Source organism: Protopterus annectens, chromosome 1.part0, assembly GCF_019279795.1.
Source record: "Protopterus annectens isolate FY-2018-M chromosome 1.part0, PAN1.0, whole genome shotgun sequence".
NCBI classification, from domain to species: domain Eukaryota; kingdom Metazoa; phylum Chordata; order Ceratodontiformes; family Protopteridae; genus Protopterus; species Protopterus annectens.
Window position 1 is genome coordinate 403,958,367 of NC_056725.1, and position 72,089 is coordinate 404,030,455.

The window sequence follows — 72,089 nt, forward strand, 5'->3', positions numbered from 1 at the left end:
CTATCCAATGTGTGTGCAAAGCATGACTGGTGCATGCTGAGGAGTGTATGCACTAACATCTGCAACTGTCAGATATGTATGGTCAACTGTTGTTGCCAGACATGAGCTTCATTTCTTTAGGTGTGGGAGCATGTCCAGTATAACCTTCTGTATTGAGTGTGTGAATCCATTCCAGGTAGATTGTACTCCAGTGCAGACTTTTGTGTTCTACACCTACAGCTAGCAAACTGTTTCTGCAGGATATCTGTAGATAAGTTGACAATATGTTGTCAAAATGGGCAAAGGATAGTGGGGTACTGTAGGTAATTGTGTCTGTGCTGCTTCTGCTACATGGACCTGGTGTTAACAGAGATATTCAGACATGTGTACTGTTATACACTGTGATGTTTTACACTATCAGTTACTGTCAGGTAGACATATTTGCTTGCAGTGATGTCCTGGGGAAGACAGGGTGAATGCAGCTATGTCCAGTATTGTGGTCAAACACCTACATATTCTTGCAAACTCATGCCATTCTGGAAGGGGAGCTGCAGACACTTGCTGAGTGTCTGTGTAAATGGTTCAGCATGTTGGTACAGTGTTGGCAGAGGATCCCATACTTGTACATCTATCGACGTGACACTGGCCTTATCTTGCTGTGGCAATAACTAACAGCTGTACATATTCACACAGGTTACCCAGAGTCAGGGAATCATAATTCAGGACATTACCCCTACGCATTGTGGTTTACGAGCAGGTTTGTAGCCACCCATTCTTGTGTTTGCAGCCAGGGATAGTATGTGCACACAGCTGTGTTTCGGACTTCACACACTCCATGCTGCCCATGCTACCACCCCGCCTTTATTATTCTATCCTCTTCCAAACATTATGGGAACATTCTCTGATACTTTCCCTATAGTTATCACCTCATCACAGCAGTATATTGGTGTTGGTCCACAGTTCATGCAGTAGGACATGGTGGACATGTTACTGTGCTTTGTCCACATGGCCTTGCATATGGGTTCTGTGGACTGTGTTATGTTGTTATTTGGGAGTCCATGACATAACATACATTGGCAGTACGAGTGAGACACAGGCCTTTGGCAGAGGACTGTAGGTCATTTGTTAGTGATGCAGGCCAGCTGTAGCAGGCCGTTGCATTCTGTCATTCCTACAGTCCCAGACTGCAATACGGTATATTTCACTGGGGTGACAGGGTAGGTGTGCTAGGTGTTAATGCCAATACTTTCTGTCAGTATTTATCCAGTGGTGTGGATGCTGGCAGGGTGCTGCTTACAGCTAGGGACACACCTGCATGGGACACCTGCTCTGCATGCTGCATTCTTTCGCTATTGCCATACACAGGTGGGGTCATAGTGTACTCATTCCCAACAGCAGGGATAAGACCAGAGAGGTACCTGTGGGTGGTGGTTGGGTGAGCTGGGTGCATGTGTGCTATGGACACTACTTGCATCTGTCTCACAGATATGCATGGGGCATTCCACTTATGCTGGCTTGTACAGGGACATCAGCTGTTTCTCAATACACCAGTCCTATGACCTTTGTGGTCTGCCAGTGTTTGGCCAGACGACATTGGTATTCCCTACTACAACCTCAGATAACGTGCTGCAAACCTGTATGTACAATTCCAAGGGTGTGTCTGTTTGACAGTTACATATTATACATTGTCTGTCTGGAGTACTTCCCCCTGTGTACTGCTTGTATATCTGGCCCAACAGTCATGCCATGTCCATCTTTCAGATGGTGACACATATTACTTCCAAACATTTACAATGGCTTACTGCTAGAATGTGTTATACTGAGAAGCATTATGTTTGGCACTGCAGTTTTGAGAACTTAGCCCTGTCATTGGCAGTACTAGGCAATGGCCACCAGGACAAACCTCACCATGCATACATACTAACCACTCTCACACAATATACCACACACACCAACCTAACACACGCAGACCTGCATATTGTACACATGCTACAATCTATCCTGCTACCTTGGCCAGCTCAGGTAATCTTTGCTCCACTGTTATTATACATACACATGCGTTACTAAATTTCTGCATAGGATTGGGAGGGCACACCTGTGTGTTACTATGTGTCTACATAGGACTGGGGGGCACACCTGACTGTTACTGCATTTCTACATAGGATTGGGGGGCGCACACCTGTATGTTACTATGTGTCTACATAGGAATGGGGGGCACACCTGCGTGTCACTACGCGTCTACATAGGAATGGGGGGCACACCTGACTGTTACATTTATACATCGGATTAGGGGGGCACACCTGACTGTTACTACATCTCTACATAGTAATGGGGGGCATACCTGACTGTTACTACATTTGTACATAGGAATGGGGTGCACACCTAACTGTTACTACATTTCTACATAGGATTGGGGGGGAACACCTGTGTGTCACTATGTGTCTACATAAGAATGGGGGGCACACCTGACTGCTACATTTCTACATCAGATTAGGGGGGGAACACCTGACTGTTACTACATTTTTACATAGGATTGGTGGGCACACCAGAGTGTTACTACATTTCTACATAGGACTGGGGGGGGGCACACCTGACACTTGCACACATTTGCTATGACTGTACAGGTATGTCAGGTACTCCATTTCATTCTGTATTCTAACATATCATGCTGACTAGAGGCATATCAGTGTACTACAGGTCTTAGGTTTGATTGACCTACATTTCAGTTTCTGACTTCTTACCCTTCAGAACTAACATCCCACTACCTGACCTGTTGTAGTCTGTCTGTGTAGGCCTGGGGAGGGGTTACCCATAGCCATCAATCAGAGGCCTTAGCACCGCCTTTGTTAGTCTTTGGCTGCACCTGTCCTGCTGGCTGAGACTGTTGTTGGGTATGTGAACCTCTCTGACTGGCATTGCTGTGTCATATGAACACCCATGTGGCCCAGCAGATTTCCTGCAGTGGGTTTTGTCACCATGTGTAGTACTGGCTACTATGGTGACACCAGTATTGGTTACAGATCTCATGCTGCCACATTAGGTGTTTACAATCTGCTGGCATCCCATTCAGCCACCTGATTACCTTGCATGCTCACATCCATACCATAGATACAAGTAACAACATATACTACATTCGGTAGTTGTTAGGAAGAGTGACTTATCTTGTGGCTGTGCCAGTACTGAGGATGGTGCTAGAGGGCTGCCTATGTTGGATGCACATAGTACATTCCCTATACATGGTTGACAACAGGTAGTGTCATGTTTGGCAGCACTTTTACTTTATGTGTGAGTCAGAGAGAGGTGTCATTCCCTGGGTCCCTACTGTGTCAGTGTATGTGCTATGCATTACCTCTTTGCCAAGGCCAGACCATACTGGGCATACTTCCTTCTGCCTACTGGGACAGGCTCAGGTTGTTCCTCCTCCAAGTCACTCTGTGCTTTTGCAGGCCTTGGCAATGGTAGGGGGCTGTGTGGCCCTGCCTTATGCGGTTCCTGATGTAGCTGTTTCTGCAGGATCATATTGTGCAGCATAGCACATACAATGACAATTTGAGTACATGTAGCTGGTGAGTACTGCATGGCTCCACCGGATGTGTCCAGGCACTGGAACCATGACTTGTGCATCCCAAACACATGCTCTGTTATAATTCTTGTCTGTGCGTGTGCCTCATTATGGAGTTCTTGTTCGGGTGTGTGTGCATTTCTGATGGGTGTCATCAGCCATGGATCCAGTGCGTAACCAGCATCCCCTACTATGTGACCGTAAGAGAATGTCCCCAATGGCAAATATCTGGTACATGCCAGATGTGGGAGTCATGATAGCTTTCAGGGCAGCCAGCACACACATTCATTATACTGCCTTGGGCATCACACACAACCTGGCAGCTGATGGAGGGGAAGCCCTTGCGGTTGATGTAGATCCTACCCTGCTCACCGGGTGGTGCTTTGATGCATATGTGCGTGCAGTCTATAGCACCCACTACCTCAGGGTGTTCTGCTCTTTGGTGGAAGAGATGCATATTGCTGGCCAACGCCTCACAGGTGTTGGGGAAATATACGTGCTCACCAGGGGTCTATAGTAGAACATCGAAGTTTCAGAACTTCGAATGTTCCAATATTGACCCCTATTCAGTGAAACCTGAAAACATTGAAAATTCAGAACAGTGAATTTTTTCCTAGGGAAAAAATGTGCTGTTCCAAAACACATACACACAACACAAGCACACCAAACCCTGACCCGCGCCCTAACCCTAACTCACCTAACCCGCCCTAACCCTCATATCCACACAATCGCACACGTACCTGAACCCAACCCGTAACTTTCCACCACAGTGCTGAAAACAGCAAAGCGACAGGGGCGGAGAACCAAATTCTTTCCCTAGGAAAGAATTTGGTTTTCTGTAACTTTGCTATTTTCAGCTTTCGCTGAATAGGGGTCAGTATTAGAACATTCGAAGTTCTGAAACTTTGATGTTCTAATATAAACCCCTCACCAGCATGTGCTGACATGACATCCAGGAACTGGTAGAGTACCCTGGATGCTGATGCCTCTGAGATCCCCATGATATTACCAGTTGGCCTTTGGAAGGTATCTGTGGCAAGTATTCTTAGTATTCTTAGGCCTACACATACCTTGGTATCCACTGGGATGGGTTTCCCTCTGTTAGTTCTGTGTGTCAGGCGTGGCCGGCACAGCTCAACAATTTGCTGTAGGAGGTCTCTGTCCACCCCATAGCACTCCACTATCTCCAGCTCATGTAGCCCCTGGTAGGTTACCCTGGGTCTGTACACTCTTGTCCATCTCCTCACTATGGGTTGGTCAACAGCATTCTCATCCTCACGACCCTCAGCCTCTTCCACATGTTGATGTATGATAGCTGCTGCAGCCCCTATCATTTTCTTGTTTTTGTTTGTTAAAATTTCCCTGTTTGTATACACTGGTGGTGTAGAGTATGTTGGAAAAACCAGAGAGAAAGGTGTTTGCATAGTTTATAGTAGTGTTCTGGGCTTGGCTGGGCTGCTGCCTGTGTAACTGGCTAATTCTGATACATTTCACCTGCCAGCTATGCTAGTTCTCCTTGATTACCTTCTACTGCTGTTTTCCTTTCCCGTTGCCTTCCTGTTTAAGCCCGGGGGCATACCGTGCAAAAACAGTGCTCAAATTTGCACAGAGCTGCTATTTCCTTGTTTACTTTTTTTTTCCTTTGAAACCCAGTGCACATCGTGCACACATGCTTAGGCAATGTAAAGAGTGCTAGGCAGCCTCAGACACACCCCCTTGCTTAGTTCTGCTAAGCTAAGGGAAAACCTGAGCCACAGGGCTCCAATGTACTTACAGTATGCCTGACACACACCCCTATGATGTCAGCTAACTCTTAGGCTATTCCTGCACTTACACTGTTGGATGCTGACTAGCACTGAGGGAATATCTGGGATTCAGTATCATTCCCCTCATTTGCATAGGGTTGCCTGCTAGTGCATAGTTACAGGTTTCACACTGAGCCTTCCCCCTTAGCAACCACTATTCACTGTCCATGTTATCCTCTGCCTGCCATTGAGTATAATAGCAAAATAGTGATTTTGGTTAGAATGCTTATTTCAGGTTATTTTTTATATTTTTGGCCCGATCCCATTTGCGTGCCACTGCCCTATGTTTAAACAGACAAAATCTGCTAAAAAAAATAATAAGTTATTTATTTATTTCTTTTGCAACTGTTTTCCATACCAATGACCATATATTTGGCCATTGGCATGGTTTCCACATAATATACACACTTTATTTGGAGCTGTCATGGCTCCATTTTGTAGTTTGGAGAAATGTACTTGGTTACTAACCGAATACATTTCTGCACGCTACAATAGTCCTGCGCGGCTGGCTGACAGCTTCCTGGATCACAAATTCACCTCATTTACATGGTTTTCACCTGCAAATAGGGTAATTTGCATACAGGAGCTGTGTCCGTGCAGGAATAGTGCATGAGCACTTGTGCACATCCCTGCATCTTATTCCTGGATCGTACAGTGACCATATTGCCTCCAGGGGCTCCTGCACTGTTCCTGCACATCATGCAGGGCATGCTGGATCCAGGGGAATATCTCCAAAGTTTTGAAACTCCAAAACAAAAATAAAAAACAACAACATAAAACAAAACAACTTACCTGTATGTTTTTGCAGGAGGGCAAGCGCCCCTGCAGCTTCCCAACCCCTAGTACTGAAATATACCAAGTCCAAGATCACACTACAGTGAAGAAAACAGCAAATCCCAAGTTCCTCACTATACGATGATCCCAGTACAAAGTGTTCAGAGTTTTAAAACTTCGGAGATATGGTCTTGGCCATATGGTCTTCAGAGTTTTGGAACTTCAGGAAAGTGATAGGGATCCCGTTACTGTTCCTGCATGCTGTGTATGTCTGTATGTATGTAGCAAAATACAGAAGGATGTGACACTTACACAGATAAGTCACACTGACCAAGATATAAACAGAATAATGATTAGATATACATAATACCATTTGTCTAACTATAGCAGATGTGACATACGTGCATGGAAAATGCTAATGTGACATATGCAAAAATGTACATAAATCAAGGTATAAGTCAATTATAGTCCCCTGACAAATGGGTTATGCTTCTGAATGTAATGATGTATATTAATATGCATAGGATGTATTATTGTATATATCATAAATGAATAAGTATCCCACACAAAACATGGGCAAAATAAAAGTCCATGCCAGCATTATGCCATTAATACATCAGCTAATGGGCAAATGTAGAAAATGTCAGACTACAATTATTTATGACTATAATGCATTTGTGTTACTGTAATTAATGATATGACGTGTATCCTTTCTGGTATAGTTGCCACACCAGACATGCTGATTTGAATAAGTGTATTAAACGCGTCTATGTTGAATCAGCAAACACTTAAAAAAGCAGACGCTGATTCATCGACCCTATGTAAGCGAAAGCTTGCAATCCCAAACAACCAAAACAGCAAATTTTTTTCCCAGGGAAAAAAATCGCTGGGTTGGTTTCGGGAGTTCACCATTTCCTCCACTGTGGTGCGATCTTGGAGTTGTTATATTTAAGTAGCGGGGTGGGGGGCACAGCACCCCACATCGGGGGGTGGGTGGGGCAAAGCCCTCAACATTATATACTCTTTTATTTATTTATTTATTTTTTTTGTGGAACAGCGATTTTTTTCCATGGGAAAAGAATTGCTGTTCCGAGTGTTCGGGATTGTGAGCTTTTACTTACATAGGATCGATGAATCAGCATTCGCTTTTTTAAGCATTTGCTGATTCAGTATAGACCCTATTAAACTATAGATGTATATTTTAACTGATATCTAGCCATGCATGAGCATTGCCAAAAACAATAGCAAGATCTGTGTGACACTACAGTAGCATACAACACAGCTAGATGAAGCATTACTATACTTTACTAGGTGACCTGTTGTAGATCTACATTGTGCATACACCGAATGTAAACCACCTTGTCACAACTGTTGATATCCTCTACCTATAGGTCACTAGCTCCATTGCATGGATGTTGGAAAAGCCAACATTTGAGAGGCTAATTCAATGAAGTCTTGGAAAACAACGGCAAATGACAAGAAATATCTCATGGTGTTCATTACTTAAACATTTCTTTGCGAAACTGTGAGCATCTACTGCATCATTATACTGGGTATACTCACAAGGCATTACAACAAAGACGACCATAACATCAGCTACAAAACACAAACACACAAGAAAGTATCATAACACAGGCTGCGTCATACTTTCTGATAATTTGGCAGCATGCCACACATTAAGAATTGTTGCCAATAGATATGTAGCTGAATGTCATATTTGTAACAATTAAGCTAATATTTCCTGTTACAATAGTAAATGATATTTGCAATATAACAGCTATTTTCTTCTCTTTCCTTTGTGAGAATCCTTTTTTATGCACTGCTAACATGAATGTAGTGTCATTTGGGATGCTTTTGATATATGTTTGTATATGCAAAAAGATATCAAACAGGTATCTGTTTGTATATGTTACTGTTATATACTTCATTTGAATTACAAACAACATTTTACTCACAGGCACAGTGTGATCATAAACATTTAATAATAAAACTCATATAAAGATTATATCCTAAGTCAGTCAATGTAATGCCTGCATTTTTGTAACTGTTCCTCATGACAAACCCTCAGTAAGGACTAATCATTTCCACTTGCAAGTCTTTAGCAAGCAACACTTCTCAATGTTTGTTCTTATACTGCTAAAGTATGTGCATAGAATTGTGTAGGTCTTCAACCATATTTACCTGCCCAGCACTTAGTGCAGATTGTGGGATTCATAGATGCTGATGACTTCACACAACTTGCAAATTCACAGTGCTCACAGGGGTGAATCTGCACTATATAAGTTAATCATATTTGTAAGGTATTTGTATCATTATAGGTTCATAGGTGTTTACTAGGCTAACAACCACAATGGTCTTTTTAAGTCTAGTCATGCATCCTAAATCTCTGACAAGTTGTGACACCCTCAATAAGTGTAAGCATAGGTGTTTGAGATGAGCCATTTACAGGTTACCTGTTTGCATCAGAGACATAGGTGCTAACCCAGGGATGAATTTCCGGTTTCCCATCCAAATTGTCCAAGTTGTACTTGAATTGGATTACAGAGGAACTCTACTTCACATGGATGAGGAGCATGTTCCATAGATTCTGTAGTCTTTGGGATACATACCTATCTCCCCAGCAGATCCTATTTATATCACTGGCAAGGTTTAAGTTTTTAGAATGGGTAATTTTGGTACTGTTTGTTTAGTGCACATGCAGGAGGTCCATCAGAGTGGGGTCTGACAATGCCCTGCATGCCAGACATAGATTTCCCCTCAAAAGCCTATAGGAGACAGAATACAGGATAGGGCCTTGAGGCAGTCTGCATAGGACATATTACTTACGCTCTGTATCCTTTTAGTGAAGAACCTCTGTGGACGTTCCAGTTGTTGGATATGCCTGGTTAGGTACATACCAAAGGGGAGGAGACTTCAATACTGCTGTTTCACTGCTGAAATTGTAAATGTTTGTATACTTTCCTACATATTCTGTAAAAATATGTAATGCTTATTTGCAATGGAACTTATTTTTACATTATTGATGACTTACATTTCACAATAGCATTGTTTGCTACCTACATTTATCCATTAGTACTGTCACAGAAAAATGGGGGGGTTACCTGCCTTTATAGCAAAATTTCTATGAGAAATCTGAACTGTTGTTATAAAACAGTGTTATATGACTATTAGCAATGGCACTGTTATATTTGTGTTCCAACAAATGTGTTAAGACTATGATATATGCCTGACATCATACTGAAGGGGAAATCCCTCAAAAATGTTCAGCATATTGAGCTTCCTTCATTTTAATTAAAATGTTGTGTTAATTTTGCTATCTATTATGGAGGTACACATTTCTTGCCATCATTACAGAGTTTTATCATTGCTATTAATTAAAGTTTTTGGGGAGAGTGGGGGAGCTTTTATAGTTGTGTATTGCCTGTGTGCAGTCTTAGTGAGCCATACGTTGTAGTTTTCTTTTGCTCATGGTGCTTGCATGCATTCATTTGTATTTCTTTTTGTTACCAGTCACTTTGCTTAATTAATTTACTCATTTAATTATGTTTTTGGACTTATTTGTAATCATATATAGGGATATGTCATCCAAGACATCTGGGCCAAATAAATTACCATAGACAGATACAGAAAATGAGGTGATTATGTAGGTCTTAAAGCAACACAGCTTATACTTTTTGGACAGAGGCAAAGCTAACAATTCTGTGACCATATCTGGCGGCAAGTGGTCAATGATGTAAATACCATAGCAGGCCATGGCTCTGATTATGGGGAAATCAGACATCAGCCCAATGACATAATAAGCAAAGCAAATAACTGTACCTCTGCTATTGCATGTGAATTGAGGGCTACTAGTGGTGGTGGTCCTTCTACTGAACTATCACTGAGTGAGACAGAAGAGTTTCTTTCCACTGTTAGATATCCAGAGAGTTTAACAGGGGATTCCAAATTTGTGGATGATATAGTTGCTGAGGTAAAGGATGACCAAACACTGTCTAGTGATGAACTTCCAGGAATGTCATATTCAGAATAATTATAATACTTGTTCTGAGTTGATTCTAAATGACACAAAATACACTGAACCCACAGACATCGCCAATATCCTGGCAGACAGGTTCAGTGCAACCCCCCCCCTCCCTCCCAAAAGAGCAAGTATCTATCCCGGCAGAGGGCTGTCTCCCAAACATCTCTGATGCCCAGGTGAAGGCTGCCCTCTCCAAAGCAAAAAACACTGCTTCCATGGGACCAGATGGCATCCCAGGTTGTGTCCTACATGAACTTCAAGAGGAACTAATCCCTCAAATAAAACAGCTATACAATCTCAGCCTCACTACAGGATATGTGCCCACAGAATGGTGTACAGCAACAGTGGTCGCACTCCACAAAGGTGGAGCCTCTACGGACCCTGGAAACTATCGCCCCATAAGCCTGACTAGCTTAGTCTGCAAGGCTATGGAGAGGATCATCATGGAGCTCATAAACAAAGACATTGGGGACCTACAGACACTAGATCCTACCCAGTTCGGCTTTGTCAAGGGCATATCCTGCCTTTTGAATCTGGTTGACTTCTTCGAAACAGTCACCAAAGCCATAGATGAAGGGAAGGTAGTCCACACAGCCTATCTGGACCTAGCAAAGGCATTTGACACAATACCCCACTCGGGCATCAAAGATAAGCTATCCAGCTTAAATATAAATCCCTATGTCACAAGATGGGTCGCAAACTGGTTCAAAGACAGACCCCACAGAGTGAGAGTTGCTGGAGCCATGTCAGACTCGAAACCGGTCACAAGTGGCATCCCACAGGGTTCTGTCCTGGGACCAATCTTGTTCAATATATACTTTTCCGAGGTACAGGCAAATGTGGGAGGACTATGGCTCACAAAGTTCGCAGATGACTGCAAACTGGGTGCCATAATCAACTCTCCAGCTGACACAAACTTCCTTCAAAAAGGTCTCACAGAGATAGATAACTGGTGCCAGTGCCATGGTTTAAAGCTAAATGCCAAAAAATGTATAGTCATACCCTTTGGCAAAAACAATATGCCCACAAATTACCACATAGGCAGAAAACCATTAAGTACAGAGAAAGTTATTAGGGACCTGGGGACTCTGTGGGTTCTGTCTTTGAACCAGTTTGCAACCCATCTTATGAAGATGGCTTAAGTATTGGTGTCATTCAAAGGGGATCCAATGCCTGTCAGCCTGGGATGACATGCTCAACAAGCCATGATGCTTCGCTAGGGATGGCTTGCATCTGTCACCCCTGGGTTTTCTGATATTGGCAAAGGCTCTTGCTACCCCCATAGTGCCTTTTTTAGGCAAGGCTCAAAAGACAACCCCACCTCCATAGGTATCACAAGGGATAAGAAACTAAGAGTAATGCTACTCAACGCCAGAAGTCTAAACCTCAAGATGCATGCACTCAAAACTCTCCTTAGCATGGAGAACATCGATATCTGTGCAGTAACAGAAACCTGGTTCAAGGCTCCCGAGAGCACCCCAGCACTACCAGGTTATACCTCATACCATGCTTTTCGGCCCCAAAACTTGGACCGAACCACAAAAGGAGGGGAAGTATCAATATTCGTCAAAGATACCCACACCTCCAGGTTGGTGGCACAGCACAAAGCATCAGAGACTATCCATGTGCAACCAACAGTGGGTAAAACTGCCTTCCAGTTTATAGCCTGCTACAGACCACCCTCCCAAACCCAGGAACCCCACTTGGCCTTCCTGAGAACACTGGAAAATATGAAGGTCTCTCCAAACACCATTATATTGGGCGACTTCAACTACCCAAACATAGACTGGGAGCATTACTCTAGATCCAACACCCTAGCCCAAAGGTTCCTAGAATTTATAAACTCAAATGCTATGGAACAACTTGTTACCACTCCCACAAGAGGGGAAAACATACTGGACCTGATCATTACCAACATGGGGACTCTATGCTCCAGACCAGAAGTGTATCCCTCACTGGTAAGATCAGACCATAAACTAATCTCACTGGATATTCACATCCCGACCCCACCCCATGCCCAGAAAACCACAGTGAAAAACTTCTCTAAAGCAAATTTCACACTCCTCAAAACCGAGGTGGAATCCTTCAAAGCCCCCGGGCCTGTGGAAAATACGGCCCAGACCACAGAATCCTTTATAAACATATTCTATGAACACCTTCAGGAATGCATGGATCATGCAATCCCAAATAAAACCAAGACCCAGTCCTCCAAAGGCAGACGTCCTGTCTGGTGGACCCCAGCCATAAACAAACTATACAATAGAAGGAGGAAGCTACTACATGATAGAGCAAAATCCCAAAAAGGGAAGTCATCTCTGATCAGTATTAGCAAAAAACTACGGGCACTCATAAAATCGTCTAAGGTCAGCTTAGAGAGAAAAATTGCACAGGACACTAAGGATAATCACAAGGCTTTCTTTAGTTATGTTAGGAACCTGGGTGGGAATTTCCAGATATGCTCAGAATTAGTCCAAAATGACAAAAAATACACTGAACCCACAGACATTGCCAACATCCTAGCTGACAGGTTCAGCGCAAACTCCCCCCCCCCACCAAAAGGGCAAATATCTATCCGAGCAGAGTGCCTTCCCCCTGACATCTCAGATGCTCAGGTAAGGGCCACCCTCTTCAAAGCAAAAAACACAGCATCAATGGGACCAGACGGTGTCCCGGGCTGCGTCCTACATGAACTCCAAAAAGAGCTAAACTCAAACATAAAACTACTGTTCAATCTCAGCCTTACTACAGGATATGTACCCAAAGAGTAGCGTACAGCAACAGTGGTCCCTCTCCACAAAGGTGGTGCCTCAATGGATCCTGGAAACTATCGCCCCATAAGCCTGACTAGCTTGGTCTGCAAAGCTATGGAAAGGATCATCATGGACCTCATAAATAAAGATATTGGGGACCTATAGACACTGGATCCTACCCAGTTCGGCTTTGTTAAGGGCAGATCCTGCCTCTTAAACCTGGTTGATTTCTTTGAAACAGTCACCAAGGCCATTGACAAGGGGAAGGTGGTCCGCACAGCCTACCTGGACCTCGCAAAAGCCTTCGATGCAATACCCCACTTGGGCATTATAGATAAGCTCACCAGCTTAAATATAAACCCCTATGTCACTAGATGGGTTGCAAACTGGCTGAAGGACAGAACCCACATGGTTAGAATTGCTGGAGCCATGTCAGACTCCAAACCAGTTACAAGTGGTATCCCACAAGGCTCAGTCCTGGGACCTCTCTTGTTCGGTATATATTTCTCGGAGGTACAAGCCAACACGGAAGAACTGTGGCTGACCAAGTTCGCAGATGACTGCAAACTGGGCGTCATAATCGACTCTCCAGCCGACACAAGCATCCTCCAAAAGGGCCTCATAGAAACAGACAAATGGTGCCAGAGCCATGGCCTCAAGCTAAACGCCAAAAAGTGTATAGTCATCCACTTTAGAAAAAACAAAGTGCCCACAAATTACCACATAGGTGGTAATCCATTAAGTACGGAAGAAGTAATTAGGGACCTGGGGACCCAAGTTGATAGCAATCTCTCATTTGACAACCACGTGACCAAAGTGGTTAGAAAAACATTTTATATAGCCCACCTAATCATGAAGGGATTCACATCTAGATCAGGGTTGGTCATCGTGCCTCTTTTCTCATCCTTCATCAGGCCCATAATTGAGTACAATGCCACTTTTGGGATGTAGCTTACTAGACACCTGCAGCAACTGGAAAGACCCCAAAAGTACTTCACCAAGAGGATCAAAGGGCTCAAACAGATGCCATATGCTGCCCGGTTAAAGAAACTCCAGCCCTACTGAGTGGCATACCGCCTACTCAGAGGCGATCTGTGTCTGACATATAAAGCCATGTCCAACTCGGAATTAATGGACATGCTGCACCTCAGAAAATCCAAATCCCATCGAGCTATGCACTCGAGAGACTTGAACCTCAGCACTGAAATAAATAGGACATGCTGGAGGGACAGATTCATAACCTAGAGGCTCCCTTCACTCTGGAATAAAATCCCAGTCCAGGTTAGGTAGAGTCCCTCATTGACTCTCTTCAAGAGGAATCTTGATGAGTGGATGGGAGTTTGTAGGTTTACCCTGGGTATCACAGAGGCACAGTATACTAACCTCGAAAAAGGGCATAGCAAAATTAATTTAAAATGGGTGGTGAAAGCCAAACACACTTTGGCTAGGCTTATAAATGCCCTAGGGCAGATAGCCTGGTATGAACCTATGAACTTATGAACCTAAGAGAGAAAGTATGACATAGATGCAGGAGGGAGGAAAGAATATTGTTGTATAAGATGTTTCTTAATATGCAGATGTATAGTGGATCTGTTACTGCTTATTGTATGTGATTTGCATTGCAATGCATATCATCCCTCTTCCACCTCCTTTTCTTCTGTGTAGGTGCATCTGTTACTGATTTTCCATGACCACCTGCAAATGTTGGGCACATACCTTTTGTTTTTCCTATTACTGTACATAAAGTTGATTTACAAAGTCTTATTTTTATTGCAGTTGAATAGTTTTACAGAACATAAGTTTGATGAGTTTCTATTCTATTTCTTTCTTTCTTTCTTGTGTTAATTACTTGTTATCATAGATAACCCTGCCACCAGCAATGTGGAACTCCTATGACCTGATGTTAGAGTATCAGTAGCCTCTGATGATGATGGCAGTGAAAAAAAAGGATCAGTCTAACCCTGAGATTGTGGCTTCCACATCCCCTGCCTATATTTTGCACACAGTCAGTATGCCTACACATAACCATGACATAGAGTCATCTGAGATAGGACAGATTGTGGGTGAGACAGCTGGTCAGGGTAACATGGTACCTGCAGTTGCAGAGCTGGCAAAGTCTCCCCCTAGCCAGCATGGGGTGAAGTGCTACACAGGGATGTTTGTAGAGGTGTTTGGAGAATGCCTGCTGTCCACACTCCTCCTGATATTGGTATGTCAGTAGGTGCCATGCAATATAAGTACAGGGCCATCACAGAGGCACAGGCACATTCCACCAGGGCTTTGAAAAAGATAGTCTAAGTACAGCATATTAGGCATTCTGACATGCTAGACCACCTGAACTGTGTGGGAGATTCCTTGGACAGGATGAATGACACACTGGATTGGGCAGTATCAGTAATCGATTGTCTGTTGGGGCAGGATCACCCTCAAGGTGACCAGAAAACCGCTACATCATCAGATGTAGCCAATGTGGCTGTGCCAGATCTTGTTCCTGTAATGGCACTACTTTCACTGCTCCATCAGTAATTGAGGTGTCCACACCCAGATGTGCTAGGCCATCTATTCTCAGTAGTTGATGTAGTCATGATGAGAGCTTATCCAGCAGACATTGTTCACGTTCAAGTCTTACCATGACTTCAAGACATGGCCCTAGGATTACTAGTGCAACTCCTGGCAGAGGCAGTTCTTGTGGCTGGGTGTGACAGCAGTGAGCTGACTACTCTACCATTCATAGCTTACACTTGTCTGAGATACCAGAATGTGGTGCTATCACAAGTGCTTTGAATGTGTTCATACAGACCCCCCCACACACACACACACACACATGTGCGTGCAAGTAAATAAACATTACAACTGAATTACAAAAATATGTTGCTACTGGACACAGCAAAGATATGTGATGACCAACTTGTTTCTCACTCGCACATGCTTGCTTCTTTGACGTCTAGCTTGGCCACCTGTAACCACTCCCTTTGTAACCACCCCCTTTGTGCAAGGGCTGATGACTGTGCCCTATCTTTGCACATTTCTTTGTGGCTTGGGGTTGCCTATGTCTGATGCAGAGTGAACAGCTAATGCTTGCTTCCTCGTATACTTGCTTTAATGGAATGTCTTGCAGAAAGCGTATTTATATTCTTTCTCCTTGCTCAGTTGTAAATGATTGGTTATGTACTTCTTGACCTTCATTGCATTTGTTGTATTATTCTTATTAAGGAATTCCTAAGACATAAGTAATTATTTCTTGCTTCTACACTTGTACAAATGATGCTAAAATTGACCTGCACACTGTTGTTTTATCTAAATTGGTCAAGTTTAATACATGATTCAGTCCTGGACAAAATATTGGATAAATCACTCATGAGATAATGCTGACACTACTGTGTAGCTGAGCCATGTTTACTTATTTAGTTTGTTTACGAGTAGTACACTGATCACAATAGACCATTTGCAGGTGCAGCCCATCTGAAAAAATTCACAAAAAATACAGAACATCTTATCTTAGTGGCATAAATATTTGCATATGACAGTAATTTATATATATCTTTTTTTACAGGTTCAGCACTTAACCTGATCAATACTGCATCTACAAGATGTGTCCTTGAGGGCTGACTCTGTCTGATGCTAAAAGAACACAACCATTACATGGTTAAGTAAGGTTGTGATCTTTTGCAGGAATCAGTTTTATATTTGCATGTGCTTAGGATCTTGGGTTATCACTTTGGTAGTAATTGTGTATGTATCTTTTGCCTCTTGGCCAGACCCATGACATATTGTGCATTCCTACTTCTGCCAGGATCAGCAGCAGCTGGTATTTCTTCCTCAGATTCCTCATCTGCAGCTGCTGGAGCTGTTGGCCCTGCCTGCGATCCTGGAAACTGTGACATTTACCCCTGTTGTCCTTGTTGTAGCTGTTTCCTGACTATTATATTGTGCAACATGGCACAGACTTTGAAAAGTATGGCAGAGGTGGCTGGGTCATACTGCAGAGCACCTTCTGATATGTCTAGACAATGGAATCTTGATTTCAGTAAGCCAAATGTAATCTATAATATTCCTAGTTTGAGGATGGACATTGTTTTATGCTTGTTCAGTGGGGTATGTGGCTTTCACATGGGTGTCATTAGACAAGGTTCTGGAGCATAATTTGCATCCCCCACTAGATGCCCCTGTGGAAAGACATCCTTAGCAAACCTTAGGTAAAGGTCACAGGTGTGCCATATGTGTGAGTCATGAAAACTGGCAGGGTGACCTGCACACACATTGTAGATAATCCCTTGAGCATTACAGACCACCTGACAGTTGATAGAGTGGTAGCTTTTCCTGCTGATGTACCTCCTTCTCTATTCACTGGGTAGGCTTTTATTTCTATTGGTGTGCAGTCTATGGTCCCCAGAACATCAGGGAATTGTGCTGTGCATATATTGTACATAGTTATTGAATGGTTGTTACTCATTCCTCTAGGGTATGTGGAAACAAGATATGATGTCTTGGATGTTGAAGCACTGTACGTTGAAATTGATGGAATATTCTAGAAGCTGAGGCCTGTGACTTACCTATTATATGCCCTGTTGGTCTCTGAAAACTACCTGTAGCTAGTGTATGCAATGCTACAAATAATGATGTCTGCACTGGTATGGGTTCTCCCTGATTATCCTTGGGCCCCAGTTGAGGTTGTCAAAGGTTACATATTTCCTCTAGGGTATCCTTGCCCACCCTGTATCACACTACACGTTCTGTATCTTGCAGTCCGTGGTAAGCCAAACATGGTCTGAACACTCTTCTCCTTCTAGGCTGAGGTCTGGCGGCAGCAGCAGCACCTTGAATTAAAGCCTGTTGCACATACAGCTTAATGATGACAGCAGCAGTATTTTTATGTCTGTATTCCAAAAAAGTATTGAAATTCATGATAAAAGGGTCCACTGAATGTTCGCACACACTTTATATGTTCATGAGTAGTTCCACCATGTTGCATTGCCTTTATTGGTGTATTGTACCACTTACCCTTGTCTTGAATGCGGGCATGAAGTGCTGAGCTACTTAATAGCTATTGAATAGCTCCCACAGCAGCACTAAGTGTAGGTGTTCATAAAACCAGCTCAGTATCTTATAACTATTTCCCACTGCTGAACCCTTACCCATCTGACATTTAATGCAAAGGACTAAGGTTAAAGGTTAATGAGTTAATGAGCTGCTTCCTGGAGTCCAGGGTGCAGAGCTGGCTTCTTCTATCTCCAGTATTACAGCTGTGCAACCTTAAGCAAGTCACTTTACTAGACAATGCTACCCAGTCACTCTTGCAAAGAGGCACTTGTGTCTGTCAGCTTAGTAGGTTAGAAAATGTATAAAATAAAAAGTACATTACCTTGTGTTCCTATTCTGTTGATGTTAGTCTTTCTGAGAAAGGTTTGATAGTCAAAAGAAAGATTTCATGGTGTAATGTTCACAGGTAAGGCTGTTGGGGTTTTAGGGTTGAGCAGGTGATTCCATCCTCCTCCTGCTTGTGGTTTCTCTGTTAGCTCATCTTTTTGATGACTCTACCTGGTATTAACTAATATGAATACCTGTATTTTGGGTGACTTCAAGTGCCAAGCTATTAAATGGAAATTGTATGCATCAAATAAAAATAATTCCAATCGTTCATCAAGATTATAAATACTAGCTTCATAGAACAACCAATCTAGATTTAGCTTTACAAGTGTGACCTCTATTGCACCACTACTAAAGTCATTCCTCCCTGATCAAATCTTACTCCAAAGCTTTCATGTCCCACAAAACCCTTAAGACTGACATGATTCTGCTCAATAACTGTATCATATTCAGAAATTACTGTAAAGCTAACTTAATAACCCTGTCTGAGGGCCTGAAGGAATTCAAAAGTGACACCCCCTCTGCTAACCAAATCACTAAGGTCACTGCATATTCTTCTCACTTGTATTCAAATGAAAAACAATGAATAGAGTATTTTGCCCCCATATGTCATAAACATAATAGTAAATTCAAAAATGAATCTCTATGGTGGAACTCTAGAATAAACAGAACATTATGATAAGAGGAAAAATAGATGTCCTATAAAATATTCCCCACCTCTCACAAGAAGAATATATTTAGGCAGGCCAGCAAAGGACTCAAGCTCACAACTAGGAAGGCTGAGGAAGGATATGGACAGAAATGAAAGTAATGCTCTACTCCATGGAAAATAATAAAGCCTTTTTAACCATATTAATAAAATTATCAGTAACAACTGACCCTGCAAAAAAGCTCCACTTGAATGATATTACCTATTATGATCCCAAAGCTGTAGTCAATGTCCTGGATGACAAATTTAGCTCCAGTATCAATTCTTCCCTCCCAGGTTTCTTTCCTTGAATCACTAAACTTTGATTCACCAAAAATCACAATTGATCTGATGTTAGAAGCTATATGCAATAGCAGAAACATAACCCAGTGAATAAGGCATAAGGCAACATACTAGTCTGCTTCCTAGTAAGTTCAGCATACAACATTGCTGAACCACCCCCCCAAACCCAAATGTTTTCAGTCTCTCCCCGTGATTCAGCAAGCTCTGCACAGTGTGCAGGAATAGTGCAAGAGCTGCTGGAGGCAATATTGCCGCCAAGAGATCCAGGGACAAGCTCCCGGAACGTGCACAAGTGCTCCTACACTATTTCTGCATGGACACAGCTCCTGTATGCTAATTACCCTTTTTGCAGGTGAAAACCATGCAAGTGAGGTGAATTAGAAATCCAGGAAGCTGGCAGTCATCCGTGCAGGAGTAGTGTAACCTGCAGAATGTATTTGGCTAGTAACCGTTTACATTTCTGCAAACTACAAAACGGAGGCATGACAGCTCCAAATAAAGGGTGTGTATAATGTGGAAGGCATGCCAATGGCCAAATATATGGCCATTAGCATGGAAAATAGGTTGAAAATAACAAAAAATAACTTTTATTTTTTTGGGGCCGATTTCATCCGTTTAAGCGTAGGGCAGTGGCACCCAAATGGGATTGGACCAAAAATAAAAATAAAACCTTGAAAAAAAGCTTTTTAGGCAAAATAGCAATTTTGCCATTATAGTCAAAGGCAGGCAGAAGACAACAAGGCCACTGAATAGTGGTTGCTAAGGGGGAAGGGTCAGTATTAGACTTGTAACTAGGCATTAGCAGTCAATTCTATGCAAATGAAGGGAATGATACTGAATCACAGATTTCCCCTCATTGCTAGCCAGCACCCAACTGTGTAGGTGCAGGAAAACCATGGTGCAAGCCTAAGATTTAGCTGACATCATACAGGGGTGTGTCAGGCATACTGTAAGCTTATTGGAGCTCTGTGGCTCGGGTTTGGCCTTAGCTTAGCAGAGCTAAGGAAGGGGGTGTGTCTGATAGGGCTACCACCTGTCCCACTTTGCGAGGGACAGTCCCTCTTTGGGCAGTTGTGTCCTGCATAAAAATTGAAAAAATGGCAAAAGTCCTGAGATATTAGGACAAACATATTTCCTATATTTAATGTAATAGTTGCATAAAACAGTTATTCTGTTTCTGAAACACCTAAATGTTATAAGAAACAGAATAAGCAATTAAAATGCTACAAGAATAAGTATTTATGTAGGCAAAACACTGAAGTTCTGTCCTTTGTGCTGTCGTGGGTATGCTTTGCCTTGCAAAATCTGACGTTTGTACAAAAAATGTCCCACTTTGGGCATTTGAAAAGGTGGCAACCCACTGTCTGAAGTTGCCTAGCAGTCTTTACATTGCCTAAATGGATATGCGTGCACCACACACTGGGTTTTATACCAAAAAAAAAAATTAAACCAGGAAATAGCAGCTCCGTTCACATCAGATTACTGGGTTTGCGCGGCGTGCCTCTGGGCTTAAACAGGAAGGCCATGGGAAGGGAAAACAGTAGTAGGAAGGTAATCAAGGAGAACTAGCATAGCTGGCAGGTGAAATGTATCAGAATCAGCCAATTACACAGGCAGCAGCCCAGCCCAGCACACTACTATAAACTATGCAAACACCTTTCCCTCTGGTTTTCCCACAAACGCTACACCACCAGTGTACACAAACAATGAAATGTTACCTAACAACAGCAATAAAATGATAGGGGCTGCTTTTGCTCTCATAAATCAACATGTAGAAGAGGCTGTGGGGGGTGAGGATGAGAATGCTGATGACCAACTCACAGTGAGGAGACGGAGAAGAGTGCACAGACCCAGGGTAACCTACCAGGGGCTACATGAGCTGGAGATAGTGGAGCACTATAGGGTGGACAAGGACCTCCTACAGCAAATTGTTGAGCTGTGCCGGCCACACCTTACACACAGAACCAACAGAGGGGAACCCATCCCAGTGGCTACCAAGGTATGTATAGGCTTAAGAATACTAGCCACAGCTACCTTCCAAAGGCCAACTGGAATATCATGGGGATCTCATAGGCAACAGCATCCAGTGTACTCCACCAGTTCCTGAATGCCATGTCAGCTCATGCCGGTGAGCACATATATTTCCTTAACACCCATGAGGAGTTGAAAAGCAATATGCATCTTTTCCACAAAATAGCAGAAAACCCTGAGGTAGTGGATGCTATAGACTGCAAGCATATACACATCAAAGCACCCCCCGGTGAGTGGGGTAGAGTCTACATAAACTGCAAGGGCTTCCCCTCCATCAACTGCCAGGTCAAGTGCGATACCCAGGTTATTATAATGAATGTGTGTACTGGCAGCCCTGGAAGCTATCCTGACTCCCACATCTGGCATATGATGCAGCTGTACCAGAGATTTGTCAATGGAGTCATCCCAAATGGCCACCTAGTGGGGGATACTGGTTACACACTGGAGCCATGGCTGATGACACCCATCAGAAATGCACACACACCCGACCAAGAACTCCATAATGAGGCACATGCACAGACCAGAATCACAATAGAGCATGTGTTTGGGATGCGCAGGTCATGGTTCTGGTGTCTGGACACATTTGGTGGAGCCTTGCAGCACTCTCCAGCTACATGTACCCAAATTGTCATTGTACGTACCATGCTACACAATATGATCTTCTGGAAAAAGCTGCAGCAGGAACAGCATGGGACAGGGCCACACAGCCCCCCACCATTGCTAAAGCCAGCACAGGCACAGAGTGACTCGGAGGAGGAACAACCTGAGCCTGCTCCAGTAGGCAGAAGGAGGTGTGCCCAGTATGCCCAGGCTTTGGCAAAGAGGCAACGCATAGCACATACACTGACACGGTAGGAACCCAGGGAATGACACCTCTCTCTGACTCTCACATACTGTAAAAGGAATGCCAAACATGACACTACATGTGCTTAACCATGTGTAGGGAGTGTACTATGTGCATCCAACATAGTCAGCCCTCCAGCACCATCCTCAATACTGGCACAGCCACAAGGCAAGTCACGCTCACTATCAATTACTGAATGTAGTAGTATGTTCTTCTACCTGTATCTATGGTATGGATGTGAGAATGTTGGGGAATTGGGTGGCTGAATGGGATGACAGCAGATAGTAGACACCTATATCAGCAGCATGAAATCCTTAACAAATACTGGTGTCAACATAGTAGGCAGTACTAGACAAGGTGACAAAACCCACTGCAGTACATGTTGTGGGCCAAATGTGTGTCCATAAGACACACACATGCATGTCAGTGAGGCTCACATACCCAACAACAGTCTCAGCCAGCAGGGCAGGTGTAAACAAACACAAAGAAAGGCTGTGCTAAGGCCACTGATTGATGGCTATGGAGAACAGCCCCCCTCCAGACCTACACAGACACACTACAACAGGTCAGGCAGTGGGATGTTAGTTCTGAAGGGTAAGAAGTCTGAAACTGAAATGTAGGTCAATAAAACATAAGAACTGTAGTACACTGATATGCCTCTAGTCTGCATAATAGGACAGAATACAGAATGAAATGGAGTACCTGAAATACCAGTATAGTCATAGCAAATGTTTACAGTTGTAAGGTGTGCCCCCCCCAATTCCTACGCAGAAATGTAGTAATGTGTACGCGTAGGTATAATAACAGTGGAGCACAGATTACCTGAGCTGGCCAAAGTAGCAGAATAGATTGCCCTTTTTTCTTTTTTTTAAGGTGAGAGTGAGATGTTGGGGAAGGATAGTAGGTATATTTGGGGAGGTAGGTTGGGTAGGATGACAGACAAGACAGATAAGACAGCATACAGGGGCGGTATATGAAACCTGTGGGGGGTAAACACCTTGGATGGGGATGGGTGTTTAGAAGTCAGAAGCCTATGAGCCCCCAAATGGAAAAAGTCGGACTGAGGTCCCCACCCATGGGTAGTCACCATGGCACCTTCACGGCCCTGAAGGTGGCTGTGCTGGGGGCTGGATAGGAGGAGCAGGATGACCCTCTAAATGTGCCATGTGGCTCTCAAGCTGGCGTAGCTGATCTCCAAACTCCCTGTGGAGCTCGCAATGCACCAGACCCCAGACCTGACGATGGGTGACAGTTTCCTGTCCACACCAGCTCTCAGGGGGGTGAGCCCCATCCCCTGAGGTGGTTCCACCCAAAGGTGGTGCAGGACTAGCAGAAGAGGAGGTCCCGGGGTGGGCCCCAGATGTGCTGGTGCCTGGTGCCACAGCCAGATGAGGTGGGAGAGGTGGGTCCACTGAGACCAGCCTTTCCAAACGTGCTATGGTGTTGCAATTTTAAAACATATGTGGGTTAGTAATAGTCAACACATTCCAGGATTAGGTATAGCAGCATGCTTAGATATTCCCATTAACCCAAAACACCAGATATGGAGCAGTTGCATAGCAAACAGAACACATGCGTATATGGAACCACAGTGGCCATTACAACAGCATGCAGGTTACATTGATGGCAGCATGCCACCAATGTGGGAGTATTTCAACATGGTACATGCATAGAAACACAGTTCAATATGTATCAAACAATAGGACATATGTCCCAAGAGTAGATTTAATTGTACACATACCCAATGAGTTGTGTATTTAGATTATTGTTGCAGATATGGGGGGGATGTCAATTAACAACCTTTATATCCCTGTAGTTCTCACTACTTTCTTAGTCACTGATGTAATCTGTACCTTACAGGTATTATTACAGTACCCTATGGCCTAGGTTTGGAGAGTGGTATGTTTGTAGACAACCCTATACGTGAACTGTGTTTTACCTGCAGTATACACCTCTTGCCTGGTATACCTGTAGAGGTATTGTTTGTTAACAGTACCTGAATGTTTCTACATATATTCCCAGATTCCAGGTTGATGTTATGCACGTACCTCTCAATCTCATATTGCACACACTCTGGTCAAGGCTTGACAACATGCAGGTGGAACTGGGACATATTTTGACATTTCCCCTCATTAACATTTGGTGAGTTGCTACAATGACGTGTTTGTTTTCATATACATTTTATGAATATTTACAGGTCTGACAGTCAGTTATATGTCATTAAAAGCTGCCTACATTTCAGAGATCATCACACTGATTTGCCAGGGGGACAGGGTAACAGGCAGCAGATATGGGACAATTATCTGGACATTCTGAACAAATCTGTACAGTTGAGGGGTATGATTCTGCATACAGCTTACTACCACTCCCAGGATTCAAAACATGGCTGTGTCTTCTAAAAATACAACAGTGTACATCACAGTTGAGTGTGCTATTTAGATATTGCTTTGTACCTCTTCACTTATTTCTGTCTATAAGTCTCCACTGGTTTTACAATCTGACCTTGTAATTACAACAGTCTTATACAAGGATTCCTAGACAGTTTTATTAAGTAGCACAGTGTGGGTGACGGTGATGAGTAATACCTTATTATTCAGAGAAACTGCAACACTAACAATGCCATACAATACCAGACTAAACAGTACCAGTCCAGGATTTCAATCTTTTATTTCCAGGCACAATTTTCTTATCTGACAGACCTGTGGAGGGAATGTTTGCTAACACTGCCTGAATGTTGCCACACATATTACCAGATTCCATGTTATTATTATGCACATATGTTTCTTTCTTTTACTGCACACACTCTGGTCATAGCTTCACAACATGGGGTAGAGATGGGACATAATTTGCATATTACTCTCATAACATTTTGGTGAGTTGCTAGAGTGACAGGTTTGTTCTTAGAGATATATTTCTGACTGCTATGACGTCTGACAATCAGTTGTATGTCATTATTTGCTGCCTAAACTTCTGGGATCATCCCACTGATTTTCCAGGGGGACAGGGTGAAAGGCAGGAAAAGTAAGCCAATTATCTGAACTTTCTGACAAAATCTGTATAGTTGAGGGGTATGATTATGCATACAGCTTACTACTACTCCCAGGATTCGAATCATGGCTGTGTGTGCTAAACGTACAACAGTTTACGTCACAGTTAAGTGTGCTATTTGGATTTTGTTGTGTATCTTTTCACTGTTTTCTGTCTAAGTTTCTCTCAGTTGTACAATATGACCTTGTGATCACAACCATCATATACAGACATTCCTGCACATTGTATTTATGTAGCACAGTGTGGGTAACAGTGCTTAATACAACAGAACTATTAAGAGAATGCAACACTACATTACCATATGATACCAGAGTAAACACAAGCAGTCCAGGAGTTAGACTTTTATTGCCAGGCTGTTACCCTTTTATTTACATAAAACCTATGTGAGACTCTTCCTGCCATATTGTCTGGTTTATTCAGTACATCCCATACACAATACAGGTTTATACTGGCAGTTAACTTTCTACTACTTTTAGATTTATTTCTTATGGCAGTACATGTAAGATTATTACTAACCTGCCTCGTGATTCAGCCTTTGAAACCTACATGCATGGGCTTCCTGATTCACAGCCTGCTTTGCTGCAGTTGTCAGAGACATAAGAGGAATATTTAGCCATACCTATCCATAATACACATGAGCTAGGCAATTATTAAACCGGTAGTAGAATGAGTACTTACACATGACTGGGACATCACCCAATGGCCTAGCTTCTTGGATCCACTGATCCAAGAGTTCCCTCTTCCTCCATTTCAGGTTGCCATAGTGATGCCTGACCTGCTCACCAGTTTGAGGGATGCCAGTTGCACTGGTGAGGTCACTGGCAAGACAGTCGCAGGCTTCTGCTTTATATTGGGACCCCTGGTACTGGCCCTGCAGCAGTCTCTCTTCGTCATCTTTTACCAAGAGTCCTGCTATGACTTTGGACTGCTGGATGCCCCAGCGCTTTGCTCGGAAGTGCAATCCTTCCCCAACACCAGCCATTGTGCCTACAGGAGGAAGCTGCAACCAGTTATGGGATGTATTCCTGCCTGTGGAGTTTAAATAGGGTTGATTTCCAACACTTTGCCATGATTGGATGGTTTTGAAAATGCTAAGCTATGGGAAAACTTGCTTACCTAATGTTGGCATTGCTTAAAGGGGCATACCAATGGGCAAATCTATTTAGCTGGGCTATGCATTGCTTACACCTGGTAACCAGAGGTGTGCAATGCTTAGCGTTGCTTTATTTTAAAATTGCATACTATTTGCTGTTTGGCATAGCTTTATCATTCATTACATGTTATATATTTGTTTAGTATCTGTGATTCATGTGTACTCACACTGTATGGGGTACTTGTATTTATCGGGAGATTTCACGACTTTATTACAATGACACCTCACATCTGGACTTAATGCAATATTCTAGTTCACATATATATGTTATTTAGTAGGTTATACAACAAAAAATTATTTATGAATTCCTTTCACATGTAAATTGTGATTTTGCTATAGTGAGGATCTGTTTGTGTATACCTCACTTTTTATGTACAGCTGGTATGGTGTAGTGGTAATCACTGTGGCTATGGTGTTCAGGGTCCTGGGCTCGAGACTTGCAAAGGCTGATTATTTTGTTGTGGACAGAACAAGGGCTGTTGGATACAGAGTGATTAAGGCACTTTTAAGCAGTTGTAGCAGGTTTGCATGGGTTTGAGCGATGATAAGCAATGCTAACTTCTGGTTAAATATTCTTACACTCAGCCTATAAATTGCTTATCCTGTGTAGGCATTGCTTACCCCCGCGCAAACAGAATTAAACTCGCTTACTACTGCTTAAAAGTGCTTACTTCCGCTTACCCCTGCACTAATTTATAAAGAAAAGAAACATGGGTCTTAGGAAGGTGGTAGATTTGGACACTTTATACATTTTTTACACTATTTGCTGTATGGCACTGATTTATCATTCATTACACATTATAACTTTGTTTAGTATCCCTGATTCATGTGTACGTATACTGTATGAGGCACTTGTGTTTATCTGTGGATTTTACCACATTATTACAATGACACCTCACATCTTCACTTAATGCAGTACTCCAGTTCACAAATATATGTTATTTAGTAGGTTATACAGCAAAAAAAATGTTCATGAATTGCTTTCACATGGAAAATGGAATTTACTACAGTGAGGATTGAACTGGGAATGATTGCTCACAAAGTGAATGCTCTAACCACTACACTATTGCAGTACTGTTTCTCCTGAATGTATCTTGCTATTTACCTTCTTGTGCCATTTAAGCTACAGTATGCATAGCTAAGCAATGGCCAAACCCATGCAGCTATGGTTAAATTTAATCAGTCTGATAAAAAAAATATTTCTAGTGTTATTTTCTCTAAGAAGAGACAGATTTCACTTATTGCTGTAGATTTCTGCATGCATCTGCAAATTTGACAGAAATCCTGGTGAGTTTCTGCTGCTATGACCATAGGGTTTTTCTGGAAAGTGGAGCTTTGACCTTTGCAATGGCTGTGGATGTGTTTTGTCTTGCAACATGTCATGTTTGTAGACTAACAGTCCCACTTTTGGTATTTGAAGAGGTGGCAACCCCCTATAAGCATTCTCGCTCAGTGTAATTGCCGAACGGCAATTCTTGAGTGCAGGGGCATGTATATTGTGAGAGCTCTGCTCTCAGACACACCCCCTGCACTCGTCCAGTCTCCGTGTCCATTTAGGGGCAGAGGCAGGGCACCTTCATAACTATGCATGGTGCGCTGCCTTGCTGCACTTAAACGGTCGTTTCCGTGCAGGTAAAAGCTATTCCTACATGGAAGCTTACTGAATCTCGGGGTCTGTCTCTTCATGGAATATGTACCTAATCTATGGAAAATTACTGTAATGGTGCACAATACAAGGGTGACTCATTCAAACACCCTGCTAGCTGCCATTCTATTGGCCTCACTATCATTATCTGTAAAATCATTGAATTTATCTTGGTCATCCTCTTAAGCTATGAAATCGTTGACCTATAAACTCTGAAGCTTAATTAATACAACTTTGTAGCCCTTGTCTCCTTTATCTGGCTGATTTCATTGAAATTTTAACAGATACCATTCACAAAAGTAATTTGGTCCATACTGCCAAATGTGGGCATTGCTGAAACCTTTGATATGATACCTTATATTGGCATTATTGAAAAACTTACTAGTGTAAACATAAACCCCTGCATCACCCATTAGTTCGTCAATGGAATGACCACAGGCACAAAATTAGAGTGAATAATTATACCTTTTCATCTAAAAGACATGTCAGTAGTGGTGTCCGATAGGGCTGTCTCCTGTGTCACCTCCTCTTTGGTATCCAATTCTGTATTATATCAGCATATATCAAAGGTCTATAGCTAATAAAGTTTGTCAATGACTGCCAACTCAGTTCTGCTATTGTTTGCTCCACAGATATATAGAACCAGCACTTTCTCTGCCAACCATGGGTGTAAGCTTAATGCAAAAAAATGCAGCAGAGTTGGTTATGGGAAATACATCCATCTTACTGATTATTATAAACAGGGTCCTGTCTAAGACTGACACAATTAACAGTGATAGAGACCTTCTTCAACAACCATTCTTCGATCAACATGCATTATTTATAGTAAGGAAATCCTTCTGCTTTCCCACTTACTTACCAAAAGCAAATCATCTGGATATAAGGATGTTTTAAGCAAATCACAGGGAAAAAAAAGGCAAACAAACAAAGAAAGCATTGCCCATATAGGAAGACAACAGCATGTTCTTGCATTTCTCTGCTCACATTGGCTTCTATTAGATGATCTCTACTCCACTCCTGGAATATAAAAGATGCTCTACTACTAGACCTTCTGCATCTCAGAAATACAGGTAGTATTTAAAAAATTTCTAAGACCTCAATGTTCATAGCAACATAAACTAGACCTATTGGAGAGGTATCTGCCTCACTCAACAAATCCACTTCCTATAAACTGGGCTGTACTTGCATATCAAACAATGTAAAGCAAGGTAATACAATGGCTTCTTTCAAGGTATGTGTCTGTGACTGTATAGTTACTTTCACATTTAATCATGGGGGAAGCAATATGGCTCTCATCAAAATAGGTGAAAATTCCACCCACTAAATTCCCTTGGTTGCATGGCTAAGCTCTATAAGGCCACCACAATCACCCGCCTATTAAAAAAAAAAAAACATGAACCTAAAATAAAAATTATTGCACATTCAAAAAACAGTGTTATGGAAGACTTGTATATATTTAAGGGAAAAGATATGCAGCTCCAGAGAAAACTCCATCAAGGGAGGTTTGTGGCATTTTTTTCCCACAAGTGATACTCTGTTTTCCCAAAGTCTTTCTATGCATTTTGTTATGGTACATGACTTTTTTGGTGTGTGTGTGTTTATATATATATATATATATATATATATATATATATATATATATATATATACACACACACACACACACACACACACACACACACACACATACACACACACTTTAGTAGTGACAGAGTCCTGCATTATCAAGAAAGTGTCTCAGCAGGTAGGTAATAGCAGTGGCCATATAGAGGTTAGCCATCCATCCTAGAGAGTTTAGTGAGTGGAACTGCTACCTATTTTGATGAGAACCGTATTGTTTCCTCTGTGTTCTTCTTTATTTAGGCATCAGGGCAATCAAGTTTGGCAACATTTGACTTCATCAGTTTATATTACCCCAGCCAATCCTCAAAAACTTGAACTCCAGGAAGTCAAATGCATAATTATTAAATATTAATGTTGTTTTCTTTACACAACACATCCAATCCATTTGTTTGGAGGCAGAAAAAAGTTATGCATTCAGTGTGGGTTGCACTGAGGCAGAGTACACCTAAGATCTGTAGGTGTAAAATCAAGAAAAAGAAAGGTGGAGGCTTTCCAAAGCAAATTCCAAGAAGATGATTTTCTTTAGTTTCTGAATGAAATATTACAGACACTTTTCTCAAGTACTGACACTGAAGGGCAGACCACTGAAAAGTGTCAAGGGATAAACATTTTAATTTTCATGCAAGGGTTTCGTGAACATTTTTTTCTGTTTTTACATAGGGGCTTCCACTTTGAAGGCTAAGCCATTAGAGCTAAGAGGGAATGCATTTAGCATAAATGTAGGTAAACAATTAAGGTCTTTATTCAGAAACCAAGGACAAACTCAGATTTAAACAATCGTGTCAACTTCTGTGAGCTATAATTAGAGTGATTTGTGGTTGGTTAATAAAGCTTCAAGCTGTGTGCTATCCTTTTATGTCTCCTGATCTGCAGAATGACCAAGAAATGAAAGAATTTTTTTTGAAAAAGCAACTTAAAAGTTGGTGCAGGTCGTCACCTTTGACTTTATTTTCAATTTTATTGAGACGTTTTTTCACAAAACACCATTACATTAAATGTCACAAATACATTATAATAAAACAATGACAAATGAATAAGTAATTAACAAATGAGAATAATAAAAATATAGAACCATGATATATCAATAATAATACAATGGTGTTTATAATACAAATCTGGTTAATTTTAAATTTGGAAAATTGACTCCTTCAACCATCTGCCATCCTGCAGTGATGTCATTTGAATGAACAGTAACTACTGAAGTACTTCTACAATGACTCCAGTAGTAATACTATTGTTAGGACTCATGTTGCAATCACAACAAAGCTGAAAGGGAAGGGCTATATGTTTTAAAGACAAATAATGATATAATAATAACCATTGACAGAAAACGGTGGTACTGTAGTAGTATGGCATAAAAGTGCTGATGGTAAAGAAGGAATGCTGAGTTATTAGTTAAATATCTTAGTATGAATTAGTATTAAACTTTACACTAGACTATAAGATACATTTTTATGTAATACAGGTGAGAAAGTTATTGCATCAGACAAAGCTGCAAGAATTTATTGTTTTGAATCCAGAAATATAATAATTTGATCTTTTCTAAACATACACAAGAGGTTTTCTACCACCAGGACACCATATAGATTCAGTCCAGTGCTCTCTTGCTGAACCCTATGCTGGAATTTCCTGAAATGTGTTTAGAAATGAGTTTAAAGTCCTGCTAACCAGCGTCAGAGCTGGAATTTGTCATTTGTTATTGTTAGTTACGCATGTTCAGATGAAAACCTTGGTTTACATATGTATATTGAATTTATACTCTTTTTATTTGCATTTCACACAGCTAAAGGACTAAAACAAATGCATATTAACAGATGCACCAGAACCATTCAGTTTAGAATTTAATGAATTCTTGCCTCAGTTATTGGAAAGGGTTTTGTCTAAGAGCATTTTCTATTTTATTGTTGAATATTATACCTAATTATGTAGTAAAGCTATAATGACAACATTTGTCCCAAAGTATGCTATCCTATTTGTGTTATTTGGAATTAGAAATTATATCTAGTTTTGATAATGATGCATTTTATGGCAAAACTGAGATGGGGAGAAGATTTTTAGGATGATTGTTTGTTGTTGTGGAGGGATGATTTAAAAACTAATGTCTTTTATGACATATTTGAACGAAAATAAAATAACATGTTTTTTATTTAAAAGCTGAGCTATTAATTATTATTGGGTCTCTTGCTATATGTTTAAACTACTGTATGGTGCTTTATTAACATTCTTCTTTCAAAATCCTTCTCAGGAAATTCCTTTCTGGTAGCCAGGGGTTATCACAGAAGAAAGTGAAAATATTCCTTCTTAAGAATTTGTACCTATCCAAAATATCATGAACAGATTAGTTTGGTCTTGTCAAGCAAACTTAGGTATTAGCTGCATCAGGAGACTAATATTTGGGTAGCAAAACAGCATGCAGATGAAACATCCAGGACTGATTTATTACAGTATAATTCTAAGAAAGAAAATATTTCAGAGAAAGATTAATTATGAATAGTTCAAAAGTATGCTGATATATTTCGAAGATAAGGTTATTAGGAAACAGTAAAGTATGCAGCATTATGTTACACTTCTTGCATGGTCTTGTGGGAAAGTGATCGGTGTTCATGCACAAAAAAGGAATGAAACGTGGCATGATTATTGCTTCTCAATAGAAGCAGAATGGCAGTAACAAGTTGCTGTGGAAACTGCTTATACTGTAATTGTAGTATGTATGACACACAAACCATTTCACACAGAAATAAAGTATATCAAATAAGGCGTGTAGAACACAGAAAGGGGCTTATATGGTATACTGGTTATGTGGTGCATTTTATATGGGCAAAAGAATCACCCAAGAACACAAAGAATTGCTATGCATTTATGGTATATTAAACATAACTGAGAAAGGAGTGTTAACACACACATATTTTTAAGTACACACAAGAGTGCACGTTTGTTGGTTTGCACTGGGTAAAAGGTATGAGTAACAATAAGAAGGATTGAAAACAATCTTTGAATGAATGAAATTTGGGATACTTAATTTAGTTTTTTTTTTCACCAGGACTAAATGCCATTTGTAGTAACATATGAATATATTTAATGGCACATTTATCATTCTGAAAATATGTGCATTCATAAGCACTGGTTTTGTCTTTGCACTGTAAAGAATGATTTGACAGTATGGTGTTATTTTATAAATTGGTCAACGAAAGTTTTTTTATATTGCATAAGTAGTATAATTTTAGCTGAATAGTAGTAATTATTTGAAGTACTGTTAGATCTCAGCAGTCTTGCATTTTGTATATTACTATGTCGCATTTATTACATAGCACTTTGAAACTATCTTATAATTTATATGATCACCAACTGGCATCAGTACTATACTTATACTTTTCTTCTTATTGATTGATTGATTGATTGATTGATTGATTGATTTATGATTAATTGGATAAATAGGCTGGCCCAAGGACCCTTTTTAGGCATGAACTGGGCCAATAGGTAGAAAGTTAAAATAAATCAATCAAGAGCAGCATTCAGAGGCATTCAATAACAAGGCTCAACTTAAGATAAATGGCATAAAATTGTAAAAATTAAATTAGCATTAAACAAAGTACATTTAGCAGCATGTAGTAAATATACATATATACAAACGAACAAACAAGCAAAACGGCTGTATTCTCCTCGTAGAAAAGTTTTATTATGTTATCGCTTTCGTTTGAATAAATTTCCAAACTTCCTCAGACATCCTTTGTAATTGATACAGCAGTTTATATTAACATTCAAATAATCAATGCCATTGAATCAATTAACAAATTAATTAAGAATGCAATCCATAAAAAATTAAAGTATTTTGGATTAATATGTTTTTATATATATGTTGTCTTTAATATATTGTAAGGTAATTAATATATAGTATATGAAATTACTTTATCTTGTTTTAAATAACATTCATTAATATATAGGTTAGTAATACAAATCTAATTTGGGACATATACCTTTACTTTTTTATGGATTGCATTCTTAATTAATTTGTTGATTGATTCAATAGGTTCATAGGGTCATAGGTTCATACTAGGCTATCTGCCCTAGGGCATTTATAAGCCTAGCCAGAGTGTGTATGGCTTTCGCCACCCATTTTAAATTAATTTTGCTATGCCCTTTTTCGAGGTTAGTATACTGTGCTTCTGTCTAACAGTGACAAAGAAGTGATACCCGGGGTAAACCTACGATCTCCCATCCACTCATCAAGATTCCTCTTGAAGAGAGTCAATGAGGGACTCTGCCTAACCTGGACTGGGATTTTATTCCAGAGTGAAGGGAGTCTCTGGGTTATGAATCTGTCCCTCCAGCATGTCCTATTTATTTCAGTGCTGAGGTTTAAGTCCCTCGAGCGCATAGCTCGATGGGATTTGGATTTTCTGAGGTGCAGCATGTCCATTAATTCCGGATTGGACATGGCTTTATACGTCAGGCACAGATCGCCTCTGAGCAGGCGGTATGCCACTGAGTAGAGCTGGAGTTTCTTTAACTGGGCAGCATACGGCATCTGTTTGAGCCCCTTGATCCTCTTGGTGAGGTACTTTTGGGGTCTTTCCAGTTGCTGTAGGTGTCTGGTAAGGTACATCCCAAAAGGGGCATTGTACTCAATTATGGGCCTGATGACAAATATGGGCAATGACGTTGATTATTTGAAAGCGCTAACATAATAAAACTTTTCTATGAGGAGAATACAGCCGTTTTGCTTGTTTGTTCATTTTAAACAGTTTTATTGTTTGTAGTTTCTTTTTGGAATACATATATACAAAGATAGTTGCAATAATTCTGAAATGTACTCAAGTTTTTTAGTCTAATTAGCAACTCTTAAGATAGATACTGAACTTTTCATAATATCAAACAGTGAGAACTCTGTTGAGGTTACTGTTTAAGGAAAAAAAAAGACCTTAGCATATTAGTTGAGTTCCATGTGTTGCAGTACTTTTGAGATGGAACTTCATTACACAAAGCAGACAGTGATGTGCTGTATCTAAGACAGGGCATAGTTAGTTAGCTAGAACAGTGTTCATAGGGTATGTAATTATTCAGGTGACCACCAGATGACAGTAATATTTCATGTACACATACCATTAAGCATTAAGGGAACAGTTGTTCTTTTTTCACTGTAACAAAACTTTTCAAGTTATAAAGATGATTATATATAACAACAGTACTGACTTTTGAGTCACTGTCTCCACTGTATTAAAGCACAGGATGCTATATTGTGACTTTAATAAGATGCCATTTATAAATGAATTATAAGTGGATTACAAGTTGCAAAACACAAGTGTTATCAAGTATGCAATAGCTCATTTACAAATATATATATGATCTAATTAAACATTAACCCATGACTGGGTATGGATAATGTTGGATTTACCCATGGTTGTTTTGGTTTGATCACAAGAGTGAAGCCTGAGTGATCAAACAATGCCAACCATGGTAAATTCACCATTATCCACACTTAGACGTGGGTTATAGCTATTATACAATGATATTTACTTCTTCAGTAAACATGATAGTGACAGTCTCAGAGCTGCACAGAATGTGTGCAGCTTATGGGATTGCTTGGTGCCTACAACACTTATAAATGCGCACATGTAACGTATAGAAATGAGATGTAAATGAAGTGTCATGCATATAAGGGATGTAATCATTATAATGCATGTGAGCATTTTCTAGGAATATTTTCTGTATCTTATGAAGTAATTAATTTTTGCTGTACGTGGAGGCTGATATTTTTGTTTCTATACACTCTTCTTTGTCTCCACTGGTCATAAGTGCTTAATTTTTCTGTGGTCTTCCTGCTGTTGTTTGGAAACTGACACTCTAGTAAGGGCTTCGTGATAATAATTGTTGCCTTCCCAGAGACCTATGATTTCACCTATGGTCTAGGTTTTATAAGTGTGGAGCTGCAGTATTTACTTACTTGCATAATACATTCATATCTATAGGATACCATAGTTGTACTGGTCTTGTTCATTTTTATGTTGTGTTCTGATCATATTTAAAGCTGCATGTAGATGCAATGTAGGGTCAAGAACCCACATCACTGAAATCTGCTGAAGGGAGGCAGCACATCAACATCTTGGCAGAGAACGATATAGATGGACTGATAAGTGTCCACATTTGAGTTTTCTGGTGAATCAGAGACTGGAATTTTAAGGGCACTCTTCCATTTAACAGTAGCAAGTGTACATTTTGGGTGTCATGCTAGGACAGCAGTGCTCTTGCCACACACTGCATGGTTCTGTAGTCAGGTTCTTGGCTGTGGTACCTCCTGTACAGAGTGCCCTTGTCTTGCTTACATCTAAATGGATTTTTCTAGGTTCTCTGATGTCATCCCACATTCTAAACACATGCAGACAGCTGAAGTGGTTACGCTTCAAATTGTCTTTAAGTGTGTGTGTGTGTGTGTGTGTGTGTGTGTGTGTGTGTGTGTGTGTGTGTGTGTGTGTGTGTGTGTGTGTGTGTTTAAGTGTGGAGCAGCATTCCAGAAGCCATCCAGTGAGATCTCATAATTCATGTTCTTTTCCATACCTCTGCAGTGATACATTTAAAGTGGAAGGAAGCTCTTATTGTACTGTCAAAACATTATGTGCAAATGGCTTACATTATGCATAATGGACACCGGGATACAGTAATAAGAATCCAAATGCAGTAAGTGTGCATCCCATATGGATGCATGGATGGAGAGTTTGGGCATGAACGGAGTATGGACATGCTAGGCATGACCATAGTAAGGGTAAGGGTAAGGGTATGCCTTATGAATAGCAACCTGTACAACACTGTACTTCCAAGACATATAGTAAAGCCTGCGCTAATGGAAAGGAATGAGGAAAACCACCTCCTACTATCCCCAGTGTCAAGTGATGTCTACAAACTGGGTCACGATGTTAACAAAATGTGTAGTTATTTAAAAAAGATCCCCAACCAGACATCAGTCCATTAGGAGCAAAGTGAGTTTGTGTCATTTATCATTAAGTCCACAAGGATATAGATGCTGTAAGGACAGGACACTGATGCCTCTACTGACAGAAGCCAAGTGTGCCCAAAACAAAGAGATCTTTGGTGAACTCCACTGCTGGCACAGACTCATAATGTTGCAATGTGTGTCGAGATTCATCTGAAAATTGAGCACATGCTAGATAGCATGTTAAAAAGTTTACATCTTGTTCACTTTTTGCTCTGTGAAGGTATGTTTTAGCTATGCATACAAGTTATTCTTATTACACAAATCTATAGGATCTCAAGTAAAAATACTTCTGCTTTTCCCTATAGACTTTATAGGCCTAACAGCTTAAATGTGGAATCAGATGTCTTACCTTTTACCTATATTGCAAGTAAGTTGAACTTTTAACTTCTTAACACCTTGCAATGCAACTAAAACTTTTCTATTACAGTGACTGCTTTGTTGCTGTTACAAAATAGCTGTGTAAAGACATATCAGCATTTCACTGTAATATCACAATGTAAATGTAACATTGTATTTGTCCAACACTGCTGGTACCTAATGTAGTATACTCCTTTACTGTACTAATTCTACCAATGTTTTTGGGACTTCTAACATCACAGTACTGCCAAAATCAGCTTTCCTGGAACCCTGTCATACGTCTTCCAGTTGGACTCTTTTCTCATTTCTAGCTTCTTCTCTGCTATCAGTCTCACTAAAAACATTATGTTGGTTGTGCTGCATCCTGATCTGAGTTCAAGCTGCTCATCTTCCATTTTACTTTCTACTGCCCTGCTTATTTGTTTATTAATCACACAGGGGAATTCAATAAAGCTTACACACGGGCAAGAAAAGTTTTAGATTTAGTAAACTCAGTGTAGCAGCGTGTAGCAGCTTGCACTTGCACAAATACGGGAACTTTCATGGCATGCAAATTACAGCATAAGTAGCTACATTGTATGCTAATGAAGCAAATCAACACAGTAGAGCAATTCAACAACCTGTAAAGCAACCATGTAGACTCAATGTTCATATTGGCCATGTATTTCAAAGCTTTCTTAATACAGCCACAGAAATGAGACTGCACGGAAACAAGAGGAAGTAAAAGTTCTCACATTTGTACAGAACTGCCCCTAACATGTAATACCACACATATTTTGACCTAATTACACAGGTTGGATGCTAGAAAAGCAGTATAACAATCATAATGATGTCATTTTAAGTGCCATGACATAAATGCAGCTTCGCTCCCCCACACCCAAATGAAGAATATACTTGTAAGAAATGCAGGCTACTAAAATGTGTAAACGTCCATGAAACAGAGTATTATACTGTAATATAAGCATATGCAGGATGTAGCTGATGGATTACAGTATTCCTCTGTTACAGCATTGGGCTTGTGTGCAGTTTCCCTGCCTACACAGTTACTAACCATGTATACTCTGGGCTGTCAGCACGGTGAAGATGCAAATAAGGTCAAAACACATGAGAATTGTTGAATCACAAAAAAGAGTAACCATGTAGGGATGTTCACTTTGTGTAGTCACTTCCACAGTGTTCATGTTGAATGCACAGTAATAGTGAATGCTGACATCAGGGGTGTGTGTCAGGTTACACTTGCAGAAGAGAACATGTAGGGCTGTGAAGGGTAAAAGTGCATGTAAGCAGTGCACGATTTCTAAGTTATGTGTCATCTTCTTTATTGTTTGTTAAAATGTATCAGATCTGTCTGCATTAATTTACATTTTTTTAATTTTTATCCTTGTTTGCATGATGTGGCACTTAGCACAACCATGAGAAAGAGAGGAATGAATGGCAGTTTTGTGTGTGTTGGTATGCAGCTATTCCTGTGGCAGCACACATACGTGTTAAGGCTGGAAGATAGATGGTCCTGGGTTTGACTCCAGGGTGTGCAACCTTTCTGTCACCTTTTATGGTCCTTGTTTGCACAATATCCTGAGACTGGAGGAAATATCAGTTTTGCCTTTGCTTATCTTATTAATGCGAAGGTGCAGGGAGATGCATGAAGGTGCACATAACTGTGCATAGCGCACTAATGAGCAAGCAATAGGTGTGTTTAATAGATGTTATTTATAGCATAAGCAAGTGAATTACATGTTAATCAGCCAACCCAACATGGTGGACTGATTCAACAATGTACAAAGTATCCATGCAGCCTCCATTCTTGTTTCTCCTTTAACCTTCAATACCATTCAAGCAGAGACAAGGAAATTTTAACTGACGCAGTACTATGGACTGCTGCAACTATTCTATATCTGCATGTGCTAGAGACTGAAGCCAGTGCTGCTGGTGCTGCTAACAATAGACCTAGGCTGAGGAAGAGAAAAGTGTTCAGGTCCAGAGTAACTTTCCAGGTGCTACATGAGTTGGAGATTGTTGAGCACTAAAGGGTGGACAGGGACATATTACAAGAACTCTGTGAGCTCTACTACCTTCAACTCATACCCAGAACCAACCAAGGGCAACTCATCTTAGTGGACAAAAAGGTATGTGTAGCTCTTAGAATATTAGCTAGTGGTACCTTTCGAAGACCAATTGGAGAAATGATGGGTATTTCACAGGCATCAGCCTCCAAGATCCTCCACCAATTTCTGGATGTTCAGGCCCAGGGTAACTTTCCAGGTGCTACATGACTTGGGGATTGTAGAGCACTAAAAGGTGGACAGGGACATATTACAAGAACTCTGTGAGCTCTACTACCCTCAACTCATACCCAGAACCAACCAAGGGCAACTCATCTTAGTGGATAAAAAGGTATATGTAGCCCATAGAATATTAGCTAGTGGTACCTTTCGAAGACCAACTGGAGAAATGATGGGTATTTCACAGGCATCAGCCTCCAAGATCCTCCACCAATTTCTGGATGTTATGCTCATACATGCCAATGAGCAGATATGTTTCCCTCATATTTCTGAAGAGAGGGCCAGCAATATAGAACTGTTTTACCATGTAGTGCACTACCTTGAAGTACTGGGTGCCATAGCTTTCTGTCATGTACACATTAAGGCACTGCCTGGTGAGTAGGGTAGAATCTACTTTAACTGCAAGGGATACTACTCCATCAACTGCCAAGTCATGTGTAATTGCCCTGGGAATTATCTTGAATGAGTGTGCTGGCAACACTGGCAGTTATCATGACTCCCATATCTGGAACACATCACAGCTGTACCAGATATTTGTTAGAGGGGACATCCCACAGGGCCATTTACTAAGAGATGATGGCTATGCCCTGGAATAGTGACTGATGACACCCATCAGAAATGCGCTCACACACACCCATGGAAACATCCCACAGTGTGGCTCACGCACAAGCTAGGAACATCATAGTGCATGTGTTTGGGCTTCTGAAGTCATGGTTCTGGTCCTTAGATATATCTGGCAGAGCCTTGCAATATACTCCACACACATGTATACAAATATTCACAGCATTTGCTATGCTCCACAATCTGATCCTGCAGAAACAGTTGCAGCAGGATCAGCAAGGTTAAGGGGCATACACCCCACCCACCAATGCCTAGCTTACCACAGCCACAGCCAGAGGAGGACTTGAAGGAGGAACCCCCAGCTGCTCTCCCTGTAGGCAGATGTAGGCATGCTTGGTATGCCCTTGTTTTGGCTAAGAGATAATGCATAGCACATTCACTGACATCCTAGGGACCCAATACTTTTATCCTATTCACATACATATAGTACAATTGATGCCAGGCAACACACACAACCTTTACCTCTCCGTGTATTGGTTGTGTACTGCTTGGATCAGACAGAGTCAGCCCTGAACTCAAAGTGTATCAACTGCTGCATTTGCAAGGTAGTTCTGAACAAAGAGTGTATTCTTTAATAATACTACGGATATCCTTGCATTTCCTAACTTGGTACAGTAAACAAATAGGGGTGGATTTGTACAAAAAGTACCTTAACATGTGACATCAGACACTTACTTTTCTTATATTTGTCCATTAGTAATTAGTAGGCCTCAGGCATAAAAGATTCACACAGTCATACCACTAAAACATTCTGATGTTCCCTACATGGCCTCAGTTTACACCATACCTTTGTACTGGTAAATTATTGATGACACATTGCAGTTTCAGACTTCAGACTTATTTGTGCCTAACAGTAACTGATTTTTGTTTCCCCATACCCAAAAGAGGAGTGTACCCTTGTTCCTGCCATACAGTATATTTGTGTTTGTGCCTTCCAGCATGGACTTAATTTGTTAGCAACTGCATATCATATTATTCCCAGTTAATATTCTCTCACATGTTAAGGCCAATGATATAGAATGGCTTACACACTGCATGTGTTAGATAACTGATGAATGATCAATAAACATAGAAAGTAACACAGAGCTCTGTATTTGTAAGCATAATCATGACAGTTTGTGTAATCACTAACTGCTCTATGTCTAAATATAGTAAAGAAAATTACATGTACAAATCACAGCTGATGTTTTGATAGCAGTATACATGCTGATACATTTGTTTGTGAGAAGAATGACTTTCCATTGCATTGATGCAAAGCTGTTTGTGTGGCCAAGAGGACTAAGGCATCCCTCCATTTTTTCTGAAGCTGTATTGGTGTGAGGGTTCAAATCCTGACATATGTAAAAATTTGGAATGTGTACTATCAAGTTTCACTTTGCTTGTAAAGATTTTGCATATGTGTTCCTTAGTTTTAATATCTTTTCCTATTTATCTTCTTTTAATTTCAGTTTTGTGTGATGGCTCAGTCCCGAAAAAATGTTTGGCTAAGCTTATCTTATTTGCATGATGCGCAACACTGCCAAAACAGGAAAACACAGATTTCCTGGAAAGCAGACACCCAAAGATAGAAAGCAGATACATTCAATTAATGCTCGTATCCATCACAAAAAGCCAGCCTGGAGTACAGATGGGACCAGGGTATATTAGCAAACATTAGGAATGCTCCTCACATTTGTGCACTGCTTCCCTATGTGCAAACAGGCCTAGCTTACATGCATGTACATTTTGTTAACCATCGTGCAAATCCAATGCTTTTTGCACTATGGAATTGTATATATGATATTTTATTATAGTTGTTTATTGTCCAGTTGCTTTGTATGACATAAAACTACATGTGAAACATTGCAAAATAAGGGTACAATCTTATATAATATAATGTTGTATAATATATTATACATAATATAATAATTTATGATAATAATAATAATAATAATAATAATAATAATAATAATAATAATAATAAAGTATGTTATTTACAGTACATCCATTTGTCCCCCCAAACCACCCCAAACAAGCACTACAACCCCAAGATCTCATTACTTTTTCCACACATATATCAACCACAATGCAAAGTGCTATATATAATGTTGTGTGCATACTCATGGACAGGGCCACTTGGTGCTCACAGCCTTGCTGTGCAAAACTCAAACAGCCATGTATTCTCAGTAAGGGTACATGTGTTGTTAGCTAGGCTTCCAAACAGCCTACTGCTATTAGGCTACTAGCCTCAGATGACACTATAAAGCAATGTACCTATGCAGGCATCCCAACTTCTTGTCTTCCACATAGCCTGCCAATGTCATCTACTATAAGTTCACCTGTAATCTTGTTAAAATCAGACTTGTGCCATGATGTGTGTGATAAGTGCTGTGTTCTTTAGCCTGTATCCTTAGATATGTAGGAGTTCTATTCTCACTACAGTCAACTGGGTGTGTGTGCATCTACAAAGAAGAGTAGAAGTATGTATTCCACAGTTACATCTCCAATGGCATGGCTTGCCAGTTTTTGACACTTGCACAAACCTGCACACCCATTTCATGCAGGCCTCCCAAACTCTTGTCTCCCACATGGCCAGACAATGTCATCTACTACAAGTTCACCTGCAGTCCTAACAAAATCAGACTTGTGCCATGGCACATGCAATAAATACTGTAATCTGTGTACTTAGATGCGTAGGGTTCTATTCTCACTGCAGTCAAATGGAAGGGGAGGTTGGTTGGTGTGTGTGTGAGCTGTTGCTGGAATTTACAGTGAGCCTTTTACGGCAACCTGTGGGACACTATTATCTTGTCCTGGACAGGCACATGTCTGTCATTACTAGGTTATACAGTAAGTGAAAGAAGTTGCTGTCTAGAAATATAAAAGTGGGAACCGAGAACAGGAAGACCACCCTCCACAGCCTAAACAAACAGATCATAGTATTATAGAAGCTCATAGGAGATTAGTGGGCTATCAACTAGGAGATCATTTTAAGTCTAGCTGTTTTATCCCAATGTAATACCATGAAAATGCTAGTCAATACCCAAGCTTGCATTTAATGATGGCTGCCCCTGTCCAGGGGGGTTGTGGTGCTATCCCCGGTAAGAATTTACTGTTCCCCATCCACTCGTCAAGGTTCCTCTTGAATAGTGTCATAGAGATTCTCAGTTTCACAAGACAACTTGTGCAATTTCTAACCCCAACTTTTATTTTCTCTCTTTTTTAATTTTATTTATTCTTTCCTCCACAGCACAGTGGGGTAGGCCTGGCCCATGGGATCCACCTGCCCCCACTCTAATGGCTATGGCACCAAGGCCTGGCACATCTGAGTTGCAACCTAGTAGCATTCCTTGAGCTGCCCCTGCACTATCTGGACCCTCAGGTACGCCTGCCATGGAGGACAGGAGAGTGACAGAGTGGGTGACTTTATCACCGGAGAAGAACTGCCAGGGATAGTGCATAGGATTGTGTGCCACACTGTGGCTGCACGCCTATGCCAGGTGGACTCATTGCTCTCCATCACTGTACTGAATAACACAAGGAGTTGCATATGTCAGACACTGCAGCCATCAGTGCAGTGAGGTGACAATGATAGTCCAGTGAATGAGGACTCAATTTTCACTGTCTCCCAGCTTGACATCCATGGGTTTGCAAGGTCTACACCCTTACCCCAACCATGCTGTCCACCCACCTCTTATGTTCTTCACTGTCCCTGTTTCTTATCTTGTATCTCCTGTCTGTCAACAATTGCTTCCTCACCTTACCAAATTACCTATCTCAGACATACCTATGACCCTTCTCCAACATTCCTCTCTCTGTTCAAAAAAAAAAAAAATAGGGCACCTGTCCCAAAAAAAATAATTGCCCAATACATAGGTTTCCATGTTCCACACTTCTAATTGACACACTTGATTTGGTCCAATTGGCTATACAACATGATTAGGCTGTTGTCACCTCTCTCTTTCGCTGGAAGTGACAGTCCAAATTCAGCTAATCTTCTGTACATATGATAAGTTTTTCAGGGCACATTCTCAGTATAAATCATATATTCAAAATACATATGTGTGTTGCCCACTCCCCCCATCAATAAAACCTGGGGACTCAGTATTTTTTTCACACATATATCAACCATACTACAAAGTGTAATATATAATGTTGTGTGTTCTCTCAGGGACAGGGGCAGTCGGTAGTGCTGACAACCTCTACTAAACTCAAACATCCAACTATGTTCAGTAAGGGTATTTGTGTTTATACACAGCTAGGCTTCTGCACACATAGGACACATTGTACAGTTAGGCTACTGGCTTCATATGAACCTATGAGTCTATGTGCCTATGCAGGCCTCACAATCTGTTGTCTCCGACATGGCCTGCTGATGTCATCTACCATAACACCTGCAGCCATGTAAAAGCCAGACTTGTGCCATGGTGCTTGCATAAAGGCTGATTTCTGTAGTCTGTATACTTAGGTAGGGATTCTATTCTCTCTGCAGTTAACTGGGTTGTTCTGTTCTCACTGCAGCCAGCTGTGTGTGTGTGTGTGTGTGTGTGTGTGTGTGTGTGTGTGTGTGTGTGTGTGTGTCTCTACTCAGCAGAGTAGGTGTGTTATCCTACAGTTACTTCTTCACTGCAGTCAACTCTGTACGCGTGTGTGTGTATGTGTGTGTGTGTGTGTGTGTGTGTGTGTGTGTGTGTGTGTGTGTGTGTGTGTGTGTGTGTGTGTGTGTCTCTACTCAGGAAAGTAGATGTGTTATCCTACAGTTACATCTACAATGGATAGTTTTCTAGTCTTTTCATACTAGCAGAAGTCTACACATCCATTTCATGCAGCCCTCCCAACCTCTTTTCTCCCACATGGTTTCTGATGTCATCCAGTATAGGATGACCGGCAAACACCTAAAAGTCAGATGTGTGCCGTGTTGCTTGCATACAGTACTGTGTTCTTTAGTCTGTTTATCTAGATAGGTAGGAGTTCTTTTCTCACAGCAGTCAACTGTGTGTATGAGACATGTGTTACCTGACATTACAGAGATCTTTTTACACTAACATGCAGGACACTGTTATCACCATATGCTCAACAGTCAGTGCTGATTTAATCAGCTCTATCATATTATTGCATATACAACCATACTACCAGGCCACGAATCAGACACTGGCCTGGAGCCCAGGCAGATGTCACTTTAGGTTCATTGGAAGTTACTAGATAGAAGACTGGTGATAGGTATACTTTGGAGTATATCTGGTGGGGACATGGGGGTGGTTTGCCCCAAACTGTCTGGCAGCAGGTTGGGGATGTCTTCAGGGTCAGTATGAGTGTTACCATCCACTACTAGTTGGTCACAAAGCTGGGCCTTCACTTTTAGATGCCTGACATAGCTAAAGAATGCCTCCTGATTGTCTTTAACTAGGGATGCTACCTTAGGCCTGTATGTAGCTTTAGAGGACTTTTCAAGATAACTAATTTCCATGTTCAAGCTGTGGAGGGTGTCCATCCACTAATGAGTCAGTTCCTTCCTGTTCTTAGACATTACTTTCTTCCACTTGCTGTATAATCTATGTATTCTTGATGTACACTAGGGTGGTCTGTTTTCTGTGAGAAACTTGTTTTGAGCAATTCACGTTCAGCTGACTCTATGTATTTGTACATATACAGGCCATTTGTGTACACCTTGGTATAGCAGTCATTGTTTACAGTGGTAGCAGGGGGTTTGCAAATCTTTATGTCATCTGTTAGGAGCCTATAGCTTCCTTTAGAGATATGTTTCATCCTTTCTGCTCTTCAGGGACTGTTGGGTATTACTGTGAATGTGAATGAGACTGAATTGTGATCTGACCTAACCATGGGGGCAAGCACACAGGGGTTGGTGCAAAGAACCACTATGTTGGTCAGTATTAAGTCTAGGACATTCAAGCCCCTGGTGGGGGTTTAGACTATCTGTTACACAGCGTGTGTATTAGCAAAGTCCAAGAACCTTAGGGTGAGTGTGTTTTTGCACATATATGACTCCAGCAGGCAAAGTTGAAATCTCACATGACCAAGGTGTTTGGCTGTCTAGTGAGTGACTCAATTAGTTCCAAGTAGGCAGAGTGGTCCTTGTGGTTCGGGGGAAGACCTGTAGCTATCAATGATATGGAAGGGGGGTTTACATACAGTTAGATGGACTTGGAATTATGCTACAGAGTCATACTTTTGACCAGTCTTATAGTGTATTTGTCTTTAATGAATATGTATACACCTCCACCTTTGGTTCTTTCATGCTCTTTTTGATGTGTGAACATGTGGAAGCCATTGTAGCCCTGCATGGCCAGGGTGCTCTCTGTGGCCTTGAATCATGCCTGATTGACTGCACAGACATGGGTATCTTCCAAGGTAAGGAGTTCTTCCAGTGAATGCATGAATCAGTATTACTTTTCATTTGTCCGGATTCTTTTATGTTGGGACTTTACTTCTGACATTGCCTAAAAAAGCCACTATGGGGGAGGCAAGCACATTTGTATAGTACAGTGAGGTACGTCTCCAGTCATTCACTGCAACATGGACTATGACAGAGCCATAACAGTAATTGTTGAGTGCTTGCATGATCTGACGGACCCTGGCACCTGTCAGACAGCTGACTGTGACCTTCTCCTTGCCCAGCCTGGTGAGGGGGACAACTGTGTGTCTCACTATGGAGTCACTTATGAGCAAGACATTTGATTTTGCAGTGTTTTGCCTGAGGGGCTTATTGGCTGAGTCACTGGTGTGTGCATTATTATGTGTAGTGGATTCTGTTGGGTCTGCACTGTGTGCAGTAGGTTTGCACCTAGGATATCTCAGAACTTTAATTAGGTTTGTAGCAAGTACCTCTGCATATGTGGGTTTATGTTTTGTGAGTTTATGTGCAACAGGTGAATTGTGTGTGCTGACAGCATATTTGATATCTGGTTTGTTGTTATGTGAGAAAACTGATTCCAAATTCATAGTATAGATACAGCTTTCACATGTTGTATTACTTTGTTTTAGCAGTAACTGGTTATCAATATACATAAGGCAATTTCTCTGCTGCATCAGAATGCCCATATACATCAAGCTGCCTGGAGACATGGTGGAAAACTGTCCATCCATTATGGAAAGTATATACTGTAGTAACTAGTGGGGAATGGGCTAGATGGACCAGGTTTGAGTGTAAGACTAACAAAATGTGTCTATTCTATGGGGGGATAGAGTTACAAAAATGTGTCAGTGTTTCACAATGCACACCTGAGTTGCTCGCAGGACAGCAGTGCAAGCTCTGACCAGCTAGGGTAAACAGTGCAAACACTCCAAAACACAACTCTGGAATATGAGTGAAGTTAAACTATTTTAAAGAAGCAAAACAAGGTAAAGGCCAAGAATGAGCCTTATTCCAGCAATCCCCAGTCAAATGGGTTCTTGGCTGCACAGTTTTGCCACAAGGGTGCAGGTGGTCCTTCTTAATGTAAGACAGCTCGTTTTAGGGCTCCAATTATACCAAACAGTCTAGATTCAGCAAGCCTGAATAGAGCCTATGCTATAAAATGCAGAAATCCTAGAAATTCAAAGTGCAGAAAATCTCAATCATAGTGGAAGAAGAAACATTTTAAATAAAGCAGCAATCCAGTACAATATTCCAAGAATGTACACAAAGAAAAACTTCTTAGGATGAAATAAGTGGTCTAGAATGCAAGTGCTTAAAACAAAACTAAGACACTTTCAGATTAACAGACACAATAAACCTTCAACCAGCAATTCCCAGCTTAGAAGGGTGTAGGCTATTCTCCCTTGCCACAAGAGTCTACAACACAAACTTTCCTAATGTAATATAACTGGTTTGGAGGTAAAGCACTTAAACGATAACAAAGAGACTTAAGTGACTTACAACAACAGCCACAATAAGCATTCATCCAGCAATTCCCAGCACAGAAGGGAAGTGGTCACCTTCTCCTCCCACCAGACTGTAGACTACAAACCTTCATAATGTAAGACAACTGGCCTGAAACCCAAGTGTTTAAACCAAAAGCAATAGGCATAGAAACACAGTCACAGTGTAATGCAATAACAGACAGATGATAGTGGCATGTCTGTTAATTTACCAGCATATACCATGTCATGGTTAGTAGGCCCTGTGTTATTTTGATGAGAAAGCCATGTGGTCTGTCCTGCTGCTGCATGTATCTGGTGAGGTTCCTGCAACAACAGAGAGCATATAATGTATTACTGTTTGACTACAGTGGTGTCATACAATACTGAAATCCCATGTGAAGGAGTATCTTATGATGTGCACCATATGTATGTACTGGAAACATTAAAGAGAAAGGCTATAAAGTAATGACACATATTGCAGTTCCTAACTTCACAATCCTTACAAGAGAATGCACTACAAAGTACTGTCATTAATATGCTATCCACTGTATCATTTAGCAAGGCAAATATAACTAAAATATATAATTATCAGTTCAACAACACAAATACAGATATACTAGGCACTAATGTAGCTATGCACCCTGTGCATTAGGCACAAAACTTTTTTATCCCTGAATCCAAAATAAAGAAAACAGGGATATGGTACAGTTATCATCACTTACAAAGTGTGCTGGGTGGAGAGATGAGAGGCCTAGGCTGACACAAAAGGTAAGTGAGTGTGTATGAGGAGTGAAGCAGTCAGGCTGTGTATCTGTGTCTGTAGGGGTCCTCCATGTGAAAGTGGTGTGTGAGTGTGCATGAACACAGCCAAGTTTAGTGCTAGCTCTATGTCTTGCTATGTTGGACAGGTGTGAGCTGTGCATGGTAGAGGTAGCAGTTCACCATTGTTGCCCCTGACCATGGGAACTGGCTTGGCCAGGAGTGCACTGGCACCTCCATGCCCAAGATCAGATACAGTGCTGCTACCTGAGTGTGACTGATGTCTGCTGGATATGCTCCCTTCATGGGAAAGTCCAGGACCATGACCCAATAGCCAGCCACATCTGTGTGTGAACAGCCCACTCCCCAATGGGCCAGCAGAAGTACTACCACTATGGGAGTATGACTGGGAACAGCCACGTTGCCTCTCAGCAGATGTTGTGGCTGACCTATGCCCATGAGCACGCCGTTCCCTTCTCAGCAGACATTCCAACACAAACGCTGCTCGTTCCATGACAGACACCTCTTGGTCCATCACAGACACCCCTCGTTCCAATGTGTCATTCATCCAGTCCAGGCAATCAGCAACACCATGAAGACAGTCAAACAATGTCAGATTGTGCCACATACACAACCCTCAGCATTTGTCTAGAGTGCCTTTCTGAACGTGCTTGTGCCAACATGATTGCCCTAAACATACATTTAGTGACATAGGAAGAGACACCTGCAGCAAGTGGAGGAGGAGAAACAGCATTCCCCCTCCAAGCACTCCTATCCACCCTCTTCCATGGCAGCTCACCAACACTTCGGCTATGGTCAGACTCAACAGGCTCTGAAGCCACAGTAGCCACACTTCCCTGCTCAATGTCTTTGTCCTCCATCTGTCCTATATCAGTGGGGTCTGGCTGCATAAGGGGAAAAAAAGGGGTGGCTGAAAGTCAACCTCTGTGTCAGATTCAACCTGTGCATCCCCGAACTATGCCTCAGTTTCACCACCATCATCATCAGTGTCTGATGAGACACTGACATCAAATGGCACAGGGCCCACACTCCCACTGTTATGATAACCTGTGATAAAAATGGAGAAACACAGGCATGCATTAGTACCTGCACTACTATGGTGCAATATATGCTAAACATCTAAAAGTGCTACCAGTATTGCAGACAGTACATCAATATACACAGCAGGCCTAGAATGACACATTACATTACTAAAAATTGATCTGCAGTACTGAAATAACTTCATTTGGTTTGCCACCTGCAGGAGGCCTACAGTGCTGGATTCCTGATTGTCATAAAAGAAGTTAAGCAAGAGGTAAAGCCAACATCATCACATTTCATAGTAAGACAGGAGGTACTACAAGTACTCCTCTCAATCACATTGACATTTTACTTTAACAAGTACGTGGCTGACAACTCCAAACTGAGTTTATCACTGTACTAATATTCAGTCTCCCCCTCCAAGAAACACAAGTGACACAAAAGTAACTTTTATTTCATTTGTTTTACTATACAGCAGCATTGAACTGGTCATATAACAAAGCCTACCCGGAAACTCTTGCTGGGACTGAGAAGGAGTTGAACCCACATCAAGGGCATATTGTGGGTCACTCTGCTTTTAGTTGTCTTGTGTCAGAAGAATCACCAGGAATTCCTCATTGGGGGGTGAGAGGTGGTTCTGCAGCAGGCCCACCTTATCCTCTGGTCTCAGGCAACAGCAACTGCACATCTCCATGCAGATGTGAGCATGTCAGTAGCCCTGTGGTGCACCTGTTCCTAAGTATGTCCTTGGCCACCCATGGCATTTATGTTATCAGTGATTTGCTGACATATACTCATCTCTCTGACATATTGGGATGACCCCTTCCAAGAAGAAAAATGCCATGCTGGCTTAACACATCCACTAGTATCGTGTTTTCTGCCTCACTGAAGGGTATCTGCTCCTCAGTGACATTTTTGGTCCTAAAACACAACAGAATGATAATACACATAAGTCTCACATAACTACAAAGTAACTGTTACCAGATAAAACAGTTAAGCTAGGCAGTCAGTAGTACCCACTGGAAAAACATAACACATGTGACTTATGTGAAATACTAACAACAGGCAGGATGTAAAACAAGGAGAGTAGCAAAGGCAACATATCCTTGTATGTGCCATAGCAGTAACTCACCTCTGCCACCCCCCAAAAGGACAGTCCATTCTAGTTTTTGACATAAAAGTAACCTCTGCTTCTCCCACCTACTAAAGAACAGGCACATGAACCATTTTGCTAATAAAACTCATTGAAAATGCTAAACTGCATTCAAAGGACCTGTCGCTGAGACATTTGTATATATGTATCACACAGCTTACTATTTTCATGTATTGTCAGTCACTTGTACCTGTGAAATGGCTTGACAAACATGGTAGTGCCATCAGTACACTTCTAACTAAAGCATACAAATAACAGTGTAAAGGCTTTATTTCACATTATTGATTAATATATTCCAGCATATGCATTATGTAGGCAAAACAATGACAGCATACCTGCTGGAGTTCAATACTATTCTGTAAAGGTAGCTTGGAAAACTGTTTGCTTTGCTGAACATGTAGCAAGTATCCTCACCATCAGTTGGGCTAGCTACACATTTCCCTTTTTATAGTGGAGTAGATTAATAATAGACTGCATCTGTCTAGGCTGTGTTTCAGAGATGCAAAATACAGCATAAGCAGCTGAATTGCATGATGATCAACCAATTTGATGGAGCTATTTAAGAAGTTATAAAGCAACCATTTAGACTCCATGCTGGGTTTTCCTGTGGATTTCGAAAGTAGTGGAGTACAGACACAGAAGGGCTACACAGACAGAATGTTAGGAGCTGCTGCTATTTAACTCCATTTGTATGTGATACAGGCTGCAGACAATGCTGCTGCTGCTGCCAATAGGCCTTGGCCAAGACAGAGAAGAGTTTTCAGGCCACATTTGACTTATCGTAACATATATGACATGGACATTATTGAATACTACAGGGTGGACACGGACACAATACAGGAACCCTGTGACCTCTACTTGCCTCAACTCAGAGCCACAGCCTTTACCTGCCTATGTATTGACTGTGTACTGCTTGCATCACAGTCAACCCTGAACTAATACTGTGCCAACTGCTGCATTTATAAGGTAAATCCTGAAAATGTACTGTATTGTATAATAATATTATGACATGTCCTTGTATTTCATCACTTGGTACAGTAAACAACTACAAGGTGGGAGATTTGTTCATAAGTTAATGTTGCATGTGACAGCAGAGACGTATTTGACTTGTATGTGCCCATTAGCAAGTAGCAGGCCTCAGGCTTCAAAGATTCACACATTGCTACCTCCCCAAAGTAATGATGATCACTGCATGCCCTCAGTTTAGCAACATACATTTGAAATGGAAAATCATAATAGAGAAGTTTAAATGTAAAGAGGCACATAGCAATTTCTGGCTTTACCACTCTCACAAGATCAAACCGACAGGATGCAAAACAAGGAGGGTAACAAGAGCAACATAGCCTTGTTTGTGCCAAAACAGTAGCTCAACCTGGGTGCACCCCCCAGAAAGAACATTATACCCTTGCATGCTCCATAACAGGAACCCACCTTTGCTCCCTACCCCCAAAACAGCTTGTTTGTGGCATTCAACCTTCCATTAATTTGATGGCAAATGTATATGTATGTATTTATTTATTTATTTGACATTTGTTAACTAGGTTGGTTCAACAGAGAGAAAGTCCATTTTCTGTGGAAAAATGAGGAGAAAAGCTCCAAATGACATCCAGGATGAAAGGGCTTGACTGTTTGTGCATCTTGGATTAAACTTTTTACCTTGCAAGCTCCTAGTTGAATTATTGAGACACAGCTATTAACTGCATTTTATGTTCTGTCTTGAGGATGGGCACTCATTTCACACTGTTTTAGAGTGATCCTTAAGTGCACTACATCCAAATATATCACACAGAATACATTTACAAATATCAGGTTATGCTTTGATATCAGTGTACATTCAGTTATACATGGTTGTGTGAGGAATTACATCATGTATTTGCTGAAAAGGATTTTGTGGGGCAAAGATGAATAAGTCCCCTCCCCCTGTTTTCTGACAGTGCATTGCAGTGAGAGTTGGGATCCAGACCTGTGTAGTCATATCTCATGTGTACTAACAGTTTCTAATGTGTATGTCATAGATTGATTTTCTGCATTTCAACTAATTCTCCATTTTTTATACTTTTTTTTTTTGAGCCACTGTTTGCTCAATGTGCCGCTTAGCACAAAAGGCTTTGGCTATGCATTTTGTTTGCACATACAGTGGCAGTGCGCAGACTGGATGAATGGGGAACCCACATAGCAGACAAGACTCCGACAACCACACAAATACACTGGATGTATTTAATTAATGCTATTGGCCATTGCAAAAACACATTTCCCGGCAGTGCGCACTATTGCACAACATGTTCGCATGATGGTAAGCAGTGCAAAACACTTTCAAATGTTGCAAATCCAGTAGGTGTGATACCTGCAATTAGTAGGAAAGCATTAATATACATTGATCTTGAACTGGCTGGCATTCATGGAGAGTTTTTAGATTCCGTGCTCAAAGACAGGGTGTTCAGAAGTCCAAAGTGTCTGTTGGACTCCTCGTCAATGAACACGGACCCATGCTGTTTCAGAAGAACTATTGTGGATCATATTACAAGGCAAAGGCATGGGATAGTCTGGCCTGGGCTCTGACCAGTGCAACTGGTATCCCCAGTACTGCAGAACAATGTAGAAACCACTGCAGAGACCTCAGTATGAAGAACAGGAATACCCTCAACCATTGGATTGAAGAATGTAGAACTGGGAACACCCCACAGATGTGTAAGTATCACTTACGGGAACTACTTGTAAGAGTTAAAAGCTGGATATAGTCAGGATTGGTATGCTTAATGGTATTCTGTTGTGTTCTGTTTTATCTGCAGCCATCATAGACTGGTCACTGAATGTTTGAATCCATGCCACTTGATTGGAAAGGATGTGAGACATGTGGCATGCATATGCGCCCCAACATTGGGGTTATTTTAGCATTAAATGTTATGGAGCATTTATTTATTTCTTATACAGTTCTATCAAATTGAGCATTCATTTCTTAGCTGTAATAGGGAAGTATTTATTCATTACTCTGAAGGGCAAAACAACCGTTCATTATTGCAAAGTAGTCATAGGTTGTGTCTTCAAAATCCACACTTCCCAAATATATTAAATATGTTAAGGTTTCATCAATATTGTAATGTAACATAAGAGCTGTAAACAGTGTCGCCACTGACTTGCTGTAAACTGTAATCTGTTTATTTGGACTACACATATGTGCAATGTATGTACACATTAAGGATTGCTTACTGCAGTCTGTAGTATATTGTGCATCTGTTAGATGCTGGGTAGTCTGAACAGTAAACAAAGGTATTTGTTAGGAGTTTGTAATGTTGAAAGTAAAGGTAAGAGAATAGAGTAAAATAATTATTTCAATGCTTTGTATATCACATATGAAGTTACTAATGTTCTCTCTTTTTTTTCTCTCAGCAAAATCCTTTTCTTTTTACTTTTTTGTGTTTATTACATTTTTTTTTTGTGTTTACGTTTTTATTTTTTGTTTTTCCAAGAACAGAGTGGGGCAGGACTGTCCCACAGAATACATCTGCCTCAAGTCCACCCACTACAGTACCACTACTCAGAATGTCTGGTGCAGAACCTGGTAGTACCCCCTCTGTTGCCCCTACACTACCCAGCACCTCAGGTTGTTTTGCCCCAGAGTATAGGCCTGTGGCTCCCACCAGACACAGTGATGGAGGGGGTGAGTTTAGCACCCATGATGAACTGCCAGGGATGATCCATAGGATTGTGCACTGCAATGTTGGTGCATGCCTATGCTGGATGGAGACACTGCTCTCTATCGTTGTATTAATTAACACAAGGAGACACATATGTCAGACACTGCATCCATTGGTGCATTGAGTTGACAGCAATGATAGTCCAGTGGATAAGGACTCAATTCTCACTGTCACTCAGCTTGACTTCCACGGGTTCAAAATATCCCCACCCTTACCCCATCCATGTTGTTCACCCACTTCATGTGTCCTTCACCTTCCCTGTCTCTTGTCTTGTTTGTCTTGTCTGCAATTGCTTCCTCACCTGCCCATTGTACCTCACCCAGACATTTCTAAGGCCCTTCCCCAACATTCCTCTCTCAAAAAAAAAATGGGCACCTATCCAACAAAAAAAAAAATTGTCCCATACATAGCTCTCCATTTCACACACATATTCATGATACACATGATTCTGTTCAATTCTGTATAAAAGTGTTTGTGTTGTGGTCACCCCTCTCTCTGGAGTTAGTCCAAATTCAGCCAAATTAGAATGTTTTATTCTGGAAGAAATTGATAGCTGTGGTTCTTTCCTACAGCCTTCCTGCAATTTCCTGCGTTTGTTTTCAATTTATGCATTCCCCTGCTTGTTCCCCATCTCATCACTTTCCTGTCTTCCCCATTTCTTTTTCTTTAAAGAAATATTGCTATCTATTTCTTCCAGAATAAAACATTCAAATTTGGCTGAATTTGGACTGACACCCCCAGAAAGTGGGTGACCACAGCACAATCTGTTGTATAGAGATTTATACAGAGAATTTAAAAGAACTGCGTGTGCCATGAACACACATGGGAGAAATGGAGAGCTATGTATGGGATGGTTTTTTTTCTTTTGTGGGACAGGTGCCTATTTTTGTCTTTTGAGAAAAAGAGAGGAATGTTGGGAAGGGCTCTAGAAATGTCTAGGTGAGGTAAGTTGGGCAGGTGAGGAAGCAATTGCAGACAGACAAAACAAACAAGACACGAGAGAGGGACGGTGATGGAGGAACACCATGGGTGGGGAGAAGAATGGGAAATGTCAGGCCCATGCTTGTCAAAGCAGTTGACAGTGAGAATCTGGTCCTCACCCTTTGGACTATCACTGTGACATCACGGTGCCATTGGCCACAGTGCCCAATGTCTGTGCCTCCTACAGATGCTCTGCACTAGTATGGAGAGCAGACACTCCATCTGTTGTAGGTGTGTGCCACTTCAAAAGGAACCTTGATTGGATGAGAGATAGGAAATTCACCCTGGGGAGCATGTCAGTCACCCTGCTAGACAGGAGTCCAGGGAAGTAAATATTGTGTGAAGAAATATCCAGGGGATTGTTATGGCTAAGCTTGTATAGGCCCTATGGCCAATAGCCTAGTACCAACCTATGAACCTATGAACCTATGAACACAATCCTATGCACCTTCCTTAGCAGTTCATCAAGGGTGATAAACTTACCTCCTCTGCAAATGCCGCCAGAGGGAGCCACAGGCCTGTCCTCTGGGGTACAACTACCTGAGGAGCCAGGTAGTGCAGGGGTGGCAGAGGAGGTGCTACCAAGTACTGCACCAGATGTGCTGGGCAATTGTACTGTAGCCAGTGGACTGGGAGCAGCTGGATCCCTTGGGATTGTCCTACCCCGCTTTGTTGTGGGCAAAACAAAAAATAAAAAAGTAAACAAAAATGAAAGAAAATAATAGACCCCATAAAAAGAGAGAGAAAATGGTTGAGATGAGAGAAAAAAGGGAGAACATTAATATCTTCATATGTGAGAGACAGAGCATTGATGCAATTATTTTACTCTATTCTGTTACCTTTACGTTTAACACTACAAACTCCTAACAAGCTTCTTCCTTACTTTAAGACTACCCAGTTTAAAACACAGGCACACTATAGTACATATTGTAGCCACCAATTCTTGATGTGTGCCTATATTGCACATATGCATGTTCCAATTATACTGATTGCAGATTACAGAAGGTTATTTGTGCCACTGATATTGAAGTATGAAGTCATTTGAGAATATGGCACCATTGCATTGTGCTATAGAGTAAGGCATGCATAGTTTCTTTTACAGTTGGGATATGAATGTTCAATTTGATACATATGCATGTTTCAATTATTCTGAATACAGATTACATAAATCCATTTGTGACACTAGTGTATGAAGTTACATTCCAATAATGATGAAAACCTAACAGTACTGAATAATTGGGAAGTGCATTTTCTGACCACACAACTGATGACTACGCTAAAATACTGCACTGTTTTTTGTCCTACAGACTACTGCATGCATACTTTTTCTTTTACAGTTTAGAGATGCATACCTCCTGATATTTAAGAATATGGCATCATTGCTTGGCACTACAGACTACAGCATACATAGCTTATTTTACAGTTGGGATATGCATGCTCAATTTGATGCAACTCTATTACATACCATCTAAGTGGTTCTTAACATTTTAATTCCACAAAATTACTATACAAATTATTATTATTATTATTAAAATACTATTTAGACAATACTGTTGTGATGCATACATACCACATACTTCTTGCATCCTTACTAGATGTGCCGCATGAAATCTAACATTCAAGTCTCTCCTTAGCAGCTTTGGAAAGAAACAGAACAGAACACCATTATGAATACCAGTCTTAAGTATATTCAGCTTTTAACTCTTACAATTATTCACTGAAATTGATACTTATACATCTGTGGGGTGTCCCTTGCCTGACATTACCCGATACAATGCTCAAAGGTATCCCACTTCCTCCTCTGCAGGTTATTAAAATGATGTTTGCATTACTCACCTGAGTGGGGAATACCTATTGCACTGGATATGGCACTGGTGTCACTATTCCAGGCTTCAGATTTATATTCTGAGGCAGAATAGCCCCCCTGCAGCAACTTGGCCCATGCTCTCTAACTAGGAGTCCAACAATCTTCTAGGACTCTTGGACACCCCAACACTGCTCCCAAAAGTGTACACCCTCTCCAGCAACTCCAATCATGCCTACCATAGTTCAAGCTCAATGTCTAGTGAGCATTTCATTTCCCACCAATTGCAGTTTATATGGTGATGTTTCTTGCCTATTCCATGTCTCATGTTTACTTTGAGGATGCTTTGGATTTGCAACATTTGAAAACATTGTGCACCACTTACCATCACATACACCAGGTAAGCAAGGTTGCGCAATGCTGGGCAACATGTTTGCGCAATAGTAAGCAATGAGCAACAGTGGTGAGCAATGTGATTTTGAGCTGGTTAGGTTTACAGGCACTTGTGTAAATGGGCTAGTCAATTTTATCATATATATATATATATATATATATATATATATATATATATATATATATATATATATATATATATATATATATATATATATATATATATATATATGGTTCTCCTACACGTGCAGCTATTACAACAAGAAGGTTGAAAAAACAGTTGTGTATTTTGCACTTTGTTGCTATAATCTGCAATATCACAACAGTAAATTAAATCTTGCACACCCTGTACTAGAACTCCGTGCCATCTGCACTCCACCCCTACACTTAACACCTGCTGCCATGGGATTAGTGAGGTGGATATCTGCTATCTTAGCAGTTATTGTAAGGTTCTCATTATTAGCTGTAGCTCAATGCCAATTACCATGGTTGCGCGACGCACAATAGTATTAATTGAATGCATCCAGTTCATATGTATGGCTGTCTGCATCCTGTCCAGAACCTGGATTGTCCATTCCTCCAATTTGTGTACTTCTGCACTTCCCACAAACCAGTTGAGCATACCTAAACATGTTTATGCCAGGCGGCACATCGAGCAAACACTGGCAATAAAAATAAATAACTAAATAAAAAGGGCAAAAAAATAATTAAAACACAAAAGGCAGACTGTCTGCAGTTTTGTAGAATGTCCAGATATTTTCATCATATATTTGGCCTGTTCCTTGTAAAATGGGTGATTTATTGTGAAATCACTGAAGATTGCAGCCAGTATATAATGACATATATATTTATGTTCTGTACTTCAAATCTTACAGAAAATGCATGCTTGCCCTTTATCCTGGAGCAATCCACATTCACTATAAAGGTTTTGCAGCCAGTGGGGTAAGCTGCAAAACCTTCCCCACCCATGCTGCATGTCATTAATATTCATGGCACAAGATTATGCGATGATGTATCTCGTATGCGAATACACTCCATGTAGGCTGTACATGGAACCTACATGGAGTTTATTGAATCCTGGAGACAATCTCCCTCTTCATTACATTGTAGTATGATGGGAGTCTGATACCTCTATACTGCCCCAGTTGTGAATTCCTCTTTGCTCCTTGTATACTGCCACTAGAATGCTTATTCTACAGGCTTCTGGGATACGTCTTTCTCTCCATAGTGCTATTTGTACCTGCTGCTACCACTTTTTCCTTAATTCACACAAAACTTGATCATATATGTTATGACTTTATCTCAGTCTGCTGCTTCTCTGATTTCATTTTTTTAGTGCTGTTCTTACTTCTTATAGTGTGGGCTCCTTGTCTTCTTTCATTGCATGCTGTGTATGAGGCAGTAGAATTTCAGTGGGGTGTTATTCATTTAGAATCTGCCTTTGATGTCCTGTGAAATTGTGAGCAAGTTATTGCTGGTATCCCTTATGATGAGTGCCTAATGACTATCTTCTTTATCTTTCTGTCTTGCCTTGCAACTAGATATAATTTCTTTATGCTATCGGCTGAGTCACTTTCCAGAAGTTGGAAGAATGCATCTGATGCAGTGTTCTTTGCTATTGTGACTATTCTCTTAGCCTATTTGTTAGTCAACCAGTATTCCTTATCACCCTGGTTCACCTATTCTATCTCCAACATTTTCCTGCATGCCTTCTTTCTTGCTTTTGATCTCACTTTTTCCTGCATACCCTCTTCCTTGCTTTTGATAACTTTCTGGACTTCTGCATTTTACCGCCCACCTTTCTTATGTATCTGGCCTATTTATATATTTGGCTCAGCAGCATATCTGTTTTATAGTCTGCACACATGCTGTTTTGAGACATTGTCATTCTTCATTAATTCCACTTATTTACTCTTCTTCCTGAGATGATACAGCCCTGCATATTTCCTTGAACTCCTGTGCTTCAGCTCTCATCAGTTCCAGGACTTCAGCTTAGTCTCTGTTGACCCTAATTCATCCTCTGACCATTACTAGCGGCTAATTGTAGCCACCACTGGTTTCTGCTGAGGGTGGGTTGTTTTACTGTGGATATATGATCTTGGGACTTTAGCTTTTAGGAGGTTGATTTAGGTGGAGAGTGTCTTATTTTCTTTGGGCCAGGGGTGATGTATATGTATGTCTATGTATCTGTGTTTGCAAACATACTTTTCTCACTGCTGAATATTCAAAGGTTCGACTATGAAACATTAGTTTCCAAAACGAGGACTGGAAATGGTGAGAAACAATGTTCAAAACGCAAAAGGGTGAAACAATTTACTTTGCGTTTTTTAAAGGAATCAGCTGTCTACATCTTCCTATGTGGAAGGAATGCCCCATCCCCCTTCCTCCACTCCTTCAAAGATATATTATATATAACAACTCCATGGTCACAACAATTTGAAGAAGGGAGAAATCTCCCTAAATAAGTGAATTAGTGAAGATGGATACTTAAAAATCACACCATCAAAAATTTACTATTTAAAACAAAGATCAACATAAATTTTCTCAGCATTTTTCTTCAGGCTACTGATGCTTAAGGCATTTCACCTCTATCATCTGCAGAGGAGCCATATACAAAATGGATCTATGTTCAATGTTAGTATTTTTGCTAATTTGTTATCTGTTTATTTAGGGTTAGGGTGGCTTGTAGGTGTCAATCGCAGATGTTACTGTATACATTTTTGTGTGTGTGCAATGTACAAACTTTAACTTTATTTTATATTGAGTAAGACTAATATGGTTTGCAGTAGGAGAATTTTAATTTTTCAGATAATGCACCAAAGATGGTGCTAACTGTTAATGATATGCCAAGAGTGTAAACAACTATAACAAGTATAAATGCATCTATAGGGCGTACCAGATATAAGTAAAAACAGATAGCTAGACAGACAAGAACAAAAAAAAGAAAACTAGTTGTACAGGAACTATGCCGAAATCTGTGTTATTAAAGATCACTTTGTATTATTATTATTATTATTATTATTATTATTATTATTATTATTATTATTATTATTATTATTAAACAAGAAAACAGGATCAAACTAACATTGCATGTTTAAACTAGTGTGGTAATCAAATCCAGCTCCAGCTATAAAATATTGCTGGAAGTAAATTGATTTATACTGCCAAAGGGAAAACACTGTTGTAAAGAAGTTTAACATTCTTTCATTTCAGTAAAGAAAAGTTTGGAAGGAGATAAAGATATGTAGTCTAGTAAGTTATAAAATTATGCAGGAAGGGAAATATTAATACTGCTTAGATTTGTAAGAATTTCAAGAAATATAATAAAGTCAGTCATAAAATGATGTAGGAGGTGATGGGAGATATTAGTAGTATATGCAAGGATAGTGATAATTGCATATGACTGGCAGAGCATGGTATAGGATTAGTTCTATTTAGGCTGCCTGTTCCAAATTGGTGTATCTAGAAGGTTTATAACTTAGGTGTACAGGGGATGCATGAGAGCGATAGAGAGGTGGATGGGGGCAGTTAGAAACAGAGCAAGAGGAGAAGTGTTGTTTAAGGGGGAAGTGAGAAAGGCGATATTGATTCAAGTTCAGGAGGGAAAGGTGTTAGGGGGCTGTAATGATTCAAGCAGAGGAGGGCAAAAGTTTGAGATAAGCAATAAGTTTGTGTTTTCACTAGAGGTCTAAACCTGATGATGAACATGAGCATGACAAGGACTTGGTGAGGTATTGTCTGAGCTGGATTTTATAGCTTGAGAGTTTGTTAATCATTTTACTTGTATAGACATCGTAGTCTATAGTATGGAGATGTAACAGAAGTATATTGGATGCCCCAATAAAGTATTCGTTTTAATAGTGCTTAGTAGAAATTTATCACCAGAATGGAGGACCCTTGTTGGGGGCATATGGCATGTTTATTTATTTTTTTATAATTCAGGGCATTATTCAGGAGTAAAGGTTTGTATGTCAAAACTATCTGAGAGCATGTTATATATTTGTTAAGCTCTAGGCAGTTTAGCTGCTTTAAGGCTTGGCAGTGGTGAGTTCAGTGTGCAGTACTGGTATCAAATTTAGCTACTTTGTTGAAAAGGAGGCTATTTTGGATTTTAGCACACAGCTTAAGTTTGTAAGGATAGCTGAAGCATATAAGAGAGTTGGATGCAAATAGAATGTAGCTAGGAGTCTTCTTGCTGGGTCTGTACGGTATTGTTTTGCCCTGTAAAGAAAGTCACGTTTCTGGTGGGTCTTTTTAATTGTTTGAAGAATATGTTGATCACATTTAAGATTGTCATCTATTACAATGCCCAGTAATTTAGTCTGTGGTACTGCCTCAATTTTAGTATTATTTACAGATGTAACCAAGGAAGATTGTTTTTGACGGACATACTGTTTGGCTGAAGAATAGCAGCTTTATTTTAGTGGGATTGACAAGTAGGTCTGAATTTTTCAACATGATTTTGATAGAAGAGAAATAAATTTGGATGATTTCTTGTAGTCTGGATATTGTTGGGACTATACATATTAAAGTTGAACCATCTGCATATTGTACTATATTTGTTTGGTGTATGGCAGTGTGAAGCTTCTTTATAAAATTATTAAAAAGAAGAGGTACTGGTATATCATCCTCAGGGACACCTATGATAACTCGAAGAGGGAAAGAGATGCCCCTTTGCCATTTGACTGCTTGTTGCCTTCCAGATAGATAACTAAGGAACCATTTGAGGGAGGATAGAGAGAGACCTACAGAAAAGAGTTCAGCAAGCAAATGGTGTGATACAGTGTTTAAAAAGCTTTGGATATGTCTAGGAACACAGCTGACACCAGGTTAACATTGCTTGTATGCTGTTTTATAGTGGTGTTGTTGAAGTGAAGAAGGGCGGTGGTTGTGCTGTGATGGGGTCGGAAATCACGCTGTGTTTCTGAGAACAGATTATTTGAACTTAGATGATACAGAAGCCGAGCATGAATACATTTTTTCAAGTATTTTGAATAGGAGGCGAGGATTACAATGGGCATGTGGTTATTAAACTCTATAGATGTGCCACCTTTGTGTAAAGTTATAAGGGATTTTTTTCCAGATGTAAGTAATGCATTTTTCAAACATAGATCTTTCTATTTATCAATATAGAGACCAAAAAGCAATTGCATCTGCAGCCATTTTAGGTAGACTGAGGGGAGTTGGTCAGATTAGTTTTAGATTATGTAGGAATCATTCAATGGTAGAAGTAGGTACTGGGCTGAAGTCATATAGTTGAGGATATTTAGCAGAGGCTGCTGGTACTGAGACGGTAGTGGAAATATCAATGTTTGTGAGGGACAATATAGATTGTATAAAATAGTTGCTAAACTGTGTGGGAACTGAATCATTAGTATTGTCAGATGTAGGGGTGGAGGGTGGTAATTTGGCCTTATGTAAAAGATTGTTTATTGGTGTACAGAAGAGTGTACGGTTGTTCTGATATTTATTTTGGGGGGATATTATAATATGGTTGCTTGTCATGTTTTATTTGGTATTTGTCTTATTCCTTAGTTGCCTGAAAAGTTGAAATGTATTGTGTTCTATCTTTAACCACTCCATCCAGACTTTGTCATGTTGTAGCATTCATTCCTTGCTTTCTTTTGTTAGGCATGATGCAGGATTGGATTTGACCCTTTTAGTATGTAACGGGGCAAGATTATTGAGAATGTTTAGGAATATCCCATTGAAGCATGAGACAGCAGAGGCTAAGGGCATATATTTTAGATTTTAGTATTTTCCAGTTATATTCTCTTAAAGATATGATAAAAGTGTGCTTATCAAAGTTTTTTGAGTTACTAATTTGATTATAAATTATATGTTTATCTTGGATATTGTAACGTCTAAGAGTATAAGTAGGTTGATGGTCAGGCTGTCTGGAAGGCTATTGTCTCCCCTAATTCTGTTGGGTCTATTAGTAAGAATCCATTCTAAGGCTGACTGCCTACCAGTGATATTGTGGACTCGAGTAACTAATGTAATGAACTGTGTAAAGCTGTATAGGTCTATGGAATCAGACAGGTTGTTGCTATTAATAAATCAGCAGTCTATATAGGTCTACTGGTATTATTGTTTCATGTTATATACAGTGGCATATCCAGCATATGATATTTTCCACAGCTGTAATATTTTTACCTGGTGTGAAATATATAGCTGATAAAAAACACATCTTCCTATTATTGATTTTGAGGTGTCATAAACTGTGGTATCTCTTGTGCATATGCAGTTATGTTTAGGAAACTCTTGTAGATGATGGCTATTTTACTTACCCACCTATTTGTCTTGTCAAGCCTAATTACCCTGAAACAGGGTAGGGGTAATTCCATTGTTATTTATGTATTTTCTTTTTTGCCATGTTTCTGTAGATATTATTAAGTCTGAGGTATATGTGGCGATACAAGCATGTATGTCCTGGATTTTATTGCATATGCTTCTAAGATTGATATTTAAGAAGATAAGTCTGAAATTGAGGAATGGAAGAGGAAAAGTTAATGGTATATTTAATACTGTTCTGTTTTTTTTTTTTTTATAATTTCTCGAAGTCTTTGAAGTTTCTAATACCATGACACAAATGGACCCCATTCCTAAGCCAAAGTATGACTAAAGTTCATGAAATTAGTATTGTTTCAATGGTTGATGTCAGCCAGAAGTGCTCTTCGCAGCACCCGCAATGTGCCCAGTAATGATTCCTTCAGTAATTCGTACGAGGTTGCATGTATTGGTAGAATATCTGAATATGATTGTAGATTTATTTTTTATAAGACCCGTCATTTCGACTATTATTTGAACTGCCTGGGTATCTTTCTTCCACATTGCTCTAGTTTTTACCTGCAAATCCTGATATTTCATGACTTTGTGTCTCTGTAAGCAAGACACTGTAGTCACTGGGTATGGTGATTTCAATGATCAGTGCTACTTTTCTCTTCTTTTCATGGAACACTGTATCCAGTTTTCTAGCATCTGTTTTTTGAACTCTTGGTAATGGGTGACCCCATGTGATGTAGACTTCATCATTTTCTATGATGCTTTGTGGCTCATGTTTTCAATGTTTTTCAGCTACTTCAATACCATAAGGTTTGCACAATCCCTAGTGCAACTGTCTTGTCACATTATTATGACTTTCAATTACAGTTCTTCTGCCATTAGTATGTCATAACCAGCCAAGAGGTGTGCAACTGTTTCCATTTCTGTTTTGCAAAACCTACATTTGTCTGTTTCTGACCAGACTCAATGTGAATAAGATATCACTATTTTTAATAGAATAAAATACAATACATAAGCGCTTTCATCTCTCATGAGAGATGAAAGTGCTTATGTATTGTGTTTTATTCTATTAAAAATAGTGGTATCTTATTCACATTGAATCTGGTCAGTCTGTTTATCAATTTACTGGTTTGGTGAAGGTTTGGCCATTTTTTATTAGTAATTTGTCTGTTTCTCCCACATGTTCAATGGACTTTGTAAACCAACGTGCACATAGTCTACTATCTTGGGCCACCAATATTAACCTTTCATCTCTTGGTTTGAATTTGCTTCTCCTTAACCATTCCTGCATTTAATCCTGATCAACATGAGGTTCTTCCAGAAGTTTTTTATACTCGCCACTATATTTATCAATATTTCCACATTTCTTGCCTTCTCATCTGGTCCTTCACCTTATATTCTTTCTTTTTTTTTTTTTGGCATATTCAATTGTTCTCCAATTTTTAGCTACTTCTGGTTTGATTTCTATTCCTGCTTGATGCCAATATGCTTCTGCTAGGTTAAGCAGAGAAGTCATCTTAGATTTATTCTCCTCATATTTCCTAACTTTCACTAGGTTTAGGTCTTATGAGGTCAGCAGATATGTGTGCAGTCCCACAATTGCAGATCTATACATGTAATCCATTTCAAGGTGGTTCATCCCTTCTTCGGAACACAGATAATATAGAATGTTGGTATGCACTGTGTTTTATAAAATATTTGTTGAGCATGAAACATCTTTCTTGTTTGCCTGTCTAGTCTATCTAACACATTTTGGGGCCAGTCAATCACTCCAAAATTGTTAAGTTAGGACAGGAAGACCAAATTGGTTTATAGCTTAAATTTTGTTCCTAGATGTCAATGCTATTTTCAGGATTAATTTAAGTCTTCTGAAGTATCCCTTACTAAGTTTTATTCACATTTGTTCATGTTTTATTGCTGATCCTTTAACAATTCTCACATTTTAATACACTCTGTCTTGCTCAAATTCTTTTAGACCATAACCTCTCCCACTAGGATAAACAAACCAACCAACAGGGAAAGTGTCCTAGATTGGATCCTAGTCAATAACCAACTCCAACTGTACACAGCTGGTACTCTCCTTGATGACCTCAGCGACCATTGTCTAAACTATATCATAAAACATAAGGCAGGAAACCCTCACCAGCCCAAATATAAAACAGTTAGAAACAGGAAAAACTTTGACACTGCTATTTTCTAAAATGAATTAAAAGCAGTTGACTGGTCAAAACTAAAAAATCTAGCAATAGAGGAGGCCATAGATCACTTCAACACTAAATTCCTAAGTATCCTTGATTCCCATGCTCCAGCACGTACAATAAAAACAAGATCAAATACAGCAGCATGGCTCACAAAAGATACCAAAGCAAAAATCAAAACTAGAAACAGAGCCTGGGCCAGTTGGAGAACAACTAAAGCCCCACTTGACCATCTAAAATATTGTCAACATAGGAGTGATACAAAAAAATCTATTTTACTGGACAAAAAAAGCTTCTACCAAAATCTCCTACAAAAATACCATAACAGCCCTGAAAAGTTTTGGGCAGGCTTAAATCAACTACTTTGCCCAGGTCATTCCACCACCCCAAGCCCGGCTAACCACACCCATAGTCCCCCAGAGACAATAGCTAGTGCCTTTAATAACTTTTTCACTGAAACAATCCAATACCTAGCAAATCAACAAACCCCCTTAACTAAAAACCCACCCCTAATCTACCCAATAATCACCCTGAATTTAGCTTCCAACCAATATCCACTAGTTTTATCAAAACTCTTTTAAAAAAAACTAAAGCCTACCACCCTTGCTGCTGACCTCCTCCCTGCAGAGTACCTAAAAATATCTGCAGATGCCATTGCATATCCCATATCTATACTTATCAACAGAACCTTATCCAAAAACGCTATGCCCTCCCTCTGGAAAATGTCCCATGTCATCTCACTCCATAAAGGTGGCAGCTCTACCGACATATCCAACTATAGACCCATTGCCATTCTTTCCCCACGAGCCAAAATAATAGAGAAATGTGTACATAAGCAACTCATGCAATACCTTTCACAGAATAACTTACTATCCGACTCCCAGCATAGTTTCAGGCCATAACACAGCACCACCTCAGCCCTCCTTTCCTTTACTACTGCCATACACCAAAACAGGAATGACAATAGGCTAACCTCTGCCCTCTTTCTTGACCTATCAAAAGCCTTTGACATGTTCAACCATGAACTTCTCATTATTTCACTAAAATCTATTTCCCTCAACAAGCCTGCTATCCAATAGTTCCAGTCCTACCTGACTGATAGACAACAGGCAGTACTATGGCAGGACAAACTCTCCAGCCAGTTACCTCTCACACTTGGTGTCCCTCAAGGGTCCATACTAGGTCCACTACTCTTCTCTATTTTTATCAACATCCTTCACACTGCTATCCCTAAAGCTATTTGCATTCAATATGCAGATGATTCCACTGTGATCTGCTCAGCCACCTCCCCATCTGAACTGCAAACCTTAACCCAAAACACATTTACACTATCGAGAACTGACTCAACAATCAACGCCTACTACTGAACCCCAATAAATCTAAACGTCTACACTTTGCCCCCACTAATAGATCTACCATATTTATATTACCCTATTGTATGATTTAAACAGCAAACGCTATTTTACCGTACCTAAAATATCTAAACCACAAAATATCGAAAATACAGAACAGCAAACTTTTTCCCAGGGAAAAAATTCACTATTCCGAAACACAAACACACAACACAAGCACACCAAAATAAATAAACCACACACATACACTTAACAAAACCATAATTCTAACCCTACACTACTACCTATCCACTCACCTTAACCCAACTCTAACCCTAAAGTCCCTAACTACCGCACACTCACCTTATCCGCTCCCTAACCCTAAAGTCCCTAACTACTGCACGCTCACCTTACCTGCTCCCTATCCCTAAAGTCCCTAACTACCGCACACTCATCTTATTGCTCCCTAACCCTAAAGCCCCTAACTACCGCACACTCACCTTACCCACACCCTAACCCTAATGTCCCTAACTATCGCACACTCACCTTACCCCGATCCATTCCCACACTTACCTTAACCAGGTCCGTAACCTCCGTTCGAATACTTACCTTACCCCGGTCGATAACCTTCCCACCACAGTAGAGTAAATAGCGAAGCCATAGAACGAACAATCAAAATCTTACCCTAGGTAAGATTTCAAAGTTCTGTGGCTTCACTATTTTGAGTTTTCGACAAAAATGGGTCAATATTATAGCATTCAAAGTTTAAAAACTTTGATACTATAATATAGACCCGATCTACCACACTTTCATTCTCTGTCACATCTAATAATGGTACCACTATTTCTCCAGATCATCACACCAAACTACTAGGGGTTATCATAGACAATAATCTCAAATTTGACCTACAGGTCAACAAAACCTTACAGACCATCAATAAGAACCTTGGATCACTGTATAGAAACAAGACACTTTTAACCCCTCTGGCCAGGACTGCAATCGCCTGATCACACCTACTATCTACTCTTTTATATGCCTCACCTGTACTCGCAAACCTCAGCAAATCTGAACTAGGTAAGTTGTCCCATAGCTCCAATCATATTGCCAGATTTTCCACTGGCTCCACCTATAGAACCCACCACTGCCAGAACCTTAAACAACTAGAATGGCTAGAACTGCCCAGCTTAATTCAATTCAATCAACTCTTAATAGCTCAATAAATTCTGAACTACCTTGAGAATCCCCCTCACTTAAAAATATTACTTAAGCCATATAGCAACCTGAGATCCCTACATTCAGCTGATAAACTACTCGTCCAAACCCACAAAGCTAATAACTCTGCTGGTGAATCCCTGTTTACCAACTTTGTCTGCAAAACCTGGAATTTGTTGCCAAACTATATAACCCTACAATCCTCCAAAAGTCTCTTAAAAAAAAACTCAACCAGTATCTCAAAGTGAATTGGCTATGCCCATGTACTAACCCCAATTAAGTTATAAACTGAAAGCATAATCTGAAACTATCATAACATGTAACTATGTCACCAAGCTCTGCTTCCAATCTGATGTCTCTTACTTTTAATTGTGTCTGTTCATGAGAATTGTGAGTCCTTACTTGGGGATAATACTAAGCCATTGTATATAATCACTTTGTTTTTATAACTGTTTCCTAACTTCTGTGTAAGCCATTGTATATAATCACTTTTTTATAATTGTTTCCAAACTTCCGTGTAATCTATGTAAGTTTGTCTATGTGGAGCTTTTCTCCCTGGGCCTCCACTGAAAATGGACATGTATCCAGTCAGACTATCCCAGTAAACAAATGCAAAATAAATACAATATTATTGTCCCAAACTGATGTTTCCTTGGTGCTGCAATTTTCCTGTTTTAAAGGATGCTTTTGGACATTTATCAAGACTAAATGACATTCTTATATTATCTAAAAAGGTTTTGACAACTTGCAGTTGTGCTTTCAGTTCCTTATCTGATGAGCTATACAGTTTTAAATCATCAGCAAAGAAAAGATGAGAAGCCTATACACTTTGTTGTTTTCTAGGAGCCAAATAATAGCCATGGCCTAAGCTGTTAAGTAGACAGCTTAACGGGTTATGGGCAAGACAGAATAGCAATGGTGACAAGGCATCACCCTGGAATATCCCCCTTTGAATTCTTATCCCTGGGGTAATAATCTGTCCTTCCTTTATCATGGCTTAACTGCAAAGTGGTCTGCCACTGCTTCATGATCACTGTAATGTAGTCAATCAGTACAGGTTATATCTTATACATTTTAAGCACTCTTTTATCCATGAATGTGGGATATTATCAAATGCTTTTTGTAGTCTATCCATGCCATACTTAGATTCTTCCCCTTTTTACAGTTCTCCATTATGACTTTATTTAACAACAAATTATATGACTTTCTTTCATTGCCCTTTTGTTCTATTGCCATAATTGAGTTTTCTTCTAAATGGCTATAAACTCTGTCGGCATCAATTTCCGTGTATAGTTTACACATCATTGGAAGGCAAGTTATTGGTCAATGATTTTTAAGGTACCTTGCAGATACACTCTTAAGTAGGAACATTATTTTTCCTGTTGTTAGCCAGGTTGGTGTCTGTTCAGGGTGGTAGTAACAGTTATGCTAGTGTGGGCTTTTTGCTGTTGTCAGAGGCCTTGGTTAGGGTGAATGACTCCACTGATTTTTTGGTGGACATTTTATGAAGGAAAGTATATAGCCAGATTCATTTGTGCTTTAGTTTTATTGGATTTCATATGGTGACATGCTTAGATTTAAGATACATGTAACTGGAAAAAAACTAAGAAGGTTTGCTGGTACTGTGTGTGCTGTATTGATTGACTTGGTAACTGTTGGTGTAGTAAGTGTGGGTTTATAGAACTATTAATTGTTTTTATTTGGAAGGTATGGTAGTTTGTAAAGAGTGCTGATATGCTGAGAAGGCACACTAGTAAGATTTCAAGTCAGAGTCATTTTGTGTAATATGTATGTTAGATTTTACTGAAGGTGTTAGTTTGCACTGTAAAATGTTATGGGGCAATAATATTTGTAGTTACAGCAGTATAACTTCTAAAAGGACAAGTTGGGTAGCAACACTTTAAGTAAATGAGTCAGAGATGCTAATTGTAGGGCAACTGTGACTTGGTTATGTCCAGATTGTTTTGATGCAGAGATAGGTTGGGAGAAGTGCAAGGATGGAGTTGGGATATTTTAATTATAGAGTATGAAGGAGTGGGTGGGAATTGGGGGTAGGGTAGGGAAGGCCAACTACTGAAACAGCAAAGTAACAGCATAGAGAGAAAGAATCAGCAAGCTTTAGCTGTGACAAAATATAAGAATGTTTCCAATGATAATTAACTGCATGAGTTGAACAGTGTAAAATACAAGCTGAGAAGGGGAAAGGAGAACTACAAGGAGCAGTAAACAAACCCAGGAAGGCTAAGCAGAGTTTTACATATGTGGTTAAGTATTTAGATAATTAGCTGCAAGATACTATTGTAAAGGAAGAAAAGGATGAGGGACTAGTCTGAAAATGAAAGCAAAGCAAATATATTGTCCTGTTCCAGTACGGGGGCCAGAATAACAAGATGTGCATTGGCTGTTATTTTGGATATAGAAAAAAGGCTGTTAAACAAATGTTCCACTGTTATGGCCTGTAGTATATACCAGTGGTATATGTGTTTTTGGGGGTTCTATGGAGTCACATCCTCTAGTACAAGGTATGCCCAATACAGCTACCTACTCAAGTACATGGACACTCAGCTGTCCTTACAGCTTGATTCCACAAGCTGTAAGTCTTGGCTTATGTTACCTTTACTGGATTACACATACATATTTACCTTGACTGCACACTTTCAGTCCTTTCAGTGATGGAGTTCAGGCATGGGTCTCAGTTGATGAACAATGAGAGTTCTTATACAACCTGTGCAGTGTACTAGCTTGGGACAAAATAAACTTTGTCCAAGATGATTTCATTTTTTGCCACTGTCCAAAAAGATCTGCCACAATTCTTCAGATGCACTTTCTGCTATTACAGCAGTGTCATTTTTTTATACTTTTCTAATTTACTGGTGCAGCCTGTGGCAGCACCTGTATTTTACTCACACTTTTGGAATAAAACTGTGTAGTTAAGAAATTATTCTTGTTTATTATCAGAACCAAAATCAGAAAATACAGTGTTGAAATACTAAATTGTATTTCTTTCTGTCATAGCATTATAGATTTTTTTCCACTCTATAATGAATATATCAGTAGAAAAGTTCTAGTGAGGATTTAATATTCACTTTCTCAGCCATACAATTGGTCAGCTATTTTTGTCAGGTCTGCTTAGTCTAACTATACTTCTAGGCAACAAATTTTCCAGATTCTCTTCAATAAATATACCACACTAAAATAGCATACAATGATTTTTATTGAACAAAATTATTAAGTACAACTTTATTGGAAACATTCTTAATCCAAATCTATTGATGTCACATAACATTCATTAATCACAACATTAAAATATCTTCCATGTAACAATTTAACAGGGCATCAAATCCAGCTCACCATTTCTCTAAATAAGCAGAATTGCCTCAACCACTCACTTACCCTTACTTATCAGGAGCAGTATGCCACTGCTACTTCCACAGTCAACCAATCTCCTTTTCAAATCAAACCCAACACCAGCGGGGGAAAAGAAGAGGGCAAGCCTGCAACTCTTCTCTGCCCAATAGCCCAACATGAGCTGTTCCCCCTCCCTAACTACAATCCAT